We start from the raw sequence: 68,429 nt of genomic DNA, 5'->3' as shown, positions 1-68,429 counted from the left end.
TGGCGGTCCGGCTAACCAAGATGACCCGTAATTGGTAATGGACTTAATTGACAACATAGCAAATGAATGGAATGTCCATAAACTGAAAGCACTTTTCATGACTATTTTAGTGCAAAAAATATAGACCATCCCTCTTTATTATATCTTGACTAAGGATAAGCTAGTGTGGATAGGTAATAATTCTAGGACTTTCTCGAAAAAGAATGGGTACGGAACTACATATCTATCACCAAAGAGTTAAGCACAACTCACGCGCCAACCAGCCTCCCTGAGTGCTATGGACCACTATTTGGTAGATAGATTCCCACCCTAAAGTTCGCTTCTTTATTTGGAGTGTGTGTCAAATTGCACTACCCACAGAAGAAAACTTGTATAGGTGCAAGTTGTTACCTAATCTAATTTGTCCGTTGTGCCGACAAGGCCCTAAAACGATGGAACACCTCTTTATCTTGTGTGAATGGACCAAAGGTATTTAGTCAAATCCAAGGCTTAATATCGAAACCTCCCCGAGTAACATAACCGAGACAAAGAAACAAGTCTATTAAGTACTTACTGCGAAAGGTCACACACCCCATCCAAAGAATTGCTCGTTAGCGTATTCTGTAGGGGTGTGCATGGTCTGAGCGGGCGGCTCCCGACCTAGGACCGGGAACCGCCCACTAAGAACCGGTTCCGAAAAATTGGAACCGGGATCCACCCATTTGTTGCATGGATCCACCCGAGAACCGGACCGTCGGTTCGGTCCGGTTCCCAGGTGGATCCATGGAATCGATCTTGACGTGAAACAATTTTGGTTTTTAACATAGAACGGTCGGGTCTATGAGTTGGGAATGAGGGGATGAGGTCTATGGTCGGGTTTTCAACATAGAACAATTGCGAAACAATTTCCCGCGGCTGTGGTGGGTCGCGGCCGACGCGAGGGGGCGAACAGCAGCGGCGGAGGAGTAGCGGCGGCGACGTCGACGCTCGGGGAGGAATCGAAATGGCGATAAGATTAGGAGGAACCGAGGAAGAGACAAAGAGAGAGAGAACCGAAGACGAAGTGAGTGAGGAGAAGAGATCTAATCTAGGGTTTCTTTTAGTAATTTTTTTTTAATATTAAAAGGTTCCGATTTGGTCCGAGTGGGCGGATTCGCCCATGGAATCGGGAACCGGACCGGTACCCACTGGTTCCAAAAAATTGGAATTGGGAACCGGACCGGTTCCCTTAAGAACCGTCAGTTTTGGGCGGTTTCGGTCCGGTTCCGGATGGTCCGGGCGGTTCCCAGGTATTTTGCACACCCCTAATACTCTAGCTAATCTGGAAAGCTTGGAATTCCTTCATCTTCCAAACCCATATGCCAAAAGTTGACACAATTGCGGACGGCACTCTTGTCATGTACAATACCTCACTTATTTAGCCTCTAGTGTACAAGAGGTCAATCAAGGATACAACTCTCTTACATGATTCTTGGAGGCCACCAAACAAGGAATCGGTGATGCTAAATGTCGATGGCTCATGGGTTGACTGAAGTTCAAAGGCCATAGTAGCAAGAATTTGTTGAGATGCCCATGGAGTGATCATAGACGATTTCATGAAAAAGGTAAGGGCAACTTCGGTGGCAATGACTAAAGCCCTAGCCATTTGAGCAGCTATGCTCTTTTTGTCGGATGCGAATTGTCTGCAACTGAAGATGAAAAATGGTGATTTGTCGGTCTTGCTTTAAAGTAATAGTTTATCTTCTATCTAGTAATAAGGTGAAGTACAACTTCCTTGGGCCCTTTGTTCGCTTATTGAAGAGTGTATGGGCTAGCTGGCTAGACTTAATAATGCAATATAGCCCATTGTCCATGGGAGGCGAATCAATGCACTGATTGGATCACTAAAGCACACCATTCAAGACACCTTCTTCTTCTAATTGGCTTTCTAACCCACCCTTGTCCCTTTGGGATTTGCTATGTTTAGACGTTAATTGTGGTTGTTCTCCTAACTTTGATGGTTAAATTAAATTAGTATGCATTTGAACCCCCTCAAAAAAAAAAAAAAAAAGTCGTCATTGCTCTATCAAGGCCGACTAGGAGCCAAATGAAGCATGAGAAGATACTTTACTCTTACGCAATTAGATATTTGACTGATTAAACTATTTATCTAATTAGTGCCTTTTTGTCACTGCTCTATTAAGGTCAACCAAGAGCCAAGTGAAGATGAGAAGATACCTCACTTTTTGTGCAACCAGATATCTAACATTAGGAACCCGATAACACTAATTATCTACTTAGTGCCTTTTCGTCAACTGTATATCTAACTTCATTAACCTAGTTATATTAATTATATAATTAATGCATTTTCTTCACTACTCAATTGAGGTCGAGTAAGAGCCAAATGAAGCATGAGAAGATACATCACTTTATACACAACTAGATATCTAATTTTGAAAGAACCTGGCTACACTAATTATCTAAGTAGTACATTTTCGTTACGACTCTATTGAGGATGATTAAGAGCCAAATGAAGCATGCGAATTTACCTCACTTCTTACGCAATCAAATATCGAACTTTATGGACCTAATTACACTAATTATATAATTAGTTCCATTTTTAATAAATTGAGATGATCATTTGTCATCTAAGTGTCTCATTGAACCTTTTGTCCAATTATGATCCATGGAGTTTTAGTCCATTAAGTGTGCACACAATATTTTTGTCTTGATTGTGGTCTTTGTCAATGACCTATCCATCAAACTAAGAAAACGAATCACAATACAAAGACAATATAAATAAATCACAATGATTACAAGGCCTTATTATGAGCACTAGGCACGATCCCGTCAGCTTACATGGTAAGCTAGAGATGCAACGACCATGAGCCGAGTGGAATGGAATGACTAATTAAGTGAAGATAACAAGGTATTAATCTAACGTAGCCTTACATGAAGCATGAAAAGATACTTTACTTCTTACGCAACTAGAAATTTGATTGATTAAATTAATCATCTAATAGTGCCTTTTTGTCACCACTCTCTTAAGGTCGACTAAGAGCCAAGTGAAGATGAGAAGATACCTCACTTTCTACGGAATTAGATATCTAACATTAGGAACCTGATAACACTAATTATCTACTTAGTGCCTTTTTGTCAATCATATATCTAACTTTAGGAACTTAGTTATATTAATTATATAATTAATGTCTTTTCTTCACTACTCTATCGAGGTCAAGTAAGAGCCAAATGAAGCATGAGAAGATACATCATTTCATACGCAATCAGATATCTAATTTCGAAAGAACCTGACTACACTAATTATCTAAGTAGTACATTTTCGCTACGACTCTATTGAGGCCGATTAAGAGCCAAATGAAGCATGCGAATTTGCCTCACTTCTTACGCAATCAAATATCGAACTTTAGGGACCTAAGTACACTAATTATCTAATTAGTGTCATTTTCAATAAATTAAGATGTCATTTGTCATCTAAGTGTCTCATTGAACCTTTTGTCCAATTATGATCCCTGGAGTTTTAGTCCACTAAGTGTGCACACAATATTTTTGTCTTGATTATGGTCTTAGCAAATGCAAACGGCTTTACTTGAACAACCGCGACACCTTAATCGACCAAGGAAGAAGCTTAAGAAAAGGCCTATTCACATCCTCAGCGTGGAAATGCATACTATCGACAAGTTCGGACTAATTTGTACTTAATCTAAATCAAGCAACTTGCCTAATTTGATTTTTCTCGACCGGAAGGTCCTAAAATTTTCCCAATATTTGTTGACACTGAGATTCTCATTTAAGTTTTGTAGTCTTTTGAGATTTAAAATAATATTTTCCAGATATTTTTTTTTTCCTTAAGCGGACATGCCAGTTAAGTAGGTCTCATTTCGTGACTTCGTTAAGCATGTAATCTGGAATTAAAGTTGATACCAATAAAAAAAAGATACAAAAAAAGAAGAAAAAGACATCTGGAATTTAGAGTAGCTATCATTAAACCAGTATCCATGCCTGTTCAAAAAAAAAAAAAAAACCAGTATCCATGGCACAATCAACACCTCCAGATTTTCCTGCCAAATATAGAAAGATGTGATTTTTTTTAATTCGGCGGTTCTGCTCTGCCCATGGATAGAATCTCCAGAACTGACCACAAACTTCCAAAATCTCCCCCTCCAACCCCCGACCCCTCCCCTCTACTTATTTCTCATCCCTTCCGCTCTCAATTCCTCATCCTCTCTCCTTCATTCGTTCCTCACCTTTCTCTATCTCTCTCCGTTTCTGAGTAATCCTCGTATTCAACCTTCTCTAGACACCGTCCTCGTTGAACATCGTCCTTGTTTTCCATATCCGATGGAGGGTTCGGGCGTAGTCACCGTGTACGGCAACGGCGCCATAGCCGAGACCACCAAGAAATCATCCACCTTCTCCGTCAAAGTGGGCCTCGCCCAGATGCTCCGCGGCGGCGTCATCATGGACGTCGTCAACGCCGAGCAGGCCCGCATCGCCGAGGAGGCCGGCGCGTGCGCCGTCATGGCCCTGGAGCGCGTGCCCGCCGACATCCGTGCCCAGGGCGGCGTCGCCCGCATGAGCGACCCGCAGCTCATCAAGGAGATCAAGAACGCCGTCACCATCCCGGTCATGGCCAAGGCCCGCATCGGCCACTTCGTCGAGGCCCAGATCCTGGAGGCCCTCGGCATCGACTACGTGGACGAGAGCGAGGTCCTCACACTCGCCGACGAGGACAACCACATCAACAAGCACAACTTCCGGATCCCCTTCGTCTGCGGCTGCCGCAACCTCGGGGAGGCGCTGCGGCGGATCCGCGAGGGGGCGGCCATGATCAGGACCAAGGGCGAGGCCGGGACGGGGAACGTCGTGGAGGCGGTGCGGCACGTGAGGTCGGTGATGGGGGACATCCGCGTGCTGCGCAACATGGACGACGACGAGGTGTTCGCGTTCGCCAAGAAGATCGCGGCGCCCTACGACCTGGTTATGCAGACCAAGCAGCTGGGGAGGCTGCCGGTGGTGCAGTTCGCGGCGGGAGGGGTGGCGACGCCGGCCGACGCCGCGCTGATGATGCAGCTGGGGTGCGACGGCGTGTTCGTGGGCTCCGGGGTGTTCAAGAGCGGCGACCCGGCCAAGAGGGCCAAGGCCATCGTGCAGGCGGTGACGCACTACACCGACCCGGAGCTGCTGGCGGAGGTGAGCTGCGGGTTGGGGGAGGCCATGGTGGGCATTAACCTGAACGATGATAAGGTGGAGAGGTACGCGAATCGGTCGGAGTGAATTAGCATTGGGAATTTGCTTCTGGCTTTTCCCATAGCATATGTCTAGTCTAAGTGGATTTTCAGAGCCTGGGGGTTCTGGTGTTATCGTCACTTTTCAGATGCATTGCAGCAATTGATAATGTGTAGGACAACAGTTCTATAAAATTCCGAGCGATCGGACTGATTTTGAACGGGCTCGTTAAGCATAGATAGAGCATAAAAGATCCCGAGTGATCTTAACCCTTCGGACCGAATTGATGATGAACCATCCCTTTGACAGAGATCATTTAGAAGCCTGCCTCTGCCTTTATCCATCGACCTTGGCATCTCTCTGTTCTTTTCACTGATGCTGGGGAATCTTTCTGAAGTTCTTTAATTTACAGTTTCGACCGTGCTGCTTTTGGTTTGACAAAACACTGGAAGCTTCTGTACATCTACCTTGGCATCTCTCTTATTATTTTCACTGAAGCTGGAGAATCTTTGCAAACTTCATGTGCGTGCCGTAGTGTCCCATTAATGGTGATTTTATTGCTCTGTCCATGGGTGACTTTGGCATGCTTGGATTCCTCAAAACCAGCTTATTTAAACTCCGTCCAGAAACCAGCTCCAAATTCAGAGTACCCTTTCCTCCAACAACAATTTCCAGATTTATTTAAATTGCTTCACTATAAAACATCGATCAAGGGTAGATCTTACCTTTCATCAAAAACAGCGACGGAAATACTACTTACTGATTTCTACGAGGAGCAGCACACAAGCTAGACCCTATATTTATCAAAGGCTAAAAGCTGTGTTTCTGATGCGTTAAAATACTCTTTGTTGTCTCTGTTCCCTCTTTGGAATTCATATGTTACACCAGACAACACAAAATCACAACTTAATTCAATCCCTTCACTAATTTATTAATACACTACTTGGTTCGTTACTACCGAGCAGTTTTCTTTCTTGTTCACCAACAGCCAAGGGATCCGATCCTCCATTTCCCTCTTGTCAACACCACCCAGCTCATCCACAAACATAAACTCATCATTACTGACCTCCATAATCATATCATCCTCACAGTCAAAAGCATTGTCACCATCATTCGCTTCAAAGTCATCATTATAGCGATGATATGATGATGGGCACAATAGGAGGATCGAGTTAATTGGACGTACCAAAAGCAGTGGAGGAGACCAACGAGAAAAGCGCATCTATTATAAATACATGGTAGAACTATTACCCCAACCCATGAATTTTCATCGCTTAGTTGTCACAAATGCAAAGCATGCCCAACAAACTACTTTTCACATAAGTATATGCGCAATTACAGCCCAGATAAGCAACATCCCAAAAAAATCAGTAGAACTTATAGAACTTAGAAGAAGCTCCAAAAGGCAGCAATTCCTGAGTAAACTGCATCAAACTGCCTTCATAGCATATCAGGAATTGACTAAGCAAAGAGACACTTTGTCTCGATCACATAAAGGATTCAGTAAAATTATATGCGGATTCATTGGAGATAAGCAAAAACGCGAAATCACTTTAATTTCAGCCCCACTCAGATGCACAAAGCCGTCTGACCAAAAAGAATGCACAAAACTGAAAAATAAAACCGCGGAGAAAAATACCAGACTTACAAAGAAAACAAATTGTCCTACATCTACTCTACCTCAGCTCCAGACTATTCGAAGCCTGTAAAACCAAACCTTAGAGAAAGCAGAAACTTATCTGTAGAGGAATATTCCCAAAATAGAGAGTAAGATCAAAACAGAGCAAGATCCAAAATGAATAACTTTGGTCTGACATAATCCCACCGAAGCATGTCAAAAGTGAACAATATCCAATGACTCCGAAACAGCCTCCGCTTCTTCAAATGACTTTTGTCTTCACACACAAAACTAGAGACCCAAAATAGAAAAGAGATTAAGATTGAGAAGCAACCATAAATCCATCACTATCTGGTATCTAAATCTAAATACTATAAAAGAAGAACTGTGTTTAAGTGTGAAGACAAAGACCAAGGCGAACCTAGCTAGAAAGAAAGTGGGAAGAGAGAAAATGGAGGAAAGTTCGTTTTCTTGCGTCAAAGAACACAAGCCATCTATTCTCCATCCACATTTGTTGAGACGGATATTCTTGCCTCTGTTTGGCGAAGCCAAGACGTTCTTCAACAACAAGGACGAAGCTGCGAGAAGCATCAATCAGAAGAGCTTGAAGCGTGAGGAAGAAGAGGCAATGCCGTGAGTGAAGATGGGAAAATGACATTTCTCAAAGCTCCTCCACCCCACATTGAGCTCTCAAGTCTTTGGAAATGTATTACCAAGCGCAGCCATGCTGTAGCGATCCGCTTTAGTTTATAAAGCTCGGACAGTCACATGTGATTTTGCAATATCTGGGGAAAATCACGTACTGATCAAGTTTTGAGCACAACTAAAAAATCTAGCTTCTCTGAATAGACTGTGCAAATGAACTCCCACCGTTACAGAACCACTGAAGAAAAGCCTCCGTGGCATATCGCTGGGTGTCCGCGTGTCCGCTTTTGCTTATCGATCACGGTAAGGCCTTGTACTGGTACGACTAGTTAAAGCAGTTCCTGCATTCAAAACGGTGTCAGGCATACTGCTGGACCCATCTGGTAAACAGCACAGAACTAAAAGTAGCAAAAAGCATCAAATGCAATATATCAAGTAGAACAACGACGGCTATAGCTTAAACTCCAAATACATAATCTATGGAGAGAACCGGCAATATCACATCGAAAGGACACTAAAAAAGAGATGATTGGGCTTGGGCGAATCGGGACTAAGGAGAGAACTGGTTCTCGGCCGGCTCATCACGGACCAGCCTGAGCCTCTCAATTGGGCCAAAACACGGAGCCTGGGCTGAATTATGTTTGGGCCAATGATGTGACAGCTGTGAACGACGTCTTGCTCCGAGCATCGAGTGACGCAGATGTGTCTTATAATGCTAATAATACAGCATCAAATTTTAGTTCTTCGTGCAACGGTTTTTATAGATAGTTTTGCCCTAAAATTTATTAATGGGACAGCGTGCACGTACAACTAATCAATGCACGTTAGTTGAGGTCAGGATTCAGAAATCAATGAGTTCACATGAGACGGATAAGTGTTCACTGGCGCCAAACGCCAGAAAGTTAAAAAACCATGGATCCGTGCAAAACGTCCGAAAAGCACAGGCAAAGCTACTGGTTTATGCTGTAAAAACATCAAATGACATGACAACGCATGCATATCTGTCAAGCAGTGAGTCCTCGTACCGTCCTTAAAAAAATTATTTACGTTGTGTGATGGCAATAAGCGCCAATTAACGTCGTCAGCGTGATGACGCTCTCCGCTGCCCTTCCAGCACGGACGGTGGAGCATCCAAAGGGTCACTTCCCCTTTCTCTTTTTTACCCTTTTCGGTGACTTCTTTCGTAACGCAAGAAACGTGCGGACCCACCGAAGCAAACAAAGGGTTTTTGACAAACTGATGCTGACATGCTTTCGGGAAGATGAATTGAGTTGAAATGAACGGAACCACATACTGAACATGAAATAGCTCCCTTGAAATATATAATGTGAACCTGAAATGATTACACGATTTAACATCTGAAATTCACTGTTTTCACCTTTGCATACGAGAGGAACATCAAGATAAATGCTCCCCACTGTTTCCTAAAGAAAAGGAATTCTATTTTCTAGTCCATGACAGTTGTAGCCAAGTTTCTCCATGTTGGTAAGCATCTAGAAATTTTGACTGGAAAGAACAACTACTTCGAATCTCCATAGTCTTATATTTTGTAAGCGTAAAAAATTCCCTCCAAATCGACTCTCGATCGAGAATGGGAATCTTTAAGGGGTGAGTAAACTCCAATCTATTTCTGGGAGAGTTCCAAGTCGCCTAAATTAATCTCGTACATGTGCGAAAGCGAACGGGAGACTTCGACTGTACTTATTTTAACCACGTCGCTTGCAGATGCAGAAAACTTTATATTTTTTCTTTTTTTTAAGGAAATAAAAAGTCTAAATTACCCACGCGGGAGATAGGAGGCGAGACCTCCAAGTCAACCGATGGGGGTCAATGTACAAAATACGGACAGGGACAGCCGCTACAGACGAGACATATGCTGTTGCTGTTGGGTCGCCTTCTCGACCTTATCGTACACACCTTTACTAAATTCATGCATTGGAATGGAAAGCACATGCGACGATTCCTCATGGAATATGCAGATCCCGGTCTTAAACAAACCCAGTTTCGCAAGCGGAGCTATTTCCCAGCTTTTTTAGCTGCTGAGCTTTAGCTTTCCATCTCGCGGTCGGTATCAGCAACAAAAGGCGGTCATCTTTAATCAATGGCCAGTCCAGCTCGGCGCACGACGAGCGAAGGATGGAATAAAATATCCTAAATGGGGAAAGGGCCGGTGAAGGTTAGAACGCTGATGGGGCGGGACGTGTTAAACGAGGGAGACGAGCCAGCTCCCCCACTATAATTTATTGTCTCCAATCATTTAAGTTAAACATGGTGTTCAGGACCACCTAATTCACGTTCATTCTCTCCCATATTAAACTCCTTCGACCTGCTAATCTTTTTACTGTCCCTGTCCGTTCCTCTCCTCCTCCCCCATCGACTCTCTCTCTCTCTTGTCTCTCTGTCTCTTCGCCGGTGGTCGTTTTCGTCTCCCGAGCATAAGAAGGAGCGGATCGAACCAGCAACTAGCAACCCACTTGCTCTGTTCGTTGGTTCCTGGGATGGGGAGCTACAGATTGTGCCTCTGCTACACCCGGAAGTTCAAGGTGAAGGAGGCGGAGCCGCCGGAGGACGTGAGGCAGGCCTTCAAGAAGTACGCCGATGGCGGCGCCACCATGTCGGCGGAGCAGTTCCGGCGGTTCCTGGTGGAGTCCCAGGGGGAGGCCGTCGCCTCCGTCGCGGACGCGCAGAGGGTCGTGGATCAGGTCATCCATAAGCGCCACCACATTGCCAAGTTCTCGAGACACGCTCTCACCCTCGATGATTTCCACCATTTTCTCTTCTCCGCTGATCTCAACCCGCCGATTGGATCTGAGGTATGATCAGCTCCTTCTTACTCTGGTTTGATTTGAGCTGAATGAAGCAGTCCATTTTAGTCTTCGCCTTGTCTTGACCATCAGCCGTGTGGTTTCGTTCTAAAAGGGAGCTCTTTATTGCAAGTGGTTTAACTCGTTCCTCAAATGGAACTTTCCTGGTTTTGGTGAGTGAAGATCCCGAGAGTTTCCACATCTGCATCGAGGGGGACACGCGTGGAATGGAATGCTTTTTATGGGTATTGGGGATTTATTGTCGTTCAAAAGTTGGAATTAAAGATGAGCTGTGAAGTTTGCTGCTTTTAGGAGATTACCATCTGATCATGTTTGTATATTGTACTCTTCTCAATACTAACGTGCGGTCCGCTGCTTCGTGATCTAAGAAAGATCTCGAATTTACTAGTTTCCATATCTATGGGAATTAACAGTTTGTCCATATGAGTATTTCTCTGCTCATTCACTCTTGAACCATGTGTTCATTTCTAATAGATGTAATGACCCATAAGGACCAACTTTACCATGAAGGTGAGATCTTTGTGGTCGTCAACTCAATTCGTCTTTCTTTCAGGTTCATCAAGATATGACAGCTCCCTTGTCCCATTATTTCATATACACGGGCCACAACTCATACCTCACGGGAAACCAGCTAAGCAGCGATTGCAGTGATGTCCCGATCATCAAGGCGCTGCAACGAGGAGTGAGAGTGGTGGAACTTGATATATGGCCGAACTCAGCGAAGGACGATGTGCACGTTCTTCATGGAAGGTTTGCATCCAATTCCTTGGCTTCTTTCTTTGCCTGACAATAATCTATTTCCTCTACTTCTGGAGATGGGCCTCTTTTTATACCATCCAATTGCGAAATAAGATATTTTAATCTCAATTTTAAAGTACTCTCAATTGGTAAAGTACCAATTTGTACATATTCCACAGATAAAAGATGTTATCTCACTTGTCCAACTGAAAAAAGAAACTGCAATGGAAAAATCATGAATCCATTTTTGTATGCAGCATCATGTCTGTCATTCTAAAAATGCCCTTTCTCCATGGAAGCTCTACAATCTAATGCCAAGGCTGCATGTTGTGAGTTTAGCCCTTTCGAAATGCTTGTAGTTGCAGAGCAATTACTGCAGACTCCAAACATCCACACTTTTCTCATAGAGCATATAATTGTAGGATAGTTTTTCTTCTGGCTAGAAAAGCTCAACTTGAAAAATGACTTAACTTTCACAAGGAATGCTTTGCAATCTCTTCAATGATAGCAGAGTTATAGGGAGTTATCAGACTATTCTAACCCTGGTAACGCATCGGTTCAGCACCTTATGCTGTATTAGAGTTGACAACATAATCTATATTCCCAGGCCCACTTTTTCAATGTACGAGTAAATCAACTCTTCTTATCTAAGATGGAGAAGTGAAAAGGTTGTCTGTTTGGTTCGTCAATTAATAATGAAGTATTACAACTCCAGGGCAAGTTCCATCACCCAGCCTTTCCAAATCTTGTCTGAGTATGTTTTATGTATGGATGCAGAACCTTGACAACTCCAGTGGAACTCATCAAATGTTTAAAATCTATAAGAGAAAATGCTTTTGCAACATCTCCTTATCCTGTTATAATAACACTCGAGGACCACCTAACTCCAGATCTCCAGTCTAAAGTAGCTCAGGTGAATTCTCATCAGTCTCTTGTAATCCCATTACCCTTTCTTGCTCGCATTTTAGTGATGAAATTTGTATTTTCAGATGATCACCCAAACATTTGGAGAAATGCTTTATTACCCTGAAGCTGAATTAAAGGAATTACTCTCGCCTGAAGATTTGAAGCATCGCATAATTATATCAACCAAACCACCAAAAGAGTACCTTGAAGCTAAAGGTACTAAAGAGAGCAGTCATTCGGAGAAGAAGGATGCTGAGGATGATATATGGGGAAATGATCCATTGGATGTTTCACTTGTTCGACAAGACAATAAGGTCTGCTCGGCTTTCAGTATAACTCTTACCATATGTGACTTTCATATCTTCTTAATGGTGCTGAATTACTTGACTTCCTAGCTTTTAGATTGATTGCTTTTTTTTTCCAACTTACCTGTATAAATTTCTATGCAGACTGAGGGTGAAACTAATGAACACAGTCATGAAGATGAAGAAAGTGATGATTGTGAAACTGAATCATGTCAACCAGGAGGACCTACTTACAAGCGTCTGATTGCTATACATGCTGGGAAACCGAAGGGTGGGTTAAAGGAAGCACTAAAAGTAGAGGCTGATAAGGTTAGACGCCTCAGTCTGAGTGAACAAGCACTTGAAAAGGCCGCTGAGTCTCATTCGACAGATGTTGTGAGGTACTTACATCCAAGATAACATTGTTGAGTGGATCTATTGGTACAGATTATTGGCCATTCTGCTGATGTCCATGTTATTATTATTTTCTTTTGGTAAATATAGCAAAGTCTACCAGATTTGATGTTTCTGCCTGTTAATTGCAGATTTACTCAGAAGAATATCTTGAGAGTCTACCCCAAGGGTACTCGGTTTAACTCCTCCAATTACAAGCCACTAGTTGGTTGGATGCACGGAGCTCAGATGGTTGCATTTAACATGCAGGTTTGCTTCAGTAATTCGAATTTCTTTGAGCATAGGTGGAATGTGTTTCAAGTGGCTCCCAGCATTATGTAGGGGAAAGGTCTTGCCATATTTTGCAATAGAAGTAATTGGCTTTGTTGTGAGGCTGCTTATAGGACAAAAATTAATCGCCGAATTGGTTCCACTGGCAAAAAGCTAGTAGTCCTAATTCTGTAGCGAGAAGGAAATATAGGCTAGTTTCGGTTTAAATTAAACTCTTAATTCGAAGGGGTTATAACTCATGGGCTTTCAAGAGCAATTGCTCACTACACGTCAATCAACGATTGCAGGGTTACGGAAGATTCCTTTGGTTGATGCATGGTATGTTTAGAGCCAATGGGGGGTGTGGCTATGTCAAGAAGCCCGACTTTCTGATGAGCTTGGGTCCAAAGAATGAAGTCTTTGATCCCAAAGCAAAACTGGATGTGAAGAAAACTCTGACGGTACCATAGCAAAGATCTTGTTTCAGCCCTTATACCTTGGTCTTTGTCAACATATTGTCCTGTTCCTTTGGATCAAAGATACTGAATTCTTTTGTTCACAGGTGACAGTGTACATGGGAGATGGATGGCATTTAGACTTCAAACAAACACACTTCGATTTGTATTCACCACCAGATTTTTACACCCGTGTAAGCCTTTTTATCTTGCTCAATGAGATATTACTATATCTAAAATGCTTTGTTAAGCTGGGTGACTGTCATTTAACATGCATCTTGATGAGGCAAACTAGTCTTGGAGCCTGTAGGGTGCAAAGTATTTGTTCCCAAATGAGATTGGTTCCAAAGCAAGTTCTAAAGATAAACAAGCTGCTTCCATTGGGGCATATCCAACATCATCCACTCTTGGGACAACATAAAAGTAAATTAAACTTTGAATAAGTTAAAGCAGTGTGGTGGAAAAGTAGGCTCTAGTGCATATTGGTGATTTTCCTGTCTAAATATCTCATACCGGGCTTCTTACCAAAGCTTCTTTTTTCTTTTTGTGGCTATATTTTCTGTAATGTTGCTATCTAAGGAACATATCCGTTGATAAGTGGTGGTACGGATCTTGCAAGACTAATAGGACTTAAAGAAAGGCACATGCAAAAGGGCCTTTCTTTTTGTATTTTCCCTCAGTTTGGTGTGGTGGGCGGGGAGTTGGGATCAATCCTTACGTCCATTTTGGTGCAGGTTGGCATAGCAGGAGTGCCGGCTGATACAGTAATGAAGAAAACTAAGAAAATAGAAGACGATTGGACTCCTGTTTGGAATCAGGAGTTTTCATTTCCATTGACTGTTCCTGAACTAGCTTTATTGCGGATTGAAGTCCATGAGTACGACATGTCTGAGAAGGATGATTTTGCTGGCCAGACTTGTTTGCCAGTTTCTGAGTTGAAATCGGGGATACGAGCCATCCCACTCTATGATCGCAAGGGGGAGAAGCTCAGCTCAGCGAGGCTGCTTATGCGCTTCGACTTCGATTGAGTACTCCCCTCTGTTCAGTTCACATCTTGTCTCCTTGTAATATATGTAGTCTTAAAATTTTCGTTTGCTTCTCTCCGAGTTTTGTCTTTTCATCGTCTTTTAATGTGGTTTTATTTATTTGTCCATCGTTTTCTTCCACCCAATCCAAGCTGGGTGGTTGGAACTCGGCCTTTGTGATCATCTTGTGGGTTTCTCCTTATGTGTGATGTCAATAAGATCTTAGTAGAAATGTGTACGGCTTCAAGATGTTTTGAAAGATTGAAATAAAAGAAGGGCATTCGGATGTATCTTTTCTGTTCTGCCATGTTCTCCATTGAATTACTACAAACAATGTCTGGAACCCCATGATCGGAACACTGAATTGTAACGGGTTCTGCATATGCAAGAACGTAAGAACTAGCAAGATGGAGTAATGTAAGGTCACAGGAAAGCAAGAGGTGTAAGCTATCTTTCGGTTGTCAAACCGAAAATTCTGCTCAGGCCAGCCTCCTCCATGTCTGATCCGGTCGTCTCTCCATCACTTTGCAAGATACACCATGATAACAGGACACTAAAAGTTCAGGGGTAAGGACATGATCCCGTGAAATAGATCTGAGGATCGTTCATATGTGAATGCAGAGAAAAAGAGAGAAAGTATGGAACTTGTATAGAGAAGTTCAAACGTCACCAAAATACCGTTTGCTGAAGGGAAATCCATGTATTCATTCTCCATTAAGTACGGCTATTCAGGCACTGCGACAGGACAACAGCAGGACTTCCTTCCGCCAGGTTGTTCTTCGCTTTCTAAATCATTGTCTCCACCAACTCGCACTTACGTCTTCATTTCCTGCTCATGCATCTTTCTCCTTCTTCCTTTTGTTTTTATCTTCTTCGTCACTAACCATTATAATTTTCTTGATTAATGCATATTTTACGTATTTTTTTCCTGCTGGTTGTCATTGTTTTCCTTCTTTTTTAATTGTTCATTCTTTCTCAAAATGTCACTTTTCTCAAATACTAATACAAAAATTAACGCATGACTCATAGTACAATATTTCAGCGATTGTGTCCCTATCAAAATTATGTATTTTTATTGAAGAAGAAAAATGAGGTAGCAGCTTTGATATAACATATATCTTATATAATTCATCGACCTGTCATAACTTTTGTTTGAAATGCTACTTGCATCAATCTTTCCTAGTCATGCTCTAAACCCTTTTTTTCTTCTTTTATTGTCTTTTTTTATATTTTTTAATTGACTACTCATAAATGCCTTAAATAAAGTTTTTGCGCCTACATATATATTTACGTTAATTACCTTTGCGATTAATTTATTCGCGTATACATATAAAATACCCAATACGGCATACCCTCTACGTGGAAAGCATGGCTCTAACCCAATATTGAATTTGTATGTTTTACATTGATCATAATAATGTTCAAACTGAAACTACATGGAGCTAGTGGAAGCAAATCCATTTGTGAAATCGATTTTAATTATTTCACTGGAAGTCCATCTTCATGTAGTAGCAAAAAAAATTGACAATATTCAGACTAGCTTTTTATATTTATATAAATCATTTCCATAAAAGATCGTGCTAGTTCGTTGCACATACGTAACGAATATATCATACTCTTTTTTATATATTCAGCTCGATTTCAATAGGTGCAGTTTGATTAGATAAAAGGATTATATTCAATCATCTGATAATGTTCTATATATAAACATATATTAAAGGAGAGTCTTGGGGAGGATATTTGTGACTCCCTTAAACCCTCTTTTTTAAATTTTATTTAATCGTATATTCACCAAACTCATCTAACGTTTTCTTTTACTTAGTCTCAAATTTATATTTGGCTAGTTAATTTTATATTTTAATCACTATCTAAAAACATCTTCTTCTTTTTTTTCATTTCTAAAATATTTAGGTTCCCTTCAAATTGAACATGCTATTTATTTTTTACAACAACAATTAAAATGACCTCAATTTCAATGATTCATATTAATCTGCACGATCGGTGTCCCTTTAAATAAGATTACAAAAAACTATTTTACTATAGGAAAGAATATTTAACAATTGAAATGTAGTAAAAGTTCCAAAGTCATTTTTAGACTGTAATATTTATACATCTTCAAAAAATTTAAGATCATGAATATCAATAATCATGCTTAGGAGATAAATGGTGATAAAATTTAAATCTGAACTGATAAAATAGCAGCGATATCAAAAGAGTGTCATGGAAGGGCTAATCCTATCTCAAATATAACAATATAATCAAATCTAAAGCTCTAAGATTTCATGCATATTTGCTGGTGTTCTTCATTTTAACTTAGATAAGATAACAAAGAGTGATAGTAAACATGGATCAATCATTAAAGGTTCTTCAAACTTAGACATGCCAAAAACTTGAATCTCGGGAGAGATTCTAAAAATGAGACGGAAAAAAAAAAGATGGCTATTTATGTTTTCAAGAATTTTTCTATGAAAAAAGTAATGTTCTCTAGAACTTAGATTCTATATATTTCATATGTCTATTATGGCTTCCAATGTACTGATCTAAATTGGTGCCAATTGGCATATTCAGATTTTTTGAAAAACACATATAATAACGTGTAGATCATTTTTAGTTGTTTATATCTCGTATCACATGGATAATGATGCAATTTAATCGTAACTGAAGACATATTCCGCAGTGAAGCGGGAAATTCAGGTCGGGAGGAGTAAGAAAGGACATAAAATAAACCTCGATTGGGTCTTGCATTATCGTTTCATGTATTGCAGGACAATTGGTCACTCTTACTGCGACTTTGTCCCGACCATAGCGATCGGGGTCACATCGCAAGAACGCTATTTTTCCCGGCGTTGATGTAAGGCACTTGAGATGAAAAAAGAAGAAGGAATGACAGTAGATTCAATCTCATTCTGCCCATTCTGCTCGTGGAGCTGTAGATTTTGACCGATGGTCTTTGTAATAGGGACAAAGTCACTCAATTTGTCTTCGGGAGGATAAGCATAGTCTTGAACGAGCTGGAGTAATCAGACAGTGGACCTCCCCTCACGTTCTGGAATGGCCTTTTTCCCATCATAGTCCCCCTTCCGCGCGGACAGGGACTCCTTCATACCTTAGACAGCACTCACCAAAGGGAGGACCCTATCCTATGATGCCACTGCAGTCCGCACATGACTTATTGTCGTGGCGTATTTTTAACAATTTGTTCATTGTCCTTACTTGTTGCAATTTGATATAGTGGATGCACTTCTTTTGGAAATGACAACGTCCTATTGGATCGATGAGTTCACCTAAACTTATCGAATGGGTGGGTTGAGTCAGATTGAAAAAGGTTTGATCAAGTATAACTCATGTTCATGCAATGTAAATCTAATGATTCGTGCCTGACCTAAATTATTAAAATGCTTCCATATTGGAAAACTTATATCCAAATAAATTAAGGTGAAAGTGATAATTGAGTGAGTGCAAGAACGAGTGGATGGGGATTCATACAAGTGGATAAGTTGTGATTTCATTTAATACTCATACTATTCTTGGATTTACCATTCAAAAGTCATTTATGATTCATTTAATAAATACAACTAATTTGTATAATAACTCAACCAATCAAATAAGGATTAAAAAATAAATTTATGATCCATTTTAACTTATCTAGGTGCATTAGTTTAGTATTTTGAAAGCATGGTGAAGAAATGCAAAAGCCTTTAGCTTAATAGGGTTTGGGAAAATGCAAATTGCATTTGATAAAAGAAATCCTTTATAAAGCAACTTTAGGTGAAGTAGTGTTTGATAAAAAAAAATTGCAAAGAGCTTTGGTTGTAATTTTTATTTTTCCTTCTTAAAAAGAAATTAAACCATTCGTTGGCTTGGGCAAAATGGCTCACATTGCTGGCGAGCCAGACCTTATGCCAATAGTCAAGGTCACACGATCTCAGCGACTTTGCGCAAGGGCCAGCTAAGGTTGTGCGACCCCAAGCAACCATCGCCTAGGCAGTTGAGCAACCTCAGGTGGCCATCGTGCGGGTTTTGCGACCTTGCTGGTCTCTGGTTAACTCTTCACTCGGCAGATCTGAACTTCTGACCTTGTCAACTCTCCCTAGCTGCCCTCGCAAAAAAGATGAACAGTAGCACCTGCAGAATTCAGTGCACTGCAGAAATCTGGTCCCGTGGATCCCCATCATATGTGGATCAACAGATCGCAGTATCATGCCCGTTAGTTTTATTTTTTGGCCAGTAGCTCGTTAGTTTACTTGGAGATGCTTATGGAGTTTGGAACCGAACTGACAATGACATGGCTGCATTAAATGTGCATCTATCTATGACAGGCCTTGTTAATTGCTTGCAAGAACGTAATAGGCGATGGCCATCCTCAACAGTAAACACGGCTCTCCTCTTGCTGTAGATTATTTGCTTCGTATCAGTCAAGAGATCCCAACTGTCTCCAGTCCGTAAGACCACCGACGATTACGGGATTTAATTTAGTTAAACACATCCAGCGACCATCGCCTTTAAATAATGAATATTTCCACCGAAAAAAGAAATAAAAATGAACGGATCGGATGGACGAATAAGACTGTTTAACGCGCTCCATCTGATCCGACTCGATTATCTTTCATTAGATTATTTTCCCATCTCCATCGTGGATAGATCATTCAACGGTAATCTAATGAATAACTCGAGTCAAACTTAGGGCGACAGTGCCTCTACACTAGGCTGTTTCCAAGAAATAATGGAATAAAGACGATAAATCTATATAGAGTATTGACCTTGCAGCTCGGGAGAAGATTCCTGAAAGAATTAGATGAACTGCAGAGAAAGAGAATGAAAGAATCGCCAGTCTCCCTCTGGGATTTAAACAAAACTTGTCTCGGCAAAAATGGAAGTTCATTCATTCCGAAGAAATGAAAATGTTGGATTTGTGAAGATACTGTGGCTTTCTTCACAGAGAGAGTATGCTCTCTCCAAATCGGCGATGACCTCGGCCATGTTAGGCCTCTCTTTGCGCTCCAGGTTCACGCACCGAACAGCAGTGTGAGCCACCAGCTCGACCGCTCTAGCCTCATTTGTTGTTGGTGGCTCCGCCCTCCTGTCGAGCAGCGTCGTTAGCTCTCCAGCTAGCACCCGTGGCCCCACGTACTCCACTAGTCCAATGGGTGCCAACTCGTCTTCGATCCTGAACACGGACCGTTTTCCTGTTAAGAGCTCCAATAACACTACTCCTAAGCCATAAACATCGCTTTTCGTCGTCAAAACATTCATCACGTAGTATTCTGGGTCGATGTACCCGAGTGTCCCAACTGCTTTGCTCGAAACGTATTCTTGGTCTGTTTCTGGCCCTATTAGAGATAACCCAAAATCAGATACTCTGGCGGTCCAATTCGAATCTAAAAGAATGTTTGATGACTTAATGTCTCTGTGGATTATGGGTGGCACTGCATAATTGTGGAGATACTCGATTCCCCTAGCGGCATCCAAAGCAACTTTAATCCTCGATTTCCAGGAACTCAAAATCTTGCTGGTCGCTCCGATGGCCTCGGTGTTATGCAAGTGGTCATGGAGCGAACCGTTGCTCATGTAGTCGTAAACAAGAAGCCTCTCATCCTCATCCTGGCAAAATCCTACTAGGCCCACCAAGTGCTTGTGGTTCAAGCGCGACAGGACCGCTAGTTCCGAGCCGAATGCGCTTTCTTTCTCCTGGACCTTCTTCCTCCTCATATTAGTTTTGCCCCTCTTGATCGCCACTAGGCGACCATCTGTGAGTTTCCCAAAATAGACCTCGCCAAAGCTGCCGCTGCCAATCTTGTTTTCTGGTGAGAAGCTGCTCGTGGCAGCCACAAGTTCTGAAAGGGAAAAAACTTCGGTCTTGTCTATTCGCTTCGATGGACATGATCCAACTATGTCGCAGTTCAAAGAACCGGAGCTCTGGCCCTTGAAGGTAACCGATCTTGGGTGTTGGGCACTAGGATCGACATTAGAAGCCTCGGCAACTTCTTGTTGCACTTGCGCAGAATCGTTCATCTTCTTGCCAAAGCGACCACAAACTCCAGCCCACAAGCAGTAGATAACCGTGCAGGCTCCCACAAGAACCCCTACTGACCCAACGATCACGAATGCCAGAGATAGCCGGTTCAGGGGTCTTCCAGGACGAGAAGACGGCTGCAGATTTTGGGAAGGCGGCGATTCGCTTGGCGAAAGCGGCAGTGCAATAGGAAGCTCGACTTGACAAGATCTGCAAATGGTTCCGGACCCGTGACACAATGTATCGGAATTCGGATACGTACCGCACATGCTGCACTGAGTCTTCACACACGGGCCAGGAATGATCATTCCTAGAGGAAGATCACTTCCAAGATTGTTGGACCAACCTGGTCCCCAACATGTCATGGTCAAGTTCCAGGTGATCAGCCCGCAAATTACATTTGATCCTGCCACAATTGTCTCGAACGACACGCCCTCCACCAAATCGCTATCATACTCAAATCTGTTGGTCTCTCCTCCCCAACATATGACGAGGCCGTTGGTTTGCCGGACCGCGCAGCTAAAATTCGCCCCCGCCGATGCCGGAGAACTCGAAAGCCGAGTTGAAAGGGACGACCAACTGTCCATAGTCGTTGTTCCCCTTGCATACTAGAGTCCCGTTCGACGCCAATCCGCAGGCGTGCGAAGCTCCGGCGACCAGCGTCGACATTGTCAGATCGCCGAATTGCCCCTGAATCTCCGCTGCAGCTGCATTTTTCCCCCAGCACACGACCCTGCTTTTGTTCTTCAGAATCCCGCACGCGTAGCCACTCCCGGAGGTGATTGCACGGAACTGCCACGCCTCCGGTGGCGACGGAAACTTCGACCCGTTTTCTCTCCTCTCCAGCACCTGGCGATGCTCGTGTTGACCTCCAATGCGCAAACATGATCGTCGCCCACTGTCAGATCCGTCAGCTTGACGGTCGCGCTGTAGTAGATACGCTTCGGCGGGAAGCCCCCGGCGGTCGTGTCCCAGCAGAGGACGGCTGAGCCGCCGGAGAGGAGGCCGCAGAAGAAGGTGGAGCCGCCGGAGATGGCCTCGAAGGAGGTGTTGGGCTCGACGGAAACGAGGCGGTTGTTCTGGTAGCACTCGATCCTCTGGGTGGGCTCGCCGGCGAGGATGCCGCAGAAGGTGGACGTGCCGGAGACGACGGCGGTGGTGGAGGAGGAGCCGAGGGCGTTGACCGCCGCGCGGGGCGGGGATGCGATGGAGGCGAGGAGGAGGAAGGCGGCGGCGGCGGCGGCGACGGTGAGAGGTGTGCCTGGCTCTGCAATCTTCTTCATCGAGAGAGGGACAGAGCACGAGGGCAGGACAGGAGAACACGGGAATGAAACGAAACAAGTAGCTCTTCTACATATGTTGGAGAAATAGGGTTATTATAATACAAACCTTTTTATAGGTTCGAGTTTCAGGCGGTTCCCACTTCACTGTGAGAGACAGCGAGACTTCTCTGTGGCTTCATAACCATGGATTTGACCTCGTAGAACCGAAGTTGCACGGCAACAGGGTGGGGGGGTGATCCTAGCTTACTGGCCAGGAAAAGGACAGATCTTTGACAGGATTTCCTCGATCGACAGTAGCAGGAACAAGACCAGTAAAGAGAGAGGAGGGGGAGAATGGACTTGACGTGTATTTTCAAGCGGGTTAGGTTCAGTTCGGTTCAGGCGAGTGATTTGAGGCAATCCCTGCTCCCGTTCCTGTTGAGTCACGGGGGAAAATTTGTCCGAGCGCCTTATTCTCAAATTCAATGATGGAACGCGAATGTGAGCGCAACATGGCCATAGGATCCCATCTCACAGGTTCCTTTGCCCGCACTACACTCACTGGACAATCATATGACGTATTCTTGTGGATTTCCCCCCTGCCATTATTTTATTTTTCGATTGTTCTCGACCCGTGACTCTTTTTGCAGCAATTTGGTCTCCACCTTCGTATCGGAGCTCTATTGGAGAAAGATTCCTGCACTGTCCCATTTCGTTGGTTTCAACGAATATTGGATAAAATTACACAGTCATCATCTGTACGTAACACTAATTTTGTCAGTCGCAAGAGGAGTTGGTGATGTTTTATCCGCTCCTGTCGGGGTCCGATGTGAGGTACCATGATGAATCTGAAAAGAGTAGCTGAATTTGGTCTTTTGCGTGCCTTAGGCCCAAAAGAGAGGTCTTCGGCTGAAGAGATTACTTAAATTGAGATGGCCCAACCAAATGGCCACTTCTTTTGACGAGGGCCCATCTCTGACTCCCAAGCAAACAAATGGCCCATTCTCTTTCATGCACTGCAACAGCCATATCCATATCCATATCCACACCCAGATGAATAGTAATAGTACGTGCAAAAGAGCCTCAAAATTTCCAGACCCACCATTTCCATCCTGCTCTAGAGTTGGCTCTGTATTAGCTGACATGAGTTGCACTGGAAAGAAATAAAAAATGCCCTTCAAATGTTTCCCAAGTCCCATTGACCGAAAACTTGCTATGAGCACACACTCTCCTGTAATTCTAGCACGTTAACTCTTTTAACATTGAAAAAGGAGAAGATGTTTTGATTTATCTGTATTATAACATGAAAATGAGTAGTGGAAAGAATAGTCAATAGAATGCTCAACGATGTCATGACATGTGACAGATCGTTGCCTAGGCAACAACTTCCTCTTTAAAGGAGGATGTGGTTTATGGAAAATTTTGTGGGGCCATCATTAATTATTATAAAGTTTAAGTCAATATATAAAAACATGATGCTATCAATTTATCTACCGATCATATGACAAGTAATGATACACGAAGAAGTAAGCTAATCAAATATGAATTCTTCATAGTGATTATTCCCGGCGGTTGCTGCACCACATTAGCAATGGAACAGGTCCTCCCTACCCTGGAGGTGATGGGTCGAGTTGATTCGAATCTTCGAGTTTATCTTAAGGTGGAAAAGAAGCGATGGTTTACCGAACAAAAGAAGCATTGGAAAATGAGGGCCACTGAGTCATTATCGGGAAAGGAGGATCTGTCAAAAAGGTTGTTCCAATGAAAAGGACAAGAACACAGAGATTAAATATCAGTTGAAGTAACGCATTTATTTCTTTTAATAGTGGGCCAGCCCAAAGCCCATTAAATTGCTCCAATCGCCTATGACCTATGGTGAAAAAAACAGAGAAGATGCATGCCCGATACATAAGAAGAGAGAGAGGACACAGAAAATGCTCCAGAACACAAACGGAAGGACAAAGGAAACAGAAAAAATTAAAAAAATTAAAAAATTCACTCATGCTTGCCTTGGACTTCCCGGCAAGTTGGATTAACTCCGGTTTGCAACGCCCAGTATAGATTCAAGTTGTATATTCATCTAAACGGAGGAATTTTTCAAAATTAGGCCATAAATTCGAAGTTATACGAATTTTGAACTGGAAGGTTTGATTGAAGAGTTGTTAAGTTATGGAATTATATGGAAATAATAGGTTAGCGTGTTGTGGAGCCATAGGATTTGATGAAAAATGATTTTGAATTACATTTTGATTAGAACAAATTTCTACGGCTTCATGTTCGAGTTTTGTATAGCGGATAGTTTTGAATAATTGTTTTGAGCAAGCCTTTTGTTGGTGGGCAAGATCTATTTTATTAGCGATTAAGTTTAGTATAGTTGAGTAGCAGTTAGGGCACCTTGGTACTTAATTTTGATATCGTTTTTGATTAATTGATAAGAATATGAGTTCTCTTATTTGACTAATATTCATATGTTGGTGAAAAAGTTATACATTCTAGTTAGTGAACCTGAGTTGTGAGATGGATATGGATTTGAATTGTGGTTATTGGAGAATGATATTAGTAGATCATGCTCATATCATTGTGATTATAAGCCATTGAGAAATTAAGTATGCACACTATTATCAAGATGTCCTTCTAAGCCTAACAATTGGCTGATATAGGTGGAAATCTAGCCAAGAAGGAACCATTCTATTTTCAGATAGAACTTTTGACCAGAAAAAGATTTTTCTATTTCTAATCCTTGAATAAGTTTCTGAGTAAAAATACACGTTTGATAATAACATAAAAATTTCTCTCTCTCGAGCAACTAGCAAGAGGCGGTTGGTGGCCGATGGGGGGAGGCAGTCGACATGGGAGGCGAGTGGCAATCGACTGGTGGCGACAAGTGGATGGTAATTAGTAGTAAAGATGAGCGATTAAAATAGTTTTTATTTCTTATTTTTATTCCAAAAATTCAAAAAAAAAGTAGAAAATTTGTATTTCTCATTTTTGTTCCAAATCTATTTATAGACTAATTTTTTTTTTCAGAAATTGAGAAAAATAAGTTGCATTACAAAATGGATCTCTATTTCAAATCTGTTTCTAGGAATGAAAAAATACATTTGGCCAGAAATAAAATAGTTATCATGCATGTCCTTAATCGCCTTTGTCACAATGGTAAGCTTGACCATAATGAGATATTAAGTATTAAATCGGTCCATGAAATGGACTATTAACATCTGATTTGATGGAGATTGAATAATGAAATTGATTATTGATGATTGATTTGATATTGTTAATAAATAAATTTGATACGTAGATCTTTTGTTTAAAAGATATAGCTCATTTTTATATTTTTATTGATATTGCTTTATAAAAATGCGTAGTAAATGTTCAACATACTTATAAGAGATGTATTACTCACTAGTTATGATTGCTCGTATCAACGAAGAATTCTGGTAGCTAAGTCTTGGGTACAAGCTCAACTCTAAAATGGTATTCCTTGAGATTTTTTAATTTATTCGTTTGGAAAAGTACATATTCCTGTGATGGATTTTAGAACTCAATCCCATAACCAGATTACTATTTATCATACATATGTGCATGTTGATATATATATTCGATAATAAGTCAATATTGATTATATTTGGACTGCGTCCTTGAGAATCTCAATCGGGACGTGGCATTTTTTTAATGAACACGATGTGCATGGCCCTTGAAAATTGTTACGCACTGCCTAATGATTTGTCTGCATCACACCTTCGACTTTTGGTTGCTCCAACCCAAGTGCTCTCCGGTGAATTCCTAATGACGAGACGATTCCTTCGAAAGTATGAACGACAAAAAGCCTCGACACTCGGCTTAAAGTTGGCAGCTTGTTTCCTCGTCTTCTCTTGTCCCTAAGCCACGTGACGCATCCGGCGATGAGAAACCATCCTCATCGTGGACATTATTGTTCATCGATTAATAAGTGACCATAATTCGAAGCAATCATTGTTAGACCACCAAAAGTCAAAAAAGAGTTTTGAATGTCCCACCGGGAAAGTGAGTTCGAAGAATGCTTTAGCAGCGCTTTCTCATGCTGTCTCCAGTGGTGCTGAGTAGCCTCGAATCTCTCTTATCTCAAGCAAAACTAGCTCCCCGCTGGCTTTAGCTTCATGAAAGTGAAAAAAGGGACATTCGTTTGAAATCGCTTTAATAAGAATATGCTCTGCCTTTGACCGACCGGCCGACCTTGGAAATTTGAAATCCCAAGTCCTCTGTTCCAGTTAAAACAAAGAAGAGTAATTCCAGAATTCAGCTGTTTTTTTTATTTCCTTTTCTCTTTTGCTTTGGGGGAAGAACTCCGGTTGCAGAAAGTTGATGCGGTGTATTTTATTGCATTATCTATTGTCAATGTACAAAGTCAAGTCTCAAAATTTCTCATTCTGAAGTTGGAGACATATGATCTAGTAGCTCATCTAACAACTCAAAAAAGATCTGCAGTTCCAGATCTTGGCCGATGCCTTCGACATCTTCGCGCTTCGCTATTCTTCCGTCCAACCAATCGAGTTCGATGGTCTCTTTCTCGCTAATCTTGCAGATCTTGCTCCACATTTTTGAGAAGCTCTGCCTCTGTTTCCTGGATCCAAGACACTTGCCTTCGCTTTGCGTCGGCTGATCATCTAGGAGATCGCTGTCGCTACGTGGAGAGGAGTGCTCATGGTTTTCGAGCTCTGGTGTCAGCTTTTTCCTCGAGCTTGGATGTTCCAATCCCGATTCATCTGTCGAAAAGAACTTCCTTATGAGCAGCCCACGAATAATATGAACAAGCGAGTTATGATGGGACAAAAAGAATGAGAACTTGATGGGAAATGACACGAACCTGATGGGGACACTAGAGGGTCGCTAATGAATTCGCCAAAATCAAGAACTGAAACTGGGCTTGAATCTTCTTCAGAGCCGCACACGGCTTCCAAGCTACGAACACTTTGGCACATCTTCACAACCTGAGAAGGCAATGTTTGTGGTGTGCCCAGATCATTATTCGCCAAGACTGAATCGCCTGAGCTTGACTCTGTAGCTCCGCTCCTTTCATTTTCCCTGTTCGGTTTTTCACGTCTCTCCCCTGTTCGCCTCTCTTGAATTTTGCTTTTGCTTGATCTTCTCTTCCTCCCTTCTTTTCCACTGCCGTTTCCGAAGTTCAAAACCAAGAACTCTTCGTTTTCAACCTCGAGGTATGTCGGCGTCTCCCGGAACGACAGCGTCGAACTGACTTGGAGATGCTGCCATTTCGTCTCGTCGCCGTGCTCGTCTCCTTTGAAGTCCAAGTAATTTAGGGATCGGCTCCTTGAAATTGAACAAGGGGATTTGTGGGCGTGCACAGAGCTGGTGTTTGGTAAAGACTCCAAGCCCATGAGCCTCGCGACGATTCCTGGAGTTGTGTTTGGTTCGTTCTTCTCTTTGGACTTGAACTGATCTCTGTCGTTGTCGCACTCAAACGGATGAGTAGGGAGGTTGCTAGAGCAGAGGATTCTGCGTAAGACTCCTGCGATGCATCCACCACTTGGTGCACCTTTCGGGCTGCTTAAGTATGCATCGGAGGAGGTGGAAATGGTGGAGGAAGAAAAGGAAGACGATGATGATTGTAACTTCATCGTTGATGAGAGAGGGGGGGAGAGAGAGAGAGAGAGGAATGAGTTGTAGTTATTGCGATTCTGCTTTGAACCTGAAAAAGGAATGGTGAACAGGATGAAAAAGGAGAGGTTTTGAATGTTGCGACGATCTAAAGTTAGAAAAAGTTGATGAAGAGAGAGAGAGAGAGAGAGAGAGAGAGAGAGAGATGGCGGGATTCTCATTCAAAATGTGGTCAAGCTGATGATGCTGGTAAGAGTTGTTGCAGAGAACATGTCTCCCCGCGCTTGTGTGAAGTCAATTTTTGAGCAGATTGTCTAGTGTACGCGTGTGTAGGGTGGCGACGGTCCAAAGTCTAACAAGCAAAGAAGCCGGTTTTCTCTCTTGAGATCTGAGGGGTGCACCGGGGAAGAAAAGAGGCTGAAATGTCTGAGGTTGATTGGACATGGCGCGGAGGGGACATTGAAGAGGATGTGTGACTGCGAGTTCAAGTGTGTCAGAAGTGAGCCTGAGACCTTGTCTCAAACGTGAGGCGTGTAACATTCTTCGCGGGTCTGATTTGCACCATTTGCAGCCGAAGACACTTGACTCTGTCTATTTTCACGTGGCTGAAACGCGCTTAGATAGAAGAGAGAGGAGAATGAAGGTGATGTCAAACAGAAACCACAAAAAGAAATTGGATTCCAAGAAGGAAAGAAGTCGAGAAACAGAGATAGGGCCAAGAGAGTACGCGATGCTCCCTACTGACCAGACTGCCGTTTGCAGATTCCATCTGCTTTCCTGTCGGGCATTGAAAGTGAAAGCTGCACTTTCAACTTGTTGCAGGAATTTGCTTATGGTGGTCATGCGGGAAATTTGCTTATTTTGTACACTTTGATAAGAAGCTGCCTGGACTTTATTTAATTCGTAAGCGGGAATTTCTGCTTTTCTAGTAGTCCAAGGATGATGAGCGATTGAATTGAGGAGTCCCTGTTTGCCTGTTGATGGTAGGGCAGGGCTATGTGATCTCATTAATTAAGCTGCAGTGGTTCCTCCATCCTATCCCCCGTCCATGAGAGCTGCATAACTTTAACTGAACCTTTGTATCGGAAAATTCCATGCGAAATTGGTACATCAAATGATACAATGCGCTTTTATAAAATGTTGCACACGATTCGCTTTTAGAGGTCTTTTGTGGAGTTAGATTGTATTAGCAACCAGTTTGCCAAATCAATTCCAATAAGCTCGGAATTACTTCAATAAAAAAAGATTGCTGCCTCAATCAAGTGACAATTTGGTACTTCTCGATGAGACATCCAAGTTGAATTATATTTGCTGATTAGCTTGACATTTTTCTTGATGTCCTGTAGATATTTGTGGATTCTTTCTATGGTCTTTGTTTGCGGCGGAGCTTGCCTTTCATGTGGACCTCCCACTTGGAAAAAACAAGGCATCTGAAAATGCACAATCAAGTGCACTCGGTGAAATACAAGATAAAAGAAAAAAAAAATGGAAACTCTTTTATGCATATCACAATGACCCTCCTTGGGAAATAACAAATTCTAATTTCTTCAAACAAAATAAAAATGCAAAATGAAAAATTTATGATGGGGTATGACGGGCTCATGAATTCCATCTTCATAAGGAATGCATTGAACTTACATGTGATGGCATGTTTCTATTCTTCGTTTATTCTGGCCATGGAGTTAAATTCAGAAAAGTTCTCTCAAAATCAACTAAACACAGCCATAGTAGCGTCAGTTCCTATTCGTAGTGAATGTAGTTCCTGGAAAATTACTGGTGCATTACTTACGCTTACTGCTTCGCACTTAATCTCCTTGCTTGTCAATGTAGATTTTGACAATTTCGTGAATGAAACTTCTAAATAGACCATGGATGAGGAGGACATGTGCAATCGTTTCCTGTACTAGAACACATTTCTGTTGGTACATTTCCATTTCCTTCAGCATTGCAACGTTTATTAATCAACTACAGAATTGAATGCAAAATTTTGGCAATATCGACTATACAACAAGAACCTATATCTAGCTTACAGACATAGAAACGCACAGCATCAAAAATACAAGCTCCGTCACTAAATAACTACCTTCTTGACTGAACCTGACTCGAGGAATTTCCACTAACTCCTGATATCTGTTTTAGATTGGTAAGAGCATATTGAGCATGCCCCCTTGTGTTAGCATTGCCATGCCTCAAGGCTTCTATCAAGGCCCTAACTAGATTCTGATTGAGTGAGTGGCGCGAGGATTGGCTTTCCACTCTAATTATCCTTTCTATCAGCCAAGCCGTCCTCTCCTGAAGTTCACCAGATCTAACTTCTGCGAAAAGGTTAATTAGAGCATCAATGGCGTCTTGCCTCTCAAGCTCCTCAACAGCTCTCTTCAAACTCCCGGAACTTTCTAAAATGAGAGTGGAAAGTGCCTCCACTGCAGCGACTTGGACGTCAGTATCCTCATCGTTAAGGAGATCTACAAGAGGCTTGATACAGTTGCTCTGTAGCAAACACAAATGAGCGTGCTCTTCGCACAAAGAGTTGTGTATGGGACATCGAGCAGGTTCTGGTGCACCCCAGCCACACATGAATACTAATGGAGAGCACAACCCCCGAGGTGGTGGTGGTTCTAAATCTCCAGCAGCAAGGACCCTTCCAGTTTCCGACAGATTCTTCAATCCAAGGGCAGCGAGTTGCTTCATTCTGGGTTTTGAAGGAAAGTTAAGCCGTTCACAGAACACGCTCATTAGGTGCAACTCTCTAATCACCGATAGAATCTCCGAGTTGGGGGATCTTGTAAACTGAAGTAAGAGGCCAACAAGTCCTTCGCCCATGCTTGACTGAGATTTGAAAATTCTCCCCTCGGACTTCAGATGATAATTCCCTATCATAGTGACCGTCCATCTCAGGAAACTAGCTCCGAGGAGAGTTGTCACTTCATGTTCAGATAGAGGAAGATTAGAAAGTATGCATGCTGAATCAGACCTTTCACCTTCAATTGTTTTTGTATCTAAAATCTTCTCTTTAAGCAGAGGAATCTTGCTGGAAGATCTCAGTTGACTTGCTACATCTTGATGAAATCGTTCAGAGAGCAGTCTAGTAAGTTTGCAAGCATGAATTCTGTGCTCGTCTTCTGCATGATCGAGAAACAATATGGTCTTTTCAAGTCCCTGGCCATCCATTATGTAAGAAGCTACAGACTCTGCAAAATGGGGAGGCATAAGCTGGAGTAATTAACTAGAAGATTTAGGAACCCATTTATGGTCATACTTGGTTGACACGGGTATTGAGGTGATAATAAAAAAGATGGCTTACATTTTTATGGATAAACACTGGTTTCAGAGTTGCTTCTTCATGTTCCAGGACATGGAAACACATATATGCAGATGACTTTGCACCCAGTTTATGAAAAGCGGCACATTTTTTATTTTTTGGTCAAAGAAAAGAAAGAACTTCATTCTAAATAAAAGATTTTATGTCTATATAATCAAACTTGAAAGCCTTATGAAAGTCATTTCCCCCATAATATGCAAAGTACTCTCAGTATAGGCAGGGTTACCAGCAGCACATCCAAAAGTTCTACAACCCTTTCAGTAAGAAACTATAATATATCCAACTATAATACAATACGAGGCATGTTCAGAGATGTGTTAGTATCCAGGGGAACATCCAGAAGATAACATCATATGGGGCATGATCCAAAAATAAAATCGTCATACAGGTCACTAAATCAAAACATGTAAAAAAAGCAATATTACCTGATGCTTTTGGAGACGATGCCACACCATATAAAATGCGAAGTGCGGAAGCTTGGCATTTAGAAGATGTAGAAGATAAGAGCCCCAAAAGCTCCGCGATAATTGGTTTAGACTGCAGTAAATGGCCTTCCTTGTCAGCAGATGCTAATTCCCAGGGCCCAGGATTCGAGACTACATTAGCCATTGTCGAGGCTGCTAACTCCTTCAGTTCCAGTGAAGCATCCTGATCCTTGAAGAGGATGTATGTAAGAGATGGCAGCATGGAAGAATTAACAAGTATGGTAGCATTATCATCAATGCTAGATAGGTTATGCAATGCCATCAAGCTGGGTGCCTTTCCTTCTTCCTTCGCCAACATTAGAACAAGTATTTTGGCGCTTTGCCTGGCAACAAACAATTTGCTGTTGCTAGTCATGGTCATGCTTCCCAACATGGAAGCCATCCTTATTCTGACCTCATCACTACCTGCTCCCGCAAATCCAGAATACAACTCAGTTCTTCTCATTAGGGAAAATTTCACTAAATGGACAAGTGGTAGTTTAAATGTTTGAAGTCTATTATTATTAAAAATAAGCAATTTCCAGGGTAAATTTTTCTTCTTTCGCATGCACTCTTCATGAGTGATGAGAAAGGAGAAATGCTTCATAGAAAGATGTACCTTCACAGAGCCGGCTCAGTAGCGGTTCAAATCTTCCAGCTGCTGCCAAATACTGGATGTTCTCCTCAATGGTCTCAATTCGTGCTAAGACCTCCTCTGCCGGATTGGATAGAGTGGGATGCTCAAGATTTCCAGCCAAGCTAGTTAGGAGAACTAACGCCCCTTTCTCCAACGCAATCTTTTTGCAATAAGCTTCATCATTTGAGAACTCGAGCAACAGTTTGATAGCATGCTCTCTTTCCTTTTCAGAGCTCCCAGTAAGACTACGTATTGCCAATCTAGTTATCCCCTCCTCAAGCATTATTTTCTGGAAAAGTTGACATACTCCATCAGAAATTACAGCTGTGTTAATGTTCAACACTATCTGGCATTCAAGCGGTCTTGCAGAAGCAATCGAGTTCATGGAGATATCAATTTGTAATTGAAGGAGAAACGGCTTGCAAAAATTTGTGCACAATATAATCTAACCATGTCACGAAACTGCAATTATGCAGCTTTCAAGGAGCCTTAATCTCTTCTTCAGGCTACATGCATAATACAAGATGGAGTTGCCCGCGACAAGAAATGTGTAATACATGCATGCCCACTGAACACATCTTGCCTGATCGCTTGAAACAGTTGGTCCATTTCCTCAGTTAGAGAAACATCGATAGTCTGAACTGACAAATTATCCTCTAAAACAAAATCATGTTTGAGACAACTCAGACCAAGCAACTATCAGAATAATTTCCACTGCAACATTGGCACTTATTTTCCTGAATTATATCATCAATAAGAAATATGCATACAGACACACTCAAGCATGGGTATAAAATATCCTTACTCTACCTAGAATTCTTGGGGAAAAGAATCAAGCTCAAATCAAGCGAAACAGCACAATCGCACCAGAGTTATACAATGAGAGGAAAGAATGTAACCTTGCTTTCTTCATCCTTTGCCATGCCGAGCAAGGCAAGAAGAGTTTTGCTTCTCAAGTGCGTTCCAATACTCTTTGAAGAATTCCCCAGCAACTTTATGATCATTAAAACGAGACCAGCATTCCTCACTCTGTATCTGCTGGAGGGATGATCTGCTGCTATCTTATATATACTGTCCAGAGCTCTCTCAACATCGTCAGCCTTAAAATGTTCCTCGCTAAGGCACTGCACTGCGGATTTGACCTGAATTTCAATGTTCCTATTAACCCACTCCTCAATTGCCCCGGCCAGTCCAATGTTTAGTTTGAGCTCTAAGGACTTGAGCACTTGACCTGTGACAGGGCAGGTCGGGTCTCGGGCATCCTCTATACACCGCTCAAACCAGTGTTCGATTGCCTTCCGCTCATATGTCTGAGACGACTCCAGCACCACGGGCTCCTTCATGACATCCTTAGTCAAGGGACAGAGAAAGTTCTTGAATGGCGAGATTTGGGCGCCTTCTTCAAAATCGAGATTCATGTCGCCAGTCTGAATGTCGGGTTCCACAGACCAGTTATCTATAATCTTCTCCAGAGAGATCAGAATCCGCCTCTCGGTTATCGAATTTGAGCGAACTAAGTCGTTCTTCAGGTGCTTAACTTGAGCAGATAATTCAGCGTACTTATGCGGTTCAATCCCTAGTGCCCTAGCGAGCTCCATCACCATAGCACTTTCAACTGCTTTGCTTGGTCTTCTCACTTCTCCTTCCTTCTGCAGACTAAGACGCACTCTCTCTTCATTCTCAGTCACCTGCCATAGAGATTTTGACTATTTTTAGTCACTTTTACGTCGGCAAAATATGATATACATCGGTCAGAACCAGAAGAATCATGATTATACTACGCTACTTATGCAGGAGAAAGTGGAACTGAAATCGGGGTAGTACTATGAATTTAGCCTGCTTCATGTCTCTGGAGAGATCCGCAACTTTCTTCCTGAGGTCAGGATTTTCGTGGACAGCCGACTCCAGCAACGCGAGCCATCCTCCAATCGCCTCCGTCTGCTCCTGAATCGACGCCTGAAGCGAATTGCAAGTGATGAGCACGTAGATCTTGCTCTTGCTCACGTAGGCCGACACCGTCTCGGCCGCGCCCCCCAGATCGACGGCGATCCCCCGGAGGCCGGTCTGCACGGACGCGGGGAGGTCCTCCGGCGACGGCGAGGGGAAGAGGAGGAGGAGCTGGTCGACGACGAGCTGGAGCCGGGGCACGAAGGCGCAGAACCGCTTCGAGTTCTCGAACTGGTGGTGGTGGTCGAGGGAGGAGAGGCGGGCGAGCGAGCTGCGGACGGAGTCCGCGGCGGCGGCGGCGGCGGAGGACAGCGTCATCTGGAGGCGGGGACGGCAGACGGCGGAGGGAGCGAGCGGCGGCGGTGAGCGGTCGACATTGCCGGGGATCTCGTCCGCATTTTAAAAGGAGGTCTCCACTCGGTTCTCGTGCCGAGTAATGGGTCCCGAGGAGCGCCGCGTTTACGTGGCCATGGACGACGACGAAGAAGAAGAACGAGGAGGAGGAGGAGGAGGAGAGGAGGAGGAGAAGAAGGAGTCAAAGGTTGACTTTGCGCAGACTTGCCATTTCCAGTTTCCAGTGTTGCGACGACGGAGAAACTTCAGCAGACGTAATTAACGAAATTCGCTCCGACTTTTCACGGTCGTTTTTATTTTATTTTTCGTTTGGCCTTTTTTTTTACCAGCAACGGTCCCGCGAAAAACAATCCTAACGGATTCCACTTCGTTTTTTCCTTTGGGATCAAGGAAAAATTATCATCCGGGACCACATCCTGTAATTTGGTGCTTACCAGTCAATGAAAACGTTACCGTAATTACTAATTTATATATGGTCAAATTTGTTTTCATGATGAGGGTTTACTTTCCTGTGTGATCTAATCCGACAAACTACCGGTCATTCAAATGCTCAAACTCACTATTAATATTTTGAGGAGTTATTAATTATAGATAAGTTGAAAATTAAACTTCTCAATTCAAAGTTACTAAGCAAATCGTACGGTTATATTCTTTTAAAGGAAAAAAAAAAAAAAAAGCGGAAGGGGTGGCTAGTTCGAAAAGTCTCAGCCCTAGAAGGCTTATCAAAATTATAAAGACTAAGATCAAGTCCATCTCCGCCATTGATTGAATGAGACTTGTTGTAAGTCGCATATACAATAACTTTTCCCGTGGTCAATGATTGAGATAGGCAAACTTATCAATGCAATCCTCTTAGGTTTCTAGCTTGAAAAGTGTTATCTCACAAAAGGATTGGAGATCAAGTATACCGTGCTTTGAATTTGAGACTTTGAAAAAAGGCACTAGTTTTCTCCCTATTGACCCACTACGTTGTGAGGGTGGCAAATGGATATGTTAGATTGGGTTTGGTGGTTATAAATGGTTCAACACGGATTCATCCATTTAACTCACATTAACCCATTTATTTCCCAGTGTATATAATTCTTTTTTTTCTCTCTCCTCCTTCCTCTATCTCCTTTTCTAAGTTTCAACATTTTTTCGTCTCTTCAAATTCTAGAAATGAGGGATTAGACCTAGAACTCTCCCTCTCCTCTATTGGAAAAAACTCCTTTGATGTTTTAAAGTTGACAAAACTTATCCAAAGTTTCTTCTAAAAATTTTCAGACTTTTGTGTCAAAGACTGAAGACTGCTGGACTTTAATGTCAAAGTCTGTTCTACATCAAAAATATGCCAACTCTGACAAATTCCATACTAAATGCAAGTGAAGAATAAAGACTTATCTAGATAAGGGATCATCTTTCTTTCTTCAAGAGTTTGATTCGTATAGGTTATAGATGGCATTCTAGATGGAAATATTACTTACGAGATTGATTATCCTTATTGAAATTAATTTAAATATATCAAATCTTTTCGAATAGCAAGTAAATTTGGAAAGAATCTACTTATGGAAACTAAGATCCTAATTGTATGGGCAAATATGATTGACGGACTTTCATCACAATTTTCAAACGGCTCAAAAATCTCCTTAATTGATTTTGTCCAACGGGTTGATTGGAAAAATTCCTTTGAAAAGTGACAACGATCGAGAAGGCATAAAGAAGTATTTAAGGAGACATCTCCAGTCATTCGAAAGAGTGCGTAAAAGAAGAATTCTAAAGTCTAAAGGTTCCCGTTTTCTTGTCATTTCTTACCCTGAGCTTAAAGTTGTACTCAAAAAAGAGAGACTCATAGTGTGACTTTGTGAGAGAGCAGTATAGATTTTTCATTGTAAAGTCGAGATCACAAGATTGTAAATTCTCTTTTGATTCATAGTGGAGAGGCAAAAAAAACGCTTCAAGTGCCATAACTTAATACAAATGTATATTTAAATACCATAACTTACGAAAGGTACTCTTCAATGCCACATTCGAAGAAAAACGGATTATAAATGCCACTCCGGCCAAAGTTCGGTCAAAATGCCGACGTGGCATTTTTCCGGCGAAGCACGCCCAAAACGATGCCGTTTTGCACACCGACGTGGCCAAATAATGCAAAAACGGCGTTGTTTTGGGCTAATATGGTAAAAAAATAATTTAATTTAATTTAAAATTAAATTTAGTTAAAATATTTAAAAATAATAATTTTAAAATTAAATTTAGTTAAAATATTAAAAAATATAATAAAAGGAAAGGGGGAGGCGGCTGAGGGATCAACCCTCAGCCACTGCCGCCGTCACTAGGAAGGGCCGGCAACGGTGGGAGGAGGGTAAGCCGGGGTCGCCGGGCCCTCGCCCCATCTAGGGCGAGGGTCGCAACCCTTGCCGGATCCGGGCGAGACCGCGACCCTCCCGGATCTATGGCCAGTGGCGAGGGTTCGCAGCCCTCACCTAGATCCGGCGAGGGTTGGCGACCCTTGCTTAGCCAGGCCAAGGGCCACCGCCCGCCGGGCGACCCTCACCAGATCTAAGCGAGGGCGACGACCCTCGCCCCAAATCGGGCGAGGACTTGTGAGCCCTCGCCGACCCTTCCGCGCCGTTGTCGACCCTTCTCGGTAGCGGCAAAGGACTGATCCCTCGGCCGCCTCCCCCACTTTCCCTTTTTTTTTTTAAATTATTATTTTAATTTTTAATTTTTTTAATTTTAAAATTATTATTTTTTAATATTTTAACTAAATGTAATTAATTTTTATTTTTTTTCACGTCAACCCAAAACGACGCTGTTTTTGCATTATTTGACTACGTCAACGTACAAAACGGTGTCGTTTTAGGCTCGCTTCACCAGAAAAATGCCACATCGGCGTTTTGGCCGAACTTTGGCCGAATTGACACTCAAGTGATCTATTTTACTCCGATTTTGACACTTAGTGTACCTTTCGTGAGTTATGACACTTAAGTGTCCATTTGTGTAAAGTTATGGCACTCCAAGTCCGCACGTCATAGTGGAGACCAGCTAGGAGGCTGTCGGCGTGGGATAGTGAATATAGGCTTGATCTAAATCGAACCACTATAAATTATATGTTTTTATTCTCCTCCCTGAATTTCTTTATTTTGTTTGTAGTTCTATTTAACTACTAAAGTCTAAATTTGTTTAAAGTCTGTTGTTCTTCAAATTTAATTTCAAAAGTAAAATATTTCTATTATTCTTTGCAAAAAATTGTCTTCATACCTATTCACCCCCTCTAAGTATTCATACTAGCACTTATATCCTCCCTATTTTTCCTTTATGTCATCTTGTTTTCTTTTCTTACTCCCTCAATCTAATTTTAGATCCAGGAGTTTTGCTCTCCTAATTTTATATCTGGGAGCTTTTCTCTCCTATATAATTCTAGATTTAGGAGCTTTGATGAATAAGTGATTTACCTTCAATTTCAATGGTGTTCACAATAGTTTTGGTGTGCTTGTTCGATATGCCTTTCTTAAAATCTTCGACAACTTGCACTTGATAAATGACTCGCTCTCATAGGTAACATGTCTAAACTTGTTCAACATATTTATGTTTATATTGTCTCTCTATGATGATGGTGTTGGGGACGTCGAACCTAAACACACACCATCAAAAGGCAAAGCCATAACTATAGTTGGATATAACGACTTGTGTTCATCACTGATAATTATGTGTGATTCGATGATTAACCGCCAATTTTTTTTGCTTGGATGTAGTCACAAATCTATTCATGAAGAACAAGCACTTACTGATTGTCGCGACCTGATCTCGCCGCCCTCGAATGTCCAAAGTGGGAAAGGTCGGGTTTAGGGGTACTTTGATCACGAGAGTTTCCTCCACGAGATCGCGAGCTCTCCCAAGCTCGTACTCTGCGCAACAGCGGGTTTATTTATGTGATCTAGGCATTTAACAACCTAAGAATATACAGGAGTCGCCACTAGCCAAAGGGTTAGCTAGAAAACCCAATTGAGAATCGAGAGTCTTCCCTCGATTCCTACGCAACTAGATATCTAGGTTCAGGGACTTGGGTTACGCTAATATTGCTATTAGCGCCCTTTCGGTACCTAAACAATATGTTGTGTTTTTCATAATATGTCTATACGTTTCTTTTTACATTTTCGGGATCATCAACTCTAGACTAAGTGATCATGCGTGATGGGTTATTTTCATGTTATTCTATTTCTAAAAGAAAAACAAGAAAAGGAACCACTCAATGAAATTGAAATGGCAAGACATGAAGTAAACAATTAAGAAAAGTAGTAAATCTATCATGCAATCCTAAAAATATAAAAGAGAGAACACAATTAAGAAAAAGAGAAAACCCGCAACTCATCGGGTTTTATACAACACAAGGAACCCGAGACATATGTCGGGAAAAACGAATATTACATGACAATAGTCGGAATGGACATCGACTTCCACCATCTTCACGCTTTATCCATGTTCAAGATCATATTCTAAACCTAATCCAATAAACTAATAACTAGTTACATACAAATGAGAGAAACAAACGTGCGTATCAAAACAACCAGAAAAAAAAACAAAAAAAAAAAAAACAAGACATGTTTTACGTTCAGAAATGGTGACTAAAGTCATGAAGTCCCTAATCTAGGTGATATTCCAAGGTTCAACATTATTATGAGTCGCACCTAAATCATTCCTCTAACGATCACATGCGAAGCATATAACATGACAAGCATTCAAGCCATATGATCTTGGTTCTCAATTAATCAAACAAATGAGTGAGGAAGGATCACTTACCAAACATATACATCATTGAACATGTTCATGCAACATGTATATTCATGAAGAACAAGGCAGTCGATATGCAATTCATGTGATACCCAAAACTCACAACTTCGGGAAATCATGTCAAGTCATAAAGAAAGGCTAAACAACCTTGATGCAAAGTATTTTTCCACGAAGGTGTCATATGAACTATTAAAATTGTGAACAAGTTCAAAGATAGTGTCAAGAAATCAAAATTCCAAAACATACTGCAAATTTAAGAAGGTCGACAAGAATAGCAAATCATGCTTTCATTTCTACAAATTTCCCACAATGAAGTTCAGCATATCCCAAACAAATCTGATAGAGACACTATCATTTTATCAACACATGAATTTCTAAACATACTAGAACATGAACTAATCAATCTATAATAGAACAGGGCAATATGTAACACAAGCATTCCACAGCATATTGAAGGTAACTGGACACATAGGCCCCGTTTGGTTCAACTTTGGGGAAATGGCTTTACATTTCCCCATGTACCTTTGAGAGAATGAGCATTTTGGGAAGGGAGTTGTGTTTGGAAACCAATTTTTGTGCATGTTTTGCAAAGCTATTTCAAAGTAAAAGAAAAATGAAAAGGAAAAGAAAAGGGAGGAGGAGATCGCGTGGTGAGGGGAAAATTGTGGGGGAGCAGGCTGGTGGTGGTGAGGAGGTGGCTGGCGGCGGCGGGCGGCGACGGCGGGGGGAGGGAGGCGTCGACCTCGGGTGTTGCGCAACCCGGCCCGCTTGAGGCCACGCAACTTCGGGCGGTGACCACGCCCTCGGGCGACAACCCGGGCGACGCCGCCCGAGGTCGCGCGGCCTCAAGCAACGTCGCTGGTCGCGCCGAGGTCGAGCGACCCAAGGTGGTTCCCGAGATCGCGAGGCCTCAGCGCGCGGCCTCGAGGCGGCGTCGCTGGGTCGCTCGACTCGAGCGACGCTGAGGTCGCCCGACCTCGAGCCACCTCGCCTAAGGTCGCGCGACCTTAGGCGAGCTTTCCGGCGGCCGAATCTGGCCCCCCCCGCCGGCCCAGTTGGCCGCTCACGGGCGACGCCGACCACCGCGAGCTTGGGCCGGCAACAAGTCACGGAAGTCAAGGAAGAGCGCCGCCCACCACCGCGAAAGCTTGACCGAAGCGAAGTCCATGAAAGTCAAGGAAGAAGATGAACAGTGTTTTGGAGGGCAAAATGGAAAAAAACAATTATCGGTAAGCGCAATATTGGAAAGAAAAAAATTCATTAAACTCTAAACTATCATTCCGAATGCTGGCATTTGGGAAATGCAAGCTCAAAAGTGTAAACCAAACACCAAATATTTTCCCCAAGGGCTTTGGAGCTGAAAGCCCCTTGGAAAAAACTGAACCAAACACCCCCATATACTATTTCATTTCAAAATTAACAACAACTAGCCACAGAAAAGATAGCATGTCATGAGTAGCTTTAAGAAGACAGCATTCTCCGATTCAGCATTCTTTTTTTTTTTTTTTTTTGAAAAGATTCAAGAGAAGAGATGTGTCAATTAGCTAAAACAATCTACACAAGAACAGTGCAGCAATTATAGCATACGATATTCACAAATGGCGTGTATCATGGAAAGACATACAACTTCAAGAAAGCCAAAAGGAGCTTTGAAGTCAGAAATAAGAAAAGACATCAAGCAAAGAAATACCGACACTAAAGAAAAACATAACTCTGGACATCTTTACAAACAAAAGCACAGAGAGTTTGGATCGGTAGAACACAAATAAGCCACTGGGCAAAGTGATTAGTGTTGGAAATTGGCTTGATGGTGGATATCTAATATCAATTATCAAACAACAGAAATTTGCTAAGAAAGAGAACAATAGAGCAAGACCATTCCACACGTGATTTTTTTTTTTTTTTGTATCATCAACCTCATTCAATCACATTAGTAGAAACAAGAATAGATAAACTATGTAATGAGGAGTAAGCAAGCATGGAAACAAGGAAGACACCACTTATAATCCCAACAATGTCCCTCCGCAGGTTAGTATTTGATATATGTAAGCTCGTAACTACTACAATTGCAAAAATGCCAAGAACAGCTGAAAGCAATCCCAACATCATCATTTGCTTAAAAAGCATTCAAACATAATATGAATGGCAGCTTAAATCAAAGGTTATGATCATTAAAATCTGCTGCCCGGAGTATCTGCACTTAAAAAGTCGATGCGAAGGAGCCAGCAACCTTTTTCTGTTTATCTGCATATGTCACATAGAAAACTATGTATGCCAATTGAAAAAAGTGTACCCGTGGAGTTCACCATCATGACCAGCATGTTGTCACTCGATAATAGCGGCATGCCATACCATGTGCAAAGCGAGACTATACTAACCCCAACCACAGCCATGATCACTTACAAGTCGCAGCACTTCTATGTTGGGTTGACAGAACACTACAAAAACTACCGAATGAAAACTAAAGCTAAATCCATGTTATTGCTCTATATAAAAGAAACACGAGACAAAGCAATCGAACCACAGAGAGCAATCCAAGAGAGAGAGCGACAGATCGTGCGCGAGACAGAGCAATCAAGAGAGAGAAAGAGAACCTGATCCGGCGAGCCCGATCTAGAAAGAGAACCACTAATCGAGCGAGCGGACGTCCGATCTCCGAGAAAGAACCAAATCCTCACAATCTCCAACTGCCGACGCTCAATCTTCGATCGCACGCCAATGGAGGAAAACCTTTGCCTCCGACCAGAGCTCGGGAAAGAAAAGCGAAAATCGAGAGATCTAGAGAGGGAGCTCTGAGAGAGAGAATCGAGACCAGAGTCTCTGCTCGAGTAAGCTAACCTCCGATCCTAGAAAGAAAGACAGATCTGCTATCGTCGTCGTCGTCGATGTTGCTGATCAGAAAGCCGAACTCGTTCGAGAGCCACTGAGAGAGAAAAACGAAGAACTAGAGAGATCGAGCGAGAGCCGCCTCGTGTGGACGAACACCGGCGGCGAAATCTGTAACAAACTCCAACTCCACTCGCCGGAGACGGGAATTTCAGCGGAGGAAGAGGTTATCACCGCCGAGAAGAGAGAGATACGGAGATTTAGGGTTTCCTCCAATCTCCCATGGAAGAGCTCCATCGAGCAATTACAGAGAGAAAGAATCGAGCGAGAGAGTATGTGAGTCCAGAGGTTTCAAGAGAGAGCTCGTGAGAGAGAATCCGCGCGCGAAAAAATGAGAGAGCCCCTCGCGCCAAAAAATGAGCGAGCCTTTATATATTTTTTTCAGCATTTTTTTTTCCTTTTTCTTTTTGTTTTCTCTTCTCTTCTTCTTCTTTTATTTCTAATTTTTTATCTTTTCATTTCATCGTTTTTTTTTCATTTTCATTTTTTTTTATATTTTTGTTAAATATTCGTTCAAAATGTTAACAAAAATTTCGGGTGTCAACACTGATCTCTGTCAACCATACCTTGATGATGTATATTGATTTCTAGTTTTTGGTGTTGGAATATAATACGCGGAAACGACGGGATCTTACAATTTACGTCAACGAGAAATAATAAGGATACTATAAATTTACATAGTTTGGTCGAATATCGGTACCTATGTCCACGGAAAGAGCAAGCAGCAAATAATCCACTATAATCGGAGAATCAAAGTTTACAATTACTCATACGCCGAGTGTTTCCCACACCTACTCAAACTCAAAGTGTTTATAAATAAACAACTCATTTAGATATAAACTCATAGCCTAAAAATTACAACGCGTTTAAGTCATATGCCAAAAAAAAAATATCCCTAGCGCCTTTTCTTTCTTTCCACGTACGTATCTTCTTCATAGGACTTCACTCAAGCGGCGGTCCTATTTTTTGAGTTTTTCTCTACATGCGAAGGGCTTCAGCAGCTTCACACCAGAGCGAGAACTTGTATCTATTATTATACGTGTGCCCAAAGTCAATAACTTTGACTCTGGGCCCCACGGTTTGATTCTTCCTTCAAAGAATTGGACGCTACAAAGATTATAAAGAAGAAACCCTTACTTTTCCTTTTTATTATATTATTTATTCTTTTGTAAACCTTCAAGAGTCTCTATCAACCGAATACATCCAAGACCTAAAAAAGAATTTCGAATTTCATTCTTTGGCAATCTTTTTAACAATAATATTACCCTTAGCTAAGATATCTCGGATGAAGTGGTATTTGATGTTGATATACTTCATTCGCTCATGATAAACTAGATTATACACCAAATATATCGCACATTGGTTATTACAATGTATATTTACACTTTTCTGTTGGGTTACCCAAAGTCCAAGAGCAAACTTTGTAACCATATCGCCTCATTCGCTACAAAGGTTAGTATCATCTACTCCACTTCATCGAAGACAAGGTAATGTGATTCTGTAAGGACGATTTCCAACTAACTGCACCACCCGCTAGCGTAAACACGTACCCTACTAAAGATTTGCGATCATCCAAGTCACCGGCATAATCTGAATCCACAAAACCAGTGGTCTCACTGCCATTGCTATCCCTCTGATACCATTTGTAACATCCCGGGTCCCACTGTGTGATATTGTCCGCTTTGGACACTAAGTCCTCACGGCTTTAAAACGCGTCACACATATTAAGGGACCCAAGCCTTATAAAGGCTCCCAGGACTCCCCCCCTAAGCGATGTGGGACAAGAGGGAGATGGATCCCTTCCTTGCGCACGTCCGGGGACCGAGGCGCGGACGCACCGCCATCCCTCCTCCCTGCGCACCGCCGCTCGGGTCGTCACACTCTCCCCCCTTAACAGAAGGGCGTCCTCGCTGTGGCCCCACACGCTGCGGGAGTCGGCTCTGATACCATTTCTCGATTTGTGCGTGTCATCCTTGCGCAGGGGCCATGCTAATCTTCTCTGTATCGTTCCAATTTTATCGGATGTCTCCCCCCTTCAAATATATGAGAATCCACTTCACACCTTCTTAATGAGCTTTACTATGACACTTCATATATAACCACGCTCACAGCTTGTGAAATATCAGGCATAGTACACACCATAACATACATAATACTACTCACGGCATTAGAATAAGGAACACGAGACATATGTTATTCCTCCTCCTTAGTCTGCGATTTAAAATGCTTCACTAAAGGTGTACTTACAGATTTTGTAGATCGCATATTAAAACATACCACGATTTTCTCAATTTATTTCTTCTGAGATAAACGTAAAACTCCTGCAGTCCTATCACGCAAAATCTCTATACCCAATATTTTCTTTGTAGAATCTAAATTTTTCATTTCAAATTCAGCATTTAACCACCTCTTCGGCACATCAATATCAGACATATTCTTAACTGCTATCAGCATATCATCAACATATTAAAGTAGATAAATCAAAGAATTATTCTCCAATTTCCTAAAGTAAACACAACTATCCATATGATTTTTTGAATAGTCTTGACTAGTTATGAAAGTATTAAAATATTTATATCACTGCCAAACTGTTTTAACCCATACAAAGATTTAATTCAACTAACAAACATGATATTCTTTACCCGGAATAGCAAATCCCTCTAGCTAACTCATATATTTTTGCTCCTTTAACTCATCGTGAAGAAACGTAGTTTTCACATCTAGCTGCTCTAACTCGAGATCCTGCGAAGCAACTAAGGCAAGTAAAACACAAAGTATGTCTTACCACGGGAGAGAACACTTCATTGTAGTTAATGCCCTCACGCTGTGTTTACATCGTCGGCTGCTAGCTGTACGGCGGTTCCCAGGTTATCAAAAAAAATTTCCCTAATTTTAGATGTAGTCACTGTTTTGTTCATTTTGCCATGTGATAGGAAGAATTTTTCGTGTGGACCTCAATTTCTTTTAAAACAAAGTCACCGTCAAGTCAAAATTTAATTTAGAATGAATTGCTGGAATATGTTCAGACACTTAAGTGGTGGTGACGGTTAACCAGATGACATTTCCGGTAGTTTTCTTCGCTTTTAAGAGGAGGTCTTCACTCGGTTCTTGTGTTGAGTATGGGCCCGGAGAGAGCACCGCGTTTCAGTGGCCATGGAAGGAGTCAAAAGCTTGATTTCACCTACATATATTTGAATATTATGCATATTGACGAGAATTCTTCAAATGCAACTATAGAAAGTAATTTGAAAAATAACTATCAAATATATGATTATCTCTATTAATCGATGTGCTCTTCTCTTGAAATCTTAATGAAGTCAAGTAATAATTCAAATATCACTAAATTGGTAATGTCTATTGAAATATGCTGTAATTATTTTTATGAAATTATTGGTGACATAAAATGATTGTTTCAAATATATGGTTGAGTTTAAATACAAAAGAAAGTTAACGAAGGAGGTCTATGTAAAAGAGAATCAAGCTTTATCTAGTTTAAGCTTGATCTAATGCTCATAAAAGTCCATTTCAATGGCTACTACAATCCATGTTCATTGCTTCACTTAACTACTCTTGTGTATCCATGATATCCTCCATCTTCCCAGTACTTTGAGCATTTGTTAACTACTCTTTAGTGTCCGAGTTTGCTCAAATTTTATATCCATTCTCACTAGTTTTGAATTCAAATAGGTCGAAGACTTTCTCTCTCGTGCCGTGGTCAAATGGACTCCTATGAGCATTAGATCGACTCAAACTTGAATTGTAAAGTTTGAGCAAGCTTGAACACGAGGGGATAAGTGAATAAGTGCCCATGAATTCACGTAGAAGAAACCTAACGGCAAAAATACCTATTGCCAAAATTCTTTTATTTTTTTGGGAAAAAGTCACGAAAAACCCTGAATTTTGTCAAAAGTGACACATTTATCTCAAACTTTTTTTTTTTAGGTACGTGAAAAACCCCGACCTTTACCAATCGTGACACATTTACCTCATACTTTTTTTTTGTGACATAAAAAACCCTGAATTTTTATTATGTGACACATTTACAAATTATAGGGCATTTTGATCTTTTCATTTTTTAAAATCTTTTTTTCTTCTCTCTTCCCTCCGCCGGCTAGCCAGGGGAGGGAAGCCGCATCTGGCGAGGGCGGGACACCCTCACCCGACGTAGGCGAGGGCGACACTCGCCGGACGCCGGCTCCCCTTCGCCATGGTTGGCGGAGGGAAGAAGAAGAAAAAAAGAAAAAAAAAGAAAAAGGAAAAAACAGAATAAAAAGATAAAAATATCCTTAATGGAGTAAATGTGTTATGGTTTGAAAAGTTTGGAGTTTTTCATATCACAAAAAAAAAGTTTGGAGTAAATGTGTCATTTTAAGTAAAATTTAGGGTTTTTCGTGGCTTTTTCCCTTTTTTTTTTTTTTTTGCCAAGTATCATTCGAAAAGTATTTCGAGTTCTGTTTAAACTTTCGAGTCAAGCTTGTGATCTATAGCGTGCTTCGTAAATATCGATGTTGGCGTGGACATTCCCCCACCATATGTCAAATTTCCGTAATTTTTTTCGCCGCGGACTAGCGTCCATTGCAGCGAAACGAGCAATCACGTAACTTTCTGCAGCGAGGACGGCGAGTTGATCTAATTCCGGTTCAGGATAAGTCGATCCGCGACCCGGAGCGAGTAGATCCAAGCAGCCAAACGGGTTGGAGTCACAGCGTCGACCTCCATCCTAAAATCAATCGATCGCCGAGGTCTCCATCCGCTCCGCCATCGCCGCTCCTCGGAAGCTCCAGGCAAGGATCCGGAAATGGATCGAGCGCAGATCCTGCTGCTAGGGCTACCGCTCTTCCTCCTGTGCTCCGACCTCGTCAACCTGTTCGTGCCTCCGCCTGCGAAGCCGCCGCCGCCTCTCCCCCACCGCCACCATCACCTCCAGCACCAGCCCCCCAATCCTCCCGAAGCCCTAGAGTTCCCTCCTCAGGTGATCGAGCTCATTGCGCGGTTTGCTTCGAGGCGCGGAGTCCCGTTCGGTCCGTCTAATCGTTTGTTTTTTGGTCTTTCGATTGCAGAAGCCGAGCGCCGTCGGCGGGATCGGTCTGGGGAGCACGGTCTTCATCAATTTCTGTTCGTCTTGCTCGTATAGGTAGGTACCCTTCGCTCCTGCTTCGCGCGTGCCTTTTTGCATTGGCCTGGACTTGATCGCTTGCGCGCTTCGGTTTAGGGCTAGGATGCCGCCGTACGGCGGTTGTGTTTGTCAGTCGCGATATGATCGTCCGCGCGCTTTGGGAACGAGTTTGGTATCAGTATCAGGCGATTATGCTTGTTGCTCCCTTAAGTGGGATATGTTCTGTTTGGGCTTGCAAGGAACTAGCTTGGGATGATTCCAATCGATAGCCTCTTGAGAACTATGACTTGCCATAGCTGTTCATCTATGTGGATGTAGAGGGTTTGCAATCTCCTTTAAAGAGTATGAAGTGATTGCTAAACTTTTGTAGAGTATGAAAATTGGGGCGGTGTGACTTTTGTGATATGATTTATGACGTTTGTAGTCACCATTAAACTTTGGCTCCGTAGGTCTCAGAACTGCTAGTGATGATTGGATCAACTCCTGCTTTGAGTTTTAAGTTGTAGGTTATTCATTTCATTATTCATATGAATTGTTTATGTCAGGGGTACTGCAGTAACAATGAAGAAGATGCTGGAGACGCAGTTTCCTGGCCTTGATGTTGTTCTTGCAAACTACCCTCCGCCACTGCCAAAGCGCGTTTTGGCTAAATTGGTGCCGGTTGCTCAAATAGGAGTATTTGCTGTCATCATGGCTGGAGAGCATATTTTTCCGATGATTGGGATTGCAGCGCCTCCACCTTGGTATTATTCTCTTCGTGCAAACAGGTTTGGGACTATTGCTTCAACTTGGCTTCTCGGCAACATGTTCCAGTCCTTCCTGCAAAGCTCTGGTGCTTTTGAAGTTTACTGCAATGATGAGCTGGTTCGTTTTTTCTACCTATAATTACTTTATCTATTTTGAAAATATTGTTGCAGAACATAGATGTCATGGATCTTCACTTTTGAGTTTTGACAGTTGAATTTACACAAGCTATCTAAAACATGGGTGTCGTATTGTCATATAGCTCTTTGGGCTCTGTTGTCTTGCTAGTTCTATGGCTTCTTCTTGGAGATTGTTACCTTCAAACAGGTGGGTCGGGTTCCGGTCGGATTGAAAATAGTCTAACCAAATTGATCCATTTAATCCGTTTTGACCCATTTCCATGCAATGAAGATTTAATGTCCCATACCATACCCATACCTGACTCGATCCATATTGTTAAAACACTCTCATAGTTAACCTACTCTACAAAAACTCATACTCAAATTGAGCCTCAAGCTGAGGTGAGAGTGTGGAGTGAGCAAATGCGAGATTGAGTGAGGGTGAGAAAGAATGAAGAGACTCATAGAGGTAGGATGGGTCTAAGTAAGATGTAAACCCATTTATGACCCATTTATGGCTTATTTAACACTCATATAATGTTTAAACCCATTGATGACATGTTTAATTAATCTAACTAACCCATTTATGACCTATATAACAACCATATGGGTTGGGAAATGGTTCAATTATCCATTTTGGGGTGGTCATGAGAAATACCCTCATTTTGTTTGGCATTTGTTGTCTAGCTTTGGTATCATTGTATGATTTGATCTATCACTGAATTATTATGACCCTGACTCCTTTTCTCACTTGTATATCCCAGCTCTTCTCAAAATTGAAGGAGGCAAGGTTTCCTGGTGAGATTGAATTGAAAGACCTGGTTGGCAGAAGATTGGCAAATTCTAGAGTCACAGATGGCCTTGGGGTTATGTGGTCCTAGTTCTTTAAGATGATATGCTTTTCTGGTCAAATCTTAAAGAACCAGTTATTGCTCCCAATTATCAGCAGGTTTCATTTTGTGTACAACTATACGCATTTTTAGTGACTGAAGCTATCCTCATCTGAAAGTTACTTGTAACCTGTTCGATGTTTCTAATCCTAGAACCCTTCACTTAGTGTCATATATATCACAGTGGATTGTGACTTCCTTTTTCTGGGACTAACTCTTGCCTGTCTTTTTTTTCCTAGAATGACAAATGAAACAAAAATGAACGAACATCACTCTGGGGAATCCTCTGCCCCCAATAAGACGAATTTAAATTAAGGTTGAGCCTTCATGGGCTCTGTTGTGAGCCAACTTTGCCATTGAATATGCGTTAGGCGATGTGCATAGAAGAAAACGAGAGTCATATATGCTAAGGGTAGCATGCGTGAATTCAGAGTTGTAAATCGAATGATTTCAAATCAGGAGTTTCTTGGCAATTGTACTAGGAATTGGAAGTGGAAAAGATCGTGATCTGCTCTTTGAAGCTTACTTCAAGTAGGGCCAATTTCATCTGCGTGACATTTACCCCGACAAAGAGGATGGTAGTGCTGGAAAGGCAGTTTCATCTGGCCAGATTCATAGATGATCGACCACATCGCGATATTAACAAAACTGCATTTAGTTCAGTACTTGCTCACTGTCCTGTTCCCACTCAAATTAATAGACACGGATGCTTCTCTGACACTAGAGTACGGTGTAGGCGATGGGGGAAATTCGATTTTAGACTTTTGGGAGTCATGAAAAAGTTGCACTTTCTTCTGATATCCAGCGAATCCATCAACTATGCGACTTTGTGTTTCGAACCTGGACTTGATGGGTTTGCACAAAACAGACACAGTATCAATCTTGGCTTACTGACCAGATTGACACCTTAACATCACCGCGTGGCAGATTTAAGCTCACTACAAGAAGATAAAAGCAAGATCTAATAATCACAGAGAAATAGCACGTTTTCTTGTCCCAAGCATTGAAGAAATGACGGCATCGGACCCAAATTGCATGGAGGATCGCTTTCTGGTATAGATGCCATGAACAGAGCCGTGTTTTCATTGATAGCCTCTTTTTCATAGGGGACTGCCGCTGCTACTAGCAAAGCCTCAAGCTTGTGATTTAGAAATTTTCAGTTTAATTTTTGGGTAAATTTATAAGCTACGACAGTTCATTCTGGGTCTGTCCTTTATTTTCTTTTCCCCGCATGAATGCTTAATTCATTTCCACACGTGATTAACTGAAAACGCCAGCTAATTAACTGAACTCGCAAAGTTGAACCTATCATGCGTGGTGTCGGCTGGGTGATGTTAAGTATTTGCAGAGCATACTGTTGCAACAATATATTGATAAAGAGAACATTTGAAATAAGTCACTGCATCAAGTATATCACCCCCCCCCAGTAGAACGAAGATCCAAAGTATGTATGGAAACTGATACCTAAGTTAATACACGTTTGATTTCCTGTCAATAAGGAAGAAAGAGTTCAACCATTATCAGCCTTTCCTGCCACCACGATTGCCGTTACCAACCTTCCGAGCTGGAGTTGGAGGGTCATGGCCACGGTTCGCCGATGGATCCTCATAGTCGTTCACTCTCACTCTCAAAGATCTTCCTTCCACCATCCCTTTATCTTCATACCCTGCAATCATCAAGATATTTGAGTCCTTCACCATTGCTTTTCTAAGCTATAGCTATTGCTGTCAAACCCGTAAATCCCACATTGGACGAAACGAAAGAACCCATGAAAGGATTTTGTGAGATGAAGATCGTGGCAATCTGTCATATGCTATGCAACGAACGCCACAAGTTTACTCTTTCTAAAGATTCGATTAGCGTCAATTCAGACTAACTACAAATCCACCAACTATATTTGTGATGACTCTGTGCGGTTGATATCTTCCGCTCTGGTGTTGTTTAATGGAATAAGCTCTCTGCAAGTGATCTTTTTCTCTCCTTTTTAAACCAGATTCCATCAGAACCGATTTATGTGCCGATTCATTTTCATTTAATAAGCTGGATTCCGCCCCCATTGTTTCAAAACTTCACACAAACCGAGCCCCCCTGAAGAAATGATGAATAACAATAACTAAAAACCTTCCCTGCAATCAGACTAATTGGTCAACGGAGTGGTTCCAAAAGAAGAAGAAGAAAACACTTCAGCCCAGTAACGCCCCCCGCCCCCCCAAAAAAAAAGAAAAGAAGAAAAGGACACTGTGCCCAAGGCACGAGACAAGACAGGCATCGACAGTGTCGTGCTGTGTGCATAATTTAATCGCTCGTTCCAGGTTTTCCCTAGCTGTAACGCACGCAGTACGTACCATGCCATCTCAACAAGTAATACACAGAGAGAGAGAGAGTACTGGAATTAGCAGAGAGGATCCAAGTCCAACCAGGTGTCTAGCCGTGCGCTGTGCATAAAGAAGTGATTAACACACCCAAGAAGCAGGGCTCGAGGAAGTGACTTGAGACCCAATCGCAACAAAGAATGCACAAAAACTCAAATGACTTCACACCCAAATCGAACCTGTCTATTTTAATATATTTACAGCCTATTTTTCCTACTCAAGTTCTCAAAATGAACATGCCCACATGCCATTTACATCATTCAAGACGAAACCACGCTCTCGCTGAGTAAGTACGCATATGAATAGTCAAGGTCTGCCTGCAGTCGAGGGCTTCATGCCTTCATCTCGTCAAATTTCCCCAGATACGTTTTCTAATCGAAACTGAAAAGCTCAAGATTTTATGGCTGCGTTCGGCCGCGGGCCTATTTATTTTCTCAAATCAGTCTGCTGAAGAACAAACAAGCTGTTTTTCTTTCTACCAAAAGAGAGAGAAAGGGACGAAACGTCGGAAGGGAAGAAAAGAAATGAGCTCCTGAAGAGAGATTGTTTCATTTAACCGGCACAATAAAGACAGTTTCGAACTCAAAATTAGGAGCAGATCAAAGCATGCTCCGCTCGTTCAATGCATATTGGCTTTACCTGATGCAATGCCAAGCGAAAGGGTCGTCGCCGAATCTTGCAGCAGCAACACCACCAGCAAGCAGAAGCACAAGCCCAACCTCCCTCTAAACGACATCTTCTCTCTCTCCCTCTCTCTCTCCCCCTCTCCCTGAGATCGCCTGACCAGGACGAGATTGAGCAAGTTGTTCACGAGAGACCAGGCTAGGCCACTACTTATAGGCAAAGTCGTGGCTGACGAGGCACGTGGGGATACTAGCAGTTGACGTCTGCCAAGTTCGTGGTGGCCACCACGTTTCGGGGATTCATGAACACAAAGCCCACCACCCCTTTCCTTACTCCCGAATTATCCTGGCCGCCCGTTTCCATTGAGTCAACGGGGTTGCTGCCGACGGAAAAAAGGGCAACTTAATCGTGTTCTTACGCGAGCCATTATCATACGAGTATCTCCTCTCCTTTGTGGGGCTACCTCATGTCAACGCTGCTTCTCCCACCCCGTAGTGATGGATGAACCGACTTATGGTGACAGTCGAGGGCTTTTCCTCACGAAAGATGCCAATTATAGACCATGGATCTCGTGAATTTGCTGCTGCGGCTAATCCTACCTCGAGGTCACGAGCAGATATTAGAGGCCCTATTGTTGAATTATCTGTCATAAGTTGAGTGCGAAACCGCGAGAGAAAGTCCCCAAAAAAAATAAAAATGAAAAGCAAAACCACCTAATTCAATTTGTTATCGATAGCCGTGAAATGATGCTCTTAGCGAGATTATTTTGCCGCCGAATAATCCTCTTACACTTGTAGTTTCTGAAAGATAAGAACCCGTCATGTAGCATTTGTATCGAAAACGCTAGATCGTACCCATCATGAGTCCAATCCTTTGTAGGAACTACTTGTAGAAACAAGCTTGGAAAATGAATTTATTTATTCTAGAAACTATTTTGACTCGGCATCGGATGATTCATGAGTTGGTGAGGCATTTCTTGAGTTTGAATTCTATGGACTGACAAGACTTAAATTACGTAAGATGAGTGCCCTGGCAACTGGTTTGCAAGTTAATAACGGATAACACTATTAATTCACCTGTACATATACGGAGGCAAAGAAAAAAACATATATGTTAGCTCTTACACTCGCATGAATATAGACATATTCTGGATCTTGTTTTCTAGTTTATATTCACTTTTTATTTCAAGAAAAGCTTTCGTATCTACGCTTGCAGTACCTACCTTTATTATTATTATTATTATTATTATTATTATTATTGGTATAAGTACCTATCTTCAGTAGGTAGATTCATCAAAACTCGCTGTTTTTCTCTTTTTGTCTGTCAAGGTAGACTCATTCCTTCACCGACAGGCTAATAAAACAGTCACAAAGCGAACCCCATAATTTATGTGTCCTCCATTCTTAAAGATCCGACCCTATCTCATAGCCTACGATTTGCCAGACCAAAATATATTGAATTTTTAATAGGGAAAATCACGTACGAAACCATTCTACTTTAGGATCCGTGCCCTACAAATATATAATTCACTTCAATCTGGGGGAACTTTATTTTAAGTACCACCGACGACGTTGACCCGTCGAAGCAATATTTTTGGGCCACAGTGCTATCTTACCAGCCTATGCAGCCATTGATTTTGTAGCGCTGAAAAAAGCTACCAGGGTCGCGCGGCTAAATCGGCTGGCGCCGTAGTCAAAGCACCAAAGAGCTTTCGGCATCAAACTCCACCATGGCGTCGAAGTGCCTCATCATGCTGGCCCTAACTACGTCGGGTAATTCCGCACCATCAAGACTCTAGAATGGATGCGTGCAACTTGTTTCCGAGGGTCGAAACATACACAGCTACAGAAAAAAACCCCATAGAAAGCGATGTAGATATGCTCCTGATAAAAAAAACTCAAGAAACATTGGCGCACGAGCACTCCATCCATGTCAATAGGTGCTTCGATTCCTACTCACCTTCGCAAGTAAAACAGCTATGCCTTAGCACATCTCACGATGAAACTTTAATAACTTAATGCACTAGTTGCTTCACAGAGCATCGAGCAAAAAACAACGAATGTGTTGGAAACACATGGCTCTGAAAATAGACCTATTTGCAGCCTCAGATCATGCTGTCCACAACACCGCCAGTACAAGCACGATCGACAAATCCAGGCATAGATAAGCAAATGGAATGAGAATAAGGGATACAATCAATACGATCAATCATCTTTTCTTAAACCCATATTTTTTCCGCTCGTAGAACAGATCTGTTTTGGCACTTCCTAAATTGACAATCTTGGGACACCCATCCCTATCCTTCTCCTGCTGCGTACACTCCTTACAGAAGTAAGCGTCGGATATTCCCACTCCTCCACAGATGACACACCTACCCTGAAAGGAGCCATAGTTGCACTCATCGCACACTCTAACGAGGGTGCAAGGACGAACATAAGAGTCGCAGATGACACATTTCCCATCACACTTCTCACAGAGGCGTCCAATTGCAATTCCAGGTTGCTTTCTGCACATGATCAAATCTGGATGATGCTTGGCCATCCTATCTCCTGATAGCGCTCAGCTCCAACCGCCTTCAAGCTGTGATTGAATGTATAATCAGGCTTGAGCACAAGGACCTTCACTTCACAGTTTAAAAAAAGAAAAATAGGAAAGTAAAGTAGATTGCATTTAAGCAAATAAAGAACGAGACAGCCAAAATGATCCAATGTGACAAGCCCAAATTCTTGCTTGTATCACCAAGCAATGGAGTTGATCAGCTGCAAATAATGATAGATAAATTGCCTCTGTGAAGTGGCTGTCTAAATTCAGCCAAAATACGTACATATAATAAAGAGGGATCCAATGAGGAACTGTGTCTGAATCAACAGAAGGCAAGTCTAGGTAGGCAATGATTTTATTACTTTTCCTTCGATCCTACCCTAGTATATCGCGACGGCACAGTTCAACAAAATGTACATGATGGTTCAACAAAATGTACACGATGGATAAGTACACAAAGCGAAAGAAAGTAAACAAATCTCCTTTGCATAAAAAGACCCAGTACTCCCTCTCTAGGCTTCTAGCAAGCCACATGTTTATTTGGAGGGTACTAGTATTGGCTTCTAGACCAATTTAAACATCCTCTCTTCAAAAGTTATCCAGTTACCTATGTTTACCAGCAGGCCAAATCCAACTCCATCCTAAAGACGCCTCACTTCGCATCCCTTTTCTTCTTCCCTGTTGAAACCCAGGGGTTTAACTGTATCTGTTCTGTAAACAACACTATGGTGAGTCACTTTGCATCCCTTTTTTTTCTACCCTGTTGTGACTCGGGGTTTAACTGATACCTATTCTGTAAACACTGTCCTTAGTCTCTGTCTCTGTCTCTCTCATAATGTTTTAGTCAGCCTGCTATGCAAAAGTCCTCATTCCCAACACATCAAACTTGGCTACATCAGCGTGAAACACGCCCTACTTTGCCAAGCCCCACCATGCGGACTTTCTTCCAAAGCCTCTATTAAAGACTTTGTCCAAAACCTGTTCTTCAGAGACGCATAATATTCCTCCACAAAACCTCATAAAGTACAAAGAAAAAACACGTCGCGCCCGCTTCCAAATTGGATATTTCGAGGCCAGTGGCCATTGTTGCGAAATCGTTTTCCAACTCAAAGCATGTTAATCAGATAGAGCTAATAATGGCCCGTGAAAGACAACCGAACAAACTGGAAAAAAAAAAAAAAAGACTAACCTGCGTACGATCGGGAGAGGGGGCGTGAAAATCTATTGGTATGGGAAAGAGAGCGAGCAACCGTATAAACTGGACCGCAGGAGAAGTGCTAGAATTTGGCAGAAGGAACAGAACTATCCAGATACAAAAAACCTCGCGCTTTCCAGTTGCAGGGCCGGGCCTGGCCTACACGCGACTGGGCCCGACTGCGATGATGGGCTTTGAGCCTCGTAGCTCGACAGCCAGACAAGCCCCCCGCGGCGTGCGCGAGGAGAAATATGAAAATGCCGAATGACAAATCGCGTCCGAAGAAAGGCGTCGATGCATGCGACACGGCGGACACGTGGCGGACCGTGGAGAACGGTTGGCCCATCCCATCCCCAGATTTTTACTCGACCATCTTCTATCTCGCTCCCTCGGTCTCTCCCAAGTCTCGTGTCATATAGTATTCGTACGAGCATTATATATTGAGTCCACCCCAAATTTTCTCGAGCCGCCCCCCCTGCCGAGCGTTGACATGGAGCTGCAGTCGTCGTATCCTCCTCCGTTTCGCCGCCCGAGCGGCCCGGCCCCGGCCGTCGACCCCGACGAGGGCTCCCGGACGACGAACCAGATCCAGGAGCAGGACCCGATCCCGGTCGTGGATCTCCAGCGCCTGGACGTGGAGGGCGAGCGGCTCGGGGAGGCGTGCCGGGCGTGGGGGATATTCCGGGTGGTCAACCACGGGGTCCCTCTCGATCTGCTGACCCGGCTCAGGGACCGCGCGAGGAGGCTCTTCGCGCTCCCCTTCGAGTCCAAGCAGGCCCTGCTCGTGGCCCCGCTGTCCTACTTCTGGGGCACCCCGGTCCTGACACCGTCCGGGTCGGCCCTCCTGGGAGGCGCGCAGGGCGTGAACTGGGTGGAGGGCCTGAACGTCCCGCTCGCTCAGCTCTCGCTGTTGGGAGACGGCGGCGGCGGCGGCGGCGGCGGCGGCGATGATGATGATGAGGTGGTGACCGCGGTGGCGAGTTTGAGGTACGCTAACGCACGTCCCTTCGATTTTCTTGTCCGATTGCTTCTTTGGTGTTATTCGGTAGTGGTCGGACGGGGTGGGGCCTTACGGATTTGGGCCCCTTCTCCTTTTTTTTTTTTTGTCCTCGGGATTGGAAAGTGATGCATACTCATTGGATGGTCCCCCGCCGGGAAAGGAAAATTGAAAGAGACGGATTTGGGCTCGATCCGTCCGGGGACTGTATTAATATAATTGGGTCCCGTGATCGATCGATTGCGATTGGATGGACCGACGGATGGATGCTTAATGCCTAATGCTTTGACCCGACAGCATTAATCTAATTTTTTTGGCTGAAATGAAGGACATGATGTCGTGAACGGAATGGAATTAGTGTAGAAGTTAAAGAACAGTATTCACTTGGGTATATTTCTGCCGAGGGAAGTTAGTGAACAAGGCACATGCGCCGCGTCCCTAATAACTTTAGATTAAGCCCCTAATCGATTACCATGTTGCCGAGCAATTCGAACTAGATTGCTATTAATTGTCTTATGATACTACTGCACTATACAATGACCATTTCCCCTTTGGATCTTGATTGATTACAGTAACCTCATTAATTGAATAGGAAAGTTATGAGACTAGAGGTTCTGTATTATCAGGAATCTTCTACAAGAATACGGAGTTCACTTAGCAAGAATCGCTAAGCTCTTATTTCAAGCCATGGCTGAAGACCTTAGACTTGATCCAGCACACTCAAAGAGTTACCTATCGGAGTCGACGGGATTTGTACGCTTGTACCGCTACCCACATTGCTCGAAAGCCAGCAGCGACATGTCCGGTATGGAAGCCCACAGCGACAGCTCGGTGCTCTCCATCCTGTGCCAGGATGAGGTGGGTGGGCTCGAGCTCTACAAGGACGAGCAATGGATACAAGTACAACCTGTCCCCGATGCTCTAATCGTGAACGTAGGCGATATGTTGCAGGTTCGCCTTAACCTCTCTCTAGCGCTCTTCTTGGCGCAATAAGCTCAGTACCCGTTAGACTTGATTTCCTGTACTTTCTTTTCGGAATTGGCAGGCTATGAGCGACGATGAGTACATAAGCGTGAAGCACAGAGTGAAGGTAAAGAAACCACAGGATCGGACCTCGGTTTGTTACTTCGTGTTCCCAGGCCAAGACAGCGTGATCCGAAGCTCAAAGTACAGGCCTTTCACGTACGGCGACTTCCAGTCACAAGTGCAGCAAGACGTCAAGACCCTTGGGTTCAAAGTCGGGCTCCCTCGATTCAAGCTTGATTAAAGCTCCGCCGGTACTAAGAATCGCACATGTCTCGCGAGGCTCTCACGTTACAAACAGTTTTAAAAAAGAAAAAAAGACTCTGACAAGGCAAAAGAGAGAAGAAAGAAGGTGGAGATGCGACTAATAGCTTCGACTTGTCGGGTTAATGTCATAATCAAGAGTAGATTTTTGTTTTGGAATCTCTCATTCAACATGAATGGTTTCTATTACTCGTTATTGATGGAAGGGATCTGGTCATATAATCGTTTATCACGCCATAAACACTTTGATTTTTCTTCACCGACAATCGGTCGGTGCCCTATTGAAAAGAAGAAAAGCAATGTGCGTAAGGGGGAATTCATCTTAGCGATTCCGTTGCCTGAGGAGGCGGACAATCCCAGTACTTCTGTCAAATCTCAATCCGGTGCGGCGTCCTTCTTGGGTTCGTAGTACTCGTCGATGTTTACTCGAGTAGCCCCCAATTTTAAATTTGTCGCGAGTAGGTCCATTAGGGGTGCAATGCCCAAAGCATCCTCGTGCTTCATTGGAAATTTCGTGGAAGTACCTAATCACTTGCATTGTTGCATCATTTTTCGAATTTGAAAAACTCGACCCTAGTAGAAATCCAACGTCCGTATAGGACTCGCACGGTTTGATGTCGGAACAAGCAATTGGGTCGGTAAGTACACCTAAAAGCAAAATTCTTACTCGGTCATTGCGCACTAAAGCAAATAAGATGAGCATTAGAGTTCTCTCTATGAGTTCTCTATGGGATGATTAAGCAATTGCAAATATTTGAGTAGATGATGAAAGAAGGCAAGAGTGAAGGAAGAACAAGGTTCGGAGAGGAAAAATTGTAAAGTGATGTAGGGAGATTTTCTGTATTCTCATTGATACATTCTGAATGTACAATTCTGCAGAGATATAATACAAGTTCTATCTCGAACAAGGAAGTAATTGATCTGACTATCAATCTAAATCTAGATCTCAATATTTAATTTACATATACATGAAGATTGTGATCAATCATGATCAATTAAGATCAAATCGGATTAGGCAATCCGCATATCTTCCAACACTCCCTCTCAAGCTGGTGGCTTGTAGATGTCCAAGACGCCTAGCTTGTTTAATAGATATGCGTGTTGTCTCTAACATAGGGGTTTGGTGAACAAGTCTGCTGGTTGCTCTGTTGTCCCAATTCCTCTTGTCTCAATTACTCCTTCTAGGATCTTTTCCCGTGTAAAGTGACAATCCGCTTCTATATGCTTGGTTCTTTCGTGCACTATAGGATTAGATGCAAGTTTAAGAGCCGCATCATTATCGCAATATAACCTCGTGGGTCCTTGCACTTCTACTCCAAGATCCTTGAGTAATCCTCGCATCCAAACCACTTGACAAGTGGCCTTGGCCATAGCTCGATATTCCGCTTCAGCTGAGGATAGGGATACAGTGGCTTGTTTCTTGGTTTTCCAAGATAGAAGAGATCCTCCCAATTTAATGCAATATCCAATGACAGATCTTCGACTAATCGGACATGTTGCATAGTCTGCATCACAATATGCTGTCATCCTCATGTCACACTCCTTTGAAAGGAGTATCCCCAGCCCCAGACATTTCTTCAGATATTTTATGACCTTTAGAGCTGCATCCAAATGAGAACGCTTTGGCTAATGCATAAATTGGCTAAATGTCTGAACCACATATGAGATATCAGGTCTAGTCATTATCAGATATATAAGTTTTCCAACAAGTCTTTGATAGCCTGACGGATCACTGAGTAGAGAATCATCATTTCGAGATATTCCTTTATCATAGTCTGCGGTGGTCAACTTAGTGTTTTGCTCTATAGGAATTACAGCTGGCTTGCATCCTAATTGACCTGCTTCTGATATAATCTCTAGGATGAACTTCCGCTGGCTAAGGGAAATTCCCTTGTCAGATCGGGCAATTTCGATTCCAAGGAAGTATTTTGGTGCTCCTAAATCTTTAATATGGAAGGTAGCATGCAAATATTCCTTGAAATTCTCTATAGAGGCTCTATCATTTCCCATAACAAGTATGTCATCGACATAAATCATCAAATAGATAGATGACATACCTTTAGTTTTTGAGAACGGAGCATAATCATGCTTGGATTGCACAAGCCTCTTGTTGTAAGAGCATTGGCAAATTTAGCATACCATTGTACGGGCCTTTGTTTTAATCCATAAAGGGATTTACGGATACGATACACCTTATTCTCCCCCTGTCTCCGTATGCCTTGAGGAATATCCATGTAGATCTCTTCATCTAGATCGCCATGAAGGAAGGCATTATGGACATCCATCTGGTGTAGGTGCCAATCATTAATGGCAGCGACAGCTAAGAATGAACGGACTGTAACATCCTTTGCAACTGGTGAGAACGTCTCATGGTAGTCAAAACCTTCTCTTTGGGTGAACCCCTTGGCTACTAATCTTGTCTTGTACTGTTCAATGGAGCCATCAGCCCAATACTTGATCTTGTAAACCCATTTGCATCCAATAGGTTTACGTTGAGCTGGTAATGGAACAAGATCCCATGTATGATTATCAGTGAGGGCCTTCAATTCTGCCTTCATGGCTTCTTGCCATTTTGGGTTATTGGAGGCTTCTTTATAACTGGACGGTTCCTTTTCTTCAGATAATTGACTAATACAACATCTATGTTCTTGAGACAATCTATCAAAGGAAACATATGAAGAGATTGGATACCGAATACCTGGAGAGTTGTGAGCAGCACAGACATAATCTTTCGTCCAGGTTGGTGGTTTTGTAGCTCATCCAGACCTCCTACGATGCCCAACTGCGGTGGTGTGTGGTGATGTCACTGAAGGTGTTGTAGTGTCATCAACTTCTGTATCAACAATGGGTTCCTCCAAGGTTTCTCCCTGAATATGTTCTGAAGGATTCGAAGGTCCATTAGAATCTTGTGGAGCTGGGATTGTAAGAAGAATAGGATTCCTCAGCTGTACTATTGGTATGTAGGAGAATTCCCAATGTGATGCTTCATCATGGAGGAAATGATGGCTGGAAGTTATCTCTGGATCTCCATGTGAAAATTCCCCTTCAGCAAATGGAAAAATATTCTCATGGAAAATAACATCACGACTTACTATAAATTCGCCTGTGGAAATCTCAAGCACCCGATACCCTTTCTAGAGATTGGGATAGCCCATAAAGACGCATCGCCGCGCATGTGGGCTCATTTTATCTCGAGGCCCCATGACTGCAGCATAGCAGAGGCATCCGAAGATCCTGAGATGATTCAAGTCCGGTTTCTTCCCAAATAGCAGCTCAAATGGCGTTTGCCCATTAAGAATCCGAGTAGGCATTCTATTAATTAGATAAGCTGCTGTGGTGACACATTCACCCCAATATCTTTCCAGAATTGATGCTTGAAATTTCAAGGCATGAGCAACTTCCAGTAGATGACGATGCTTTCTTTCAACCACTCCATTTTGCTGTGGTGAATAAACGCAGGAACTTTCATGTAGAATACCATGAGAATTAAACAACTGGGAGCATTCATGACTGAAGAATTCGCGCCCGTTATCAGTGCGAATCCGCTGAATGGATTTCCTGAATTGGTTCTTAGATAGCATAATGAAATTTTTCAGGTGAGAATAGACTTGATTTTTGAATTGCATAAGGAATATCCATGTTGCTCGAGAATAATTATCTACTATCGTAAGAAAATAACGGGAGCCATCATGATTCACTGTGTGATAAGGTCCCCAAATGTCCACATGAAGTAACGCAAATATTTGACTAGTCCGTGAGGTACTAGAAGAAAATGGTGTGCGTGATTGCTTCACAAGAGGACATACGGGACATTCAGGATATGAAAATGAAGCACTGTGACCCAATCTCATATGCATAGTCAAATTTCTATCATTAGCAGTTGAATTACACAATGATTTCTTATTCGAGGAATTGCATGAAAAATTGAAATTACTTGGAAAACTCGTCCAGAAATAGAGTCCTTCAGAAAGACTACCCAAGCCCATTTGTCTCCCAGTCGAAAGGGCCTGAAATAAACATGTGTCAGCATTGAATATTGCCCGGCATGAGTTGTCTTTGCATACTTGAGACACATATATGAGGTTGAATTGGAATTCTGGGACATATAGCACATTCTGGAGAATAATCTGAGGACTGAGATTTACTATCCCTGTCACCTTGACATGAGTAACATTTCCGTTGGGTAATTGCACGGAGACAGGAAAATTCAAACTTTCATTTATATTTGAAAAAAATTCCTTGTCGCATATAATATGGTCACTTGCCCCAGAGTTTATAATCCATGCCTTCCTGGAAATTGAATTAATTAGGCAATGTGAAATACCTGAGAAATTTCCCCCTTTGTTGGACATTTCCATCTTCTGTAGTTTCTGCATGAGTTGCCGGTACTGACCATATGAAATTGGTTGATCAATTTTTGGACCAGTCGGTCCAGTGACCTGATAAGCCGTGGAAATTTTTTTCTCCTTTTCTCTCGGCTTCCCGTGTAATTTCCAACAACTGTCAATGGTATGATTAGTACGCTTGCAATAATCGCAAAAAAATTTACCCTTTCCTTTAAAATTCCGGGCAAAATTCTTTGATGATGTGGCAAAGATCTAGCCGTCAGTTCCTTTGATCGCGATCTGCTGTCCACCGTCCGATCCAGGCGCAATTTCGATCCCTTGATGACCATCGGATCTCCGTGCGTTTTCTGGGCCGTCAGATCTTCAAGCGTAATCTAGGCCGCTCGATCCTTGCATGTAATCCTGGCCGTTCGTCCCTTCCCCTTTAAGGCCGCGCGGATCGTGTTCGCCGAACCCTAAAGGGCTTTTCTTCTCCTTGTCACGGGCTAGGGTTAGGGTTCTCCCCTCTCCGCGCGCAGCCAGAGCGATGCTCTCACCGTTCTTCGTGATTGTGAGTCGCTGACTCTCCTCCTGCATCGCTAGTTGGAAAATACGCCCGATCGGTGGCATGGGATCCATGGCAACGATCTGTGACTGAAACGTGAGGTACGATTCGTTCAAAATTAGCAAGAATCGTGTGGTTTTTTCTCTCTCTTTGATTTTTTTTATACTGCTTGAGGGTGGATTCTGGCCCTTCAAGCCTTTCTTCTACTGCTTCGAGTTGATTCAGGAGAGACGAGAGCCTGTTGAAGCAGGCCGTGACCGTCAAGTTTCCCTGTTTGAGTTCGCTGATTTCCTGCATAAGATTAAAAACCTCTGCTTGATCCATTTTACCGTACATTTCTCGAATATTTTCCCACATGGTTTTGGCATCCTCTGGGTGGGAAGCTCGGCCGCGACTTACGGGATATGCGTTTCGATCCACGTTCGGACGAGTTGATTGCATTTCCGCCAGTGTCGGGCCAGGCGTTCATTTGAGGGGATGGAAATCGTTCCATCGAGAAATCCGTCTTTGTCTTTTGTCACCAATGCCCGCCAAAGCTCCTGTGACCACTTCGAATAGGTCTCTGGTCCGAATAGTTGCTGGTTTATCAGTCGAAGCTCCGATCCGTCGACAGTGGAGACAAACAGAGGATCGCCTATTTCTGATCGTCCGGTGAATGCCGCCGCTGGAACGGGCAGAAAATCCGGTGTGAAATTCGGGTAGGGATTCGTCCCTTGACCCGATTCGCTCGACCCGACTGGATACCCCGCATTGACATGTCCCGGGTAAGGATTATGCACCGTACCCGATTCGCTTGAACCGCCCGTCTGCTCTCTCGCGATGGTTGGATTTGCCCCACTCGTGGCTGGCGGACCTCCATCGTGACTCTGGTGGCCCACGAAGAAAGGCGATGAGGAATTTTGGCTTGGCCCAAAATAGAGTGGATAGGGAATCCACTGGTATGGTTGACCCGTCGTGGGTTGCCCCAATTGAAACTGAGCCTGCGTGGGCCGCCATTGCTGAGGTTGGGTTAGAAACAGTTGTTGGTTGGATGCCGGTATTATTGCAGGTCCTGTCGTCAGCAGCCAGATTGGAGTCCTGCGGAGAAGCCATGGTAAGATAATTTTAAATTTCTTCCTTCGAGAGTATGCCTACTACCGAGAGATCAATTCTTTTGCAGGTTGAGAATTTTCTTCGGCAGTCCTTTGGAGCGGAAGCGAGTCAGAGATCAAGATGCTCTGATACCATGAAAGAAGGCAAGAGTGAACGAAGAACAAGGTTCAGAGAGGAAAATTTGTAAAGTGATGTAGGGAGATTTTATGTATTCTCATTGATACATTTTGAATGTACAATTCTGCAGAGATATAATATAAGTTCTATCTTGAACAAGGAAGTAATTGATCTGACTATCAATCTAAATCTAGATCTCAATATTTAATTTACATATACTTGAAGATTGTGATCAATCATGATCAATTAAGATCAAATCGGATTAGGCAATCCGCATATCTTCCAACGATGAACATTTAAACCGAATAACATAAATCTCTAGCATCCTTATCATTTTTTATCGATTTTTTGATAATTTCTTTCCCTCCCATTAGACTTGAATTTGCAAGATCGATTAGTTCATGTCCACCGTTAGATAACATGTATTATGAGTTTAACCGCTAAAGAATTAAATTACCATGCACCTATGCTTTGAGTTCTTGGGACCATTCTCTCCCTGAATTTGCGAAAACTCAGCTCAAGAACATCATGCATCGGCGAGAAACATGTGGATTTAGGAAATCAACGTGGATGATGTGATATGGAGACAACCAGTCAAACGCCCTTAAAAGGGAATCCTGATCTCCTCCAGATAATTATTGCAAATTAGCTGCTCTTTTCTAACCCAACTTTCAAAACGGATCGTCTTCTGACGTCACTTCCTAGTACGCCCAATAGGCACATAAATCTCAAAAATGGCTAATGTTTCTTGTTCCCGGGGGGCAGGACACCGAAGAAAAAAGGAAAAGGAGATCCCGAGATATCTCATTAAAGGTTGTGGTCATGATCTTCTTAGATATCTCCCCCTTAGGAAATAAAGATCGGAAAGTCCCCTCGTTTGTTATTTCCAAATTCGAACTTAAAAAAAAAAAAAAAACAGAATTACCGGACCCCAACGACAGTTCGCGCGCGAAATCCTAATTTGCCGCGGTCCGACAACGTGATTATGGCACGTTCATGATCGGAAAATAGCTTTACTTAGGCCGTTAAACAAACACGATAATCCTCGAATTTTTTCAAAACTTTTGAGATTTGTCGTGTCATCTTTTTTGCTAAGACGGATACGGGTCGCTTTCTCAAATTAACATTGTGAAAAATTCAGAAAACAGGAAAGGCAGTCGCTAGCTAGTAGCTATATATTCCAGCTCCGCTTTAGTCCACAAGAGCATTGCTACAACTTTCCTTCCCGGGACGAACATGCCTTTTCGCTTTTGGACGAAATAAATAAAATAAAATAAAAACGACAAGAAGGAAGAGAATAAAAAAAAAGAGGAAATCTTTCTGAGGGCTGGATGGACGTACGCGCCAGCCCGCGAGGGGGCGAACGGACGGCTCGGATCGCTCGAAAGAGAGAGGACCGGGAGTCAAATCTGCCACTCCCCTCCCCTCAGTCGCTCCGGGGTCACGCGGCGTCTGTTTTTGCTTGGCGAGCAAGGCATTCTCCACAGCGACCACTCCCCCCTAACTGATCGTACCGCCGGAAGCGAGATTTTCCGTTCGGCGATTCCCTCCCTCCCTCTCCCTCGCTATGGCCATGACGATCGCGGAGCACCGCGGCGGCGGCGGCGGCGGCGGGAGGAAGCGCAAGAGGGCGGGCTCCAAGAGAAAGCTCGTCGCCGGCGATAGAGTAGAGGTGAGATACCGCGCGCGCCGCCCTCGTCCTCCTCGCCGCTTATCCCCGTAGGCAGTACTCGTCGATCGTGTCTCTTGCTCGTCGAGACTGAGATTTTTCCGCGTTTGAACGATGGCCGCATTGTTTGCGTTCTGCGCGTTTTCCACGTCCGGTTTGCTGTTTTTCTCTGTTAGGCGCTCTTTGCGTGGTTTGTTCCGTAGTTTTTTACGTGTCATGCTACGGTCGAGGAACGCGCTCGGCGGGGCCTGAGTGCAAGAAACTCTCCTCGGGACCCTTATTCTTTGCTTATCGCCGTTTGAGTGAATTTTGTTTGGCTTTTTTTGTGCAGATAAGGAGCGAGGAGGACGGCCTTCTGGGTTCTTGGCACTCGGCGGTGGTCATTGGATGCGACGATCTTATACGAGAGGTTCGGTATAATCATTTTTTAGATGATGATGGCTCCGGTAAGCTCACCGAAGTTTTGCCCGTTTCCCCGCTCCTCGATGGTTTAAATCCTGGTGATGTTGACCGGAACGGTCGTCGGGGTCATATAAGGCCTTTGCCTCCGGTTGTGGTATTTGGTCCATGGGACCTGCCTTATGGATGGTGCGTGGATGCTTATTACAACAACGCTTGGTGGGAAGGAGTGGTTTTTGACCATGAGGATGGCGCGGAGAAAAGGAATGTTTTCTTCCCAGATTTAGGGGATGAACAGTCTACCGCGATTGGGGACATGCGCATCACTCAGGATTGGGACGAGAGTACGTGCCATTGGCGGAGTCGTGGGTTCTGGTCATTTCTTCAGGTCACGGAAGCCCTCGAGGAAGAGTGGCCCCTCCCTGTATCTGTGAAGCAAATTTGGTACGACTTGCGAGAGAAAGGGGGTCTTGACATGACGATGGGTTGGACTTCTCGCGATGAATCACTGTGGAAGAAGCTGGTGCTTGAAGTCATTAATGAAAATCTTGAAATAGTCTTAAGGGATGTTTTACCCCTTTTGGACTCTGCGAGTGACCTAATGGAAGAAGGCTGTCCCGTTTTCAAGTCACCATCACTGGCTCTGAATGTTCAAATACTTCCCAACGGAGATACTGATGGTCCTTGTTGTACCCTGCCTGTTGATGAGCCATCAGTTGTGGAAAGAGCTGATCAGGATACTAATGTGACCAATATGGTAAATCACGTCTTAGATAATGTCGATGAAACTGCTGCCGGATTTCATAGCTCAGGTTTCGGCAGTAAACCTGGTCAAGAGGTGCATTCTTTCGTGGCACATGGTGTGCCAATCACAAATACTTCTGATGAACAAGAACTGTCTTGGGACACAAAAGGTCCTTCTACATCACCGGAGGCTTTACCCCTGTTACCCTTTAATCCGGAAAGGATTTCTTGCAACAGTTCGCGAATCGCTGCTAAAGCTTCTTCTACAATGAACGCCAACCAAAACAGTAACCCTATATCCAATTCAATTTGCAGTAACTCTGGAAACTGGCTACCTCTTGGTCCTGATTTGCTTCCAGGGGCTCAGTTCTGCCCTGATGTTATTGATAATTACGTGAAGGGATGCGGACATGGTTCAGCTTCTCTGGTAATGGATGTTAGAAAACATCTTTCATCTTTGGGGTGGGAAATGCAGGGCATGAGAAGAGGAGCTCAGTTCAGAGTGAGGTACTTGTCTCCTCATGGGAAATGTTACTATTCTCTTCTGCGAGTCTGCCGGGATTTAATTGAGAAGAATGGAGAGATTTTATTACTTACATCTGAAGATGCTGACAAGAGCATGGTCACTTCACCTAAAGATCTGACATTTTATTTACCTTCACAAGATCAGAACAGTTGTGGCCATAATTCTGCTGTAGTATTTGATGTTCAACCTGTCTACTGTCCTCAAGCTGTTGTTGACTACTACATGCTTCAAGTAGAGAAGGGTGGTCACAGCTACCATGACAACGCAGCACGTGACCTGAGAGTGAAGGTCAAGATGCACCTTTCAGCAGTTGGATGGACGTTCCGTTGGGTGTATAAGGCAGGAAAATTACAGAGGCAGTATGTTTCGCCCAGTGGATGTGGTTATTTTTCACTTCGAATAGCCTGCAAACGTTGCATAGATGATAATGGGCTCCAAAGTGCAAACAACAGCAAGCAAATGGAGGGGGAGTCACTGAGCAACAAACTTCCATATGTAGCAGGCAATCTCAACATTCAGAAAACCTTGGTGCCAGAAAACGCCCTTTCTGAAATGTTGCGTGATGAAAATACTAGCCGATCAGCGTTGGGAAAACTTCGTAATCTCAGTGTTGTTAATTCTAAAGGTAGTAAAAGATTGCGATCGAAGAAAGATCTAGTAATGCATTCTGAATCTCAAACTAGTAGTAGCTTAGAACGAGTCAGTTCAAATGTTATGACAGAGGGATCGACGGGGTGTTCTGGTTCTTTGTCCGAGTCAGGAGATGACTTAGAAACTACTCGGCCATCTCCCACTCTAGTATCGAGAAAGAGAGTTCGGCATATGGTTCCCCAGTTCTCACAGCATCACCCAAAAACTATATTGTCCTGGTTGATGGACAACAATGTACTGTTGCCAAGAGAAAAAGTATTTTACCGCCGCAGGAGGCATTCCAGTAATTTGGCAAATGGGCATCTACGACGTGATGGGATCAACTGTAGTTGCTGTGGCAATGTTTTTACTTTAAATGGTTTTGTTAATCATGCTGGAGGTGCCAACATTACCAACATGAAGCCAGCTGCCACAATTTTTCTAGGAGATGGCAGGTCTCTGTTAGACTGCCAGCTACAGGCATTTCATGCTAAAGGCATGAGTCGCATCATGAGACAAACAAGAAGGACAAGGACCAGTCGTCTTCATGGCATCCTCAATGATTACATATGCTCCGTCTGTCATTACGGGGGTGAACTGATATTATGCGATGGGTGCCCATCCTCTTTTCATAAGGGTTGCCTTGGTCTAAAGGTTGGTTGTGATCATTTTTAAGTATTTTGCTGCGAACTTATGCCATTTTGCCTCCATCAATGTGTGTCTGTTTTGGATGTACGAGCAAACTTCCGAAAGGACAACACAGTAACATCTGATTATGTTGCCATCTATAGGACATACCAGACGGGGACTGGTTTTGCCCCTCATGTTGCTGTGCAATTTGCAACCAATGCAAGTCCAGA

The 68,429-nt window shown here is 42.9% G+C and overlaps 10 protein-coding genes and 1 pseudogene across 14 annotated transcripts in view; 5 read left to right on the top strand and 6 right to left on the bottom strand.

Annotated features, from left to right (window-relative positions):
- The first annotated feature begins 4,092 nt into the window (after positions 1-4,092).
- LOC104432645 (pyridoxal 5'-phosphate synthase subunit PDX1.3) lies at positions 4,093-5,425 on the top strand. Its single transcript, XM_010045127.3, has one exon. It carries the CDS (start codon positions 4,318-4,320, stop codon positions 5,251-5,253), a length of 936 nt encoding a protein of 311 aa, XP_010043429.2. The 5' UTR covers positions 4,093-4,317; the 3' UTR covers positions 5,254-5,425.
- A 4,014-nt stretch (positions 5,426-9,439) lies between these two features.
- LOC104432644 (phosphoinositide phospholipase C 4) lies at positions 9,440-14,654 on the top strand. Its single transcript, XM_010045126.3, has 9 exons — positions 9,440-10,281; positions 10,847-11,043; positions 11,809-11,944; positions 12,021-12,251; positions 12,387-12,622; positions 12,767-12,884; positions 13,193-13,345; positions 13,447-13,533; positions 14,074-14,654. The coding sequence occupies exons 1-9, from the start codon at positions 9,967-9,969 to the stop codon at positions 14,365-14,367; spliced, it is 1,767 nt and encodes a 588-aa protein (XP_010043428.2). The 5' UTR covers positions 9,440-9,966; the 3' UTR covers positions 14,368-14,654.
- Positions 14,655-19,242: 4,588 nt separating this feature from the next.
- On the bottom strand, positions 19,243-20,742 carry LOC104432643 (putative serine/threonine-protein kinase-like protein CCR3). Its single transcript, XM_010045124.3, has one exon. It carries the CDS (start codon positions 20,740-20,742, stop codon positions 19,243-19,245), a length of 1,500 nt encoding a protein of 499 aa, XP_010043426.2.
- A 5,225-nt stretch (positions 20,743-25,967) lies between these two features.
- On the bottom strand, positions 25,968-27,516 carry LOC104432642 (hypothetical protein). Its single transcript, XM_010045123.3, has 2 exons — positions 26,483-27,516; positions 25,968-26,381 (listed from the first exon to the last, which is right to left on the bottom strand). Exons 1-2 carry the CDS (start codon positions 27,453-27,455, stop codon positions 26,041-26,043), a joined length of 1,314 nt encoding a protein of 437 aa, XP_010043425.2. The 5' UTR covers positions 27,456-27,516; the 3' UTR covers positions 25,968-26,040.
- A 1,619-nt stretch (positions 27,517-29,135) lies between these two features.
- On the bottom strand, positions 29,136-34,220 carry LOC104432641 (U-box domain-containing protein 43). The gene is made up of 5 exons (XM_010045122.3): positions 33,482-34,220; positions 32,557-33,345; positions 31,640-31,946; positions 30,982-31,446; positions 29,136-30,425 (listed from the first exon to the last, which is right to left on the bottom strand). The coding sequence occupies exons 1-5, from the start codon at positions 33,920-33,922 to the stop codon at positions 29,314-29,316; spliced, it is 3,114 nt and encodes a 1,037-aa protein (XP_010043424.2). The 5' UTR covers positions 33,923-34,220; the 3' UTR covers positions 29,136-29,313.
- A 9,332-nt stretch (positions 34,221-43,552) lies between these two features.
- Positions 43,553-43,667, bottom strand: LOC120291028 (annotated as a pseudogene).
- A 2,678-nt stretch (positions 43,668-46,345) lies between these two features.
- Positions 46,346-48,700, top strand: LOC104432639 (selT-like protein). Its single transcript, XM_010045121.3, has 4 exons — positions 46,346-46,589; positions 46,678-46,751; positions 47,279-47,597; positions 48,361-48,700. The coding sequence occupies exons 1-4, from the start codon at positions 46,416-46,418 to the stop codon at positions 48,475-48,477; spliced, it is 684 nt and encodes a 227-aa protein (XP_010043423.2). The 5' UTR covers positions 46,346-46,415; the 3' UTR covers positions 48,478-48,700.
- Positions 48,701-49,835: 1,135 nt separating this feature from the next.
- On the bottom strand, positions 49,836-51,680 carry LOC104432638 (protein PSY3). Its single transcript, XM_010045120.3, has 2 exons — positions 51,498-51,680; positions 49,836-50,152 (listed from the first exon to the last, which is right to left on the bottom strand). Exons 1-2 carry the CDS (start codon positions 51,592-51,594, stop codon positions 50,007-50,009), a joined length of 243 nt encoding a protein of 80 aa, XP_010043422.2. The 5' UTR covers positions 51,595-51,680; the 3' UTR covers positions 49,836-50,006.
- Positions 51,681-53,544: 1,864 nt separating this feature from the next.
- On the bottom strand, positions 53,545-55,312 carry LOC104432637 (PHD finger-like domain-containing protein 5A). 4 transcript variants are annotated; one of them, XM_039307407.1, is made up of 3 exons: positions 54,812-55,206; positions 54,631-54,734; positions 53,545-54,062 (listed from the first exon to the last, which is right to left on the bottom strand). In XM_039307407.1, the coding sequence occupies exon 3, from the start codon at positions 54,021-54,023 to the stop codon at positions 53,691-53,693; it is 333 nt and encodes a 110-aa protein (XP_039163341.1). In that variant the 5' UTR covers positions 54,024-54,062; positions 54,631-54,734; positions 54,812-55,206; the 3' UTR covers positions 53,545-53,690. The 4 variants fall into 4 exon arrangements, with proteins under 4 accessions (XP_039163341.1, XP_010043420.2, XP_039163342.1 ...); XM_010045118.3 differs by lacking the exons at positions 54,631-54,734; positions 54,812-55,206 and adding an exon at positions 55,213-55,312; XM_039307408.1 differs by lacking the exons at positions 54,631-54,734; positions 54,812-55,206 and adding an exon at positions 55,213-55,307 and having other exon boundaries at positions 53,545-54,105.
- A 310-nt stretch (positions 55,313-55,622) lies between these two features.
- On the top strand, positions 55,623-57,734 carry LOC104432636 (gibberellin 2-beta-dioxygenase 6). 2 transcript variants are annotated; one of them, XM_039307406.1, is made up of 3 exons: positions 55,623-56,205; positions 56,842-57,148; positions 57,261-57,734. In XM_039307406.1, exons 1-3 carry the CDS (start codon positions 55,709-55,711, stop codon positions 57,480-57,482), a joined length of 1,026 nt encoding a protein of 341 aa, XP_039163340.1. In that variant the 5' UTR covers positions 55,623-55,708; the 3' UTR covers positions 57,483-57,734. The 2 variants fall into 2 exon arrangements, with proteins under 2 accessions (XP_039163340.1, XP_010043419.2); XM_010045117.3 differs by having other exon boundaries at positions 55,625-56,205; positions 56,842-57,166.
- Positions 57,735-65,174: 7,440 nt separating this feature from the next.
- Positions 65,175-68,429, top strand: part of LOC104435297 — an 8,578-nt gene continuing 5,323 nt past the window's right edge. Inside the window, 3 exon segments of the mRNA XM_018864113.2 lie at positions 65,175-65,273; positions 65,602-68,223; positions 68,361-68,429. The exon segment at positions 68,361-68,429 is cut by the window's right edge and continues 61 nt beyond it. Of these exon segments, the coding sequence (XP_018719658.2) occupies positions 65,175-65,273; positions 65,602-68,223; positions 68,361-68,429 (2,790 nt within the window).

This window comes from Eucalyptus grandis, chromosome 2 (assembly GCF_016545825.1).
Source record: "Eucalyptus grandis isolate ANBG69807.140 chromosome 2, ASM1654582v1, whole genome shotgun sequence".
Classification (NCBI taxonomy): domain Eukaryota; kingdom Viridiplantae; phylum Streptophyta; class Magnoliopsida; order Myrtales; family Myrtaceae; genus Eucalyptus; species Eucalyptus grandis.
Note: the sequence above shows the minus strand (reverse complement) of the source record. Positions and strands in the feature narration are given on the sequence as shown.

Excerpts from the sequence above, each read along its gene's own strand:
- LOC104432641 (XM_010045122.3), bottom strand. The coding sequence starts at position 33,922 with ATGACGCTGTCCTCCGCCGCCGCCGCCGCCGCGGACTCCGTCCGCAGC. Across the intron at positions 31,947-32,556 it reads CAAAGGATGAAGAAAGCAAG|AAAATAATGCTTGAGGAGGG; the intron begins GTTACATTCTTT and ends CAACTTTTCCAG. Across the intron at positions 31,447-31,639 it reads ACTGAGCCGGCTCTGTGAAG|GTAGTGATGAGGTCAGAATA; the intron begins GTACATCTTTCT and ends TTGCGGGAGCAG.
- LOC104432642 (XM_010045123.3), bottom strand. The coding sequence starts at position 27,455 with ATGAGAATCCCGCCATCTCTCTCTCTCTCTCTCTCTCTCTCTCTCTCT. Across the intron at positions 26,382-26,482 it reads CCCTCTAGTGTCCCCATCAG|ATGAATCGGGATTGGAACAT; the intron begins GTTCGTGTCATT and ends TCTTTTCGACAG.
- LOC104432638 (XM_010045120.3), bottom strand. The coding sequence starts at position 51,594 with ATGTCGTTTAGAGGGAGGTTGGGCTTGTGCTTCTGCTTGCTGGTGGTG. Across the intron at positions 50,153-51,497 it reads TTCGCTTGGCATTGCATCAG|GGTATGAAGATAAAGGGATG; the intron begins GTAAAGCCAATA and ends TGATGATTGCAG.
- LOC104432645 (XM_010045127.3), top strand. The coding sequence starts at position 4,318 with ATGGAGGGTTCGGGCGTAGTCACCGTGTACGGCAACGGCGCCATAGCC.
- LOC104432639 (XM_010045121.3), top strand. The coding sequence starts at position 46,416 with ATGGATCGAGCGCAGATCCTGCTGCTAGGGCTACCGCTCTTCCTCCTG. Across the intron at positions 46,590-46,677 it reads CCCTAGAGTTCCCTCCTCAG|AAGCCGAGCGCCGTCGGCGG; the intron begins GTGATCGAGCTC and ends TTTCGATTGCAG. Across the intron at positions 46,752-47,278 it reads TGTTCGTCTTGCTCGTATAG|GGGTACTGCAGTAACAATGA; the intron begins GTAGGTACCCTT and ends TGTTTATGTCAG.
- LOC104432644 (XM_010045126.3), top strand. The coding sequence starts at position 9,967 with ATGGGGAGCTACAGATTGTGCCTCTGCTACACCCGGAAGTTCAAGGTG. Across the intron at positions 11,044-11,808 it reads GTGCACGTTCTTCATGGAAG|AACCTTGACAACTCCAGTGG; the intron begins GTTTGCATCCAA and ends GTATGGATGCAG. Across the intron at positions 12,623-12,766 it reads CATTCGACAGATGTTGTGAG|ATTTACTCAGAAGAATATCT; the intron begins GTACTTACATCC and ends TGTTAATTGCAG.
- LOC104432637 (XM_010045118.3), bottom strand. The coding sequence starts at position 54,023 with ATGGCCAAGCATCATCCAGATTTGATCATGTGCAGAAAGCAACCTGGA.
- LOC104432636 (XM_010045117.3), top strand. The coding sequence starts at position 55,709 with ATGGAGCTGCAGTCGTCGTATCCTCCTCCGTTTCGCCGCCCGAGCGGC. Across the intron at positions 56,206-56,841 it reads ACCGCGGTGGCGAGTTTGAG|GAATCTTCTACAAGAATACG; the intron begins GTACGCTAACGC and ends CTGTATTATCAG. Across the intron at positions 57,167-57,260 it reads ACGTAGGCGATATGTTGCAG|GCTATGAGCGACGATGAGTA; the intron begins GTTCGCCTTAAC and ends CGGAATTGGCAG.
- LOC104432643 (XM_010045124.3), bottom strand. The coding sequence starts at position 20,742 with ATGACATGTTGGGGACCAGGTTGGTCCAACAATCTTGGAAGTGATCTT.